Genomic DNA, 66,859 nt, shown 5'->3' with positions numbered 1-66,859 from the left:
GACCAGAGATAGCATGACTGGGTGGAGGGGTTGGGACAGTGCTGGGTGGACTGGGAATGATTTCATTTTGGCTGGGAGGTCTGGAAATGGATGGGGCAGGAGTTTCTATTTCAAGTGGGGTTTCAATCTCTGGGGTTGGGACTTTAGGATCTGGAAAATCAGGAATAAAGGCAGGAGGTGGGCTGAAGTCGGGAGAGGCGGGGAAAATCAAGGGTGGGGGGATTTCCATTGTAGCACTGGAGTCAGGTAAGGTTGGGATGTCTGGCAGTAGGGCCTTTGGTGTAGAGATTTCTTCCTCTGGTGGTGTGTCACCAAAGTCAGAAGGTACTGGGATAAGCGGCGCTGGTCCAGGAACGTCTGAACTGGGGGTGTCTAGGATGGGGTTAGCTGGGACCTCCGCTGAATCTCTTTTGAATGATGTCTTGAAACCAAGGAAACCCTTCTTCTTTAGTGTTGTGGCTTTAGGTGGAGGTGTGGCTGGCACCAGCTCCTCTGTTCTCTCCTTCTGTGCCACAGGGAGCACCAGCGGGAACTTCTTGTCTTTGCCGTTCTCTTTCTTCTGCTTCTGATCTGATGAATCGTCATCAGGCTTCTCTTTGCTTCCTTTTGTCTTGTCTTTACCTACTTTCAGCTTCCCTTCACTCTTGTCTTTTCCCTTAAAGTTAGTCTGGATCAGAAGCTTTTTGTTCGCCTTCTTCTCATCCTTGAAGACCACTCTGGGGGCCATCTGTGTTTTGTTTTCCAAGCTCTGGCTGATGGAGGTGAGCAGGGAGGGGCGTGCTCCTGCAGGGAGGTAATGAGTGGGGCTCTGAGGAGGCGGGACAACCTTTGGTTTCTCTGGGAGAGCAGGTTTGATCTTGGGTTGCTTCAGGAGGAGTTCTTCATCCTGGAATTTGGCCCTCAGAGCCTTAAAATCCATTGGTTCCTCCTGTACAAAGGATCACACAATGCAATAACAGCAAAAAGATTGTCACCTGATACGTTTGGGATCCCATAAATTGTCACTTTTTGTTAAAGAGGGTGTAATTCTTATCTTGAAGAAGAATGACATCATGGCAATTTAACAGCCTTAAGAGATAAAACAAGGTGATGGTTTTTATGCCATTTGCATGTCTATTAGTCTTTCTTTCAAAACGTAGACCAGCCCGACTGGTAGTGATCAGCCTAAATCAAAGAGGGTTTCAACACACAGGACACAGGCTCACATTCACAGACATGAACTCATCCATACCTATGAAGTAACATTTGAAAAATTCCTCATGACAAAAAGCAGACTTACACCTGTTAGTACAACACCCAATATGGTAACAATTGCAAACATCACAGTTGTAATATAATAAGCTATTATCATACACGCTGCAAAAGGATTTGAAGGTATTATAGGACAACATACCTGATCCATTTTGTGCTAAAATATCCACCGAAACGACAGAAACCTGTTTAGTCAAGTAAGTCTGCGAGTTTCTCCCTCAGCCTCTCATTCTGGCCGTGATGACAATACACCATCAACAAGAACTCAGATCATCACTTTTATGGACCTGTCTCAATTCGTTGCGCTTTGCTTCTCCTCTGATCGGGAAGACGTGTGCGTCCCATGAGCCCAGGCGACGGTTTCACTGGAGGAATGAAACTGAGTAGGAATAGTCACACTTATCTTTGAACAACAGTCCGTCTCGTCAAACGGGTCTTGGCTCCGGTTGAGCATTTAACGCAACACAGTGACTCAACAGCTCCTGGATTTTCTCTCCCTCAGGAATGTCGCCCGGCTGGCACTGCGTATACGCGCAAGAGTGCATCACTGCCTGAAGCCTTGTGGCTGGACTTTGGTTTTTCTTAGATCTGTTCAATTTCTACTGTGACCCTTTTTATACAGCAAGTCTTGAATCTTTGTAAAGGATACGTCTGTTGTGATCAGATGTGGTCTCGAAGTAATATCTCATTGAATGTGTGGTTCATTCTCTGTAGCTTAAATTGAATCTTCAAGGTAAACATTGAGGAGGAGGACACAGCAGAGGGCGGTCAACATTCCAGGTTTGTTACACGGTATACAGAAATATTTTAGTAGGAATTTATAATACGACATACATTGAATACACCGCATGCTACAGGCATAGCCTTCAGAAGACAGTTTTGAAGGAGGTGGTGTCCTATTCCGTCTCACTTCCAACATAAATTTGGCACGGCAGGTGTGTCGGGGACTAACAGAGCGTATCAGGAGCTCAGGCCTCATATACAGAAATGGTTGTTCTTGACATCGTTGTATGACTTACAGGCCTGTTTCCTAGCCACGTGGTCAGGCTGACCCACAGTAATGTGGCTACATATGAGAGGACTGCAGCCCTGTACAGTTGGTTTATTATGAGGGTCTGGTCTCTATAGCTATACTGGTAGACTAAAGAACATTTAAACTTGGACATAACATTTACACTTGCAGTTTAAAGGTTCAGATCACCCAAACTACAAAAGGCACACTTTTCCATATGGGTTGTATGCAGCCATGCAGTTCGTTAAAGTTTTATCTGCTGAGGTTTTGAGACATTGGCCTAAAATTTGTGTCACCGCTACAATACCCTCTGGCTTGAACTGAATTTCATTTGCGGAGCTCACAGTCTTAAAAAATACATTTAAAAAAAATTCAACTGCACTCACCAAAAATAATGCGCCGGTCATCCTGGACAATCGTCTCACCGCTGACAGCCTTCAGACAGTTCTCACAGAGGAAACAGTCCCAAAGAAAACTGCTGACAGTGAGGTTTGTGGATTAACCAGTAACCGGGACAGTGTTTTCAGAAGGACACATCGCTGTCAATGTACTTTTTCAGTGGTTTAAGCAGCACAAACAAAAATCTCTTCACCTCCGCAATACATGGGTGGTGGCAGAAATCAACAGATGAGTATCTCAACAACTTTGTCATTTCAAACTGAAACTAAATGCATAGCCAGATACTAGTGTGAGTAATGGAGAAAATATGTTTTCTTGTAAGTCATGTAAACAGACCCCTTAAATCAGTAGAATTTTAGTTTGTCCTTCATAATATAGAATTTAAAACGTGTGTTCAACTTGTTTTATTGCCTTGTCTTTTTCCATGGGCAGGAGGAGAGAAGCAGAGTACGTGTAAGAAGGCTGAAGTTCTTTTTTCATAGTTGGTTTCTGACAAAGCTTATGACAGCTTGGATCAGAGGCTGCTAGTTTGGCAGAATGTGAGAGGCCATTCAAGCCATGTTTAATTATAGTGACATACATTGGCACTTGGTTTACATTAACTAAAAGACACACTGGGGGTCACACCTGCCAGGTACACACCATTAGGTTCACTCTCTCTTTCATGCACACAGACCCAGATTACAACCAAGACACATAAATAGACACATTAGTCATTTGGGATGTGTTTATTTGTATCAGTAATACATGGTGGAATACGTAAATCAAGAGAGAACCAAAAAATCATCTAAAAACCCACTGTAGAATGTCATATTCATAAAGATAAAAATAATGTGTCAATTTACATTAAGAAACTGTTAGCTGAGGTAAAGTTAAAATAGGTCTAGAAATGTCATGTACTCAAACAGCAATGTTTCCCTTTTTATTCAGCTTCTTTGCTTGTCTTCTAGTTGTCAAATTTATAAGTTAACCAGCATCATAGTCCAAAAGAGTTCTCAGGTGACATGGGGACTCTGGCCATAAAATAGGGAGTCATTGGCATCACAGTTGATGAAGTTGTAGCAGAGGATGCTGCAGTCCACACACAGACAGCAGTGGTTTTGGCACCTGACCAGATAGCCAGACAGACAGATGGGCAGGGCATCATGGTGTCTTAAAGACTATTCTGGGGGAATGGGATGGTGGGCAGGAGCAGTCTGGGCTACACTGAGTGAGACCATGTCTGCTGCCTGCAACTTGTGGTACGGAAACACAGGGCTGTGGTACATAGGTTTTAGGTAACATAAACCATAGAAGCTGATTTGCTTGGGACATATCAATAATGTGTGGAGGTGGGACTTGAGGAGAAAAATAGGGGCATGGTGCAAGGTTTAGAGCTGCAGCCTGGATTAGTAAGTGAGGCTAAGACAAAGACCTACAACATCCATGCACAAGAAGAAAACAAAATTAGAGGGAGAAACAAAGCATAGTGGGAAAACGGGGAAAAAAATGTTGGTATTGCTTGGGTTAACGTCAAGAGTTTGCATAACTGAAGCCTTCCTATTTTATGGCACAGAAGTCCAGTGGATGAAATGGTTGTTGTTGTTATCATTATTTACAAAATGAGTTTGGCAAACCAACGATCAGATGCCTTAAAGCCATGTTGACTCTATAAGTCCTATAGAGCTGACCCCAGCGGCTTGATTGACTTATAAAATAAAAATTCAATTTTTCAATTTGTTCTTTTTTTAAATCAGTATTGTACAAAAGCTATAGAGAATGAACAGTTCGATCACAGAATCTGTTTGACTTGCAACACTCCCCCCTCAAGGTCCATTCCTCAGTTTGTCTGGTCCACTGGCCTCTGAACGAGTGTGTCTGCGAGGAGAGACGTTTGGCAAATCACTGTGTGTATGCATGTTAGAGAGAGTTAGGGATGACTGTGTGTGCATGTGTGTGTGTGTGCGTTGAGTGTGTGAGTGTGTGTGTGTGTGTGTGTGTGTGCGTGCGCGTGTGTGAGTGTTGTAGGCTAACTGCTGTGTGCACAGTATGTGTGTAACTGGTGCGTGAGTAGCTCCCAGAGAGTCTGTTTCTGCATAGTGATCCAGCAGACACTCACTAGAATGGGGAGAAAACGCCCGCACCGACCAACCAATAACAAGCAGTGATCCCAGTTACAGGCCATCCTGATAGTTAGAGTTAGTCTAGCTCCTCCTGATCTGGATCTCCTTGCTTGCAGATTGCAGATTCTGTCCAAAAAAAAAAAAATGATCACTCTAATGAGTGATCCAGCAGACACTCACTAGAATGGGGAGAAAGCACACCGCCCCCCCAAACCATAACAAGCAGTGATCCCCAGTTACCGCCATCCCTGATATTAGAACTCCTAAGTCTAGCTCCTCTTGCTTTATGCTTTTAGATGCAGATTCTGTCCGTTAAAAAAAAAAAAAAAATAATCTCTGGCGTGCGTGTGTGTGGGTGTGTGTCGGAGATAGAGAGGCACTGCTTGATTCAGTCCCTCCTTGGCAGCACAAACTCTGGCCAGACACAGGAGGCAGAGGGAGGAGTGTGAGAGCGAAAACAGAGAGGAGCAGGGGGAGAGGGAAGGAGGGAGAGAAGGGAGAGAAGGGAGGATCAGGTTATGTCTGTAAGGCTGGGTGTGAGTCGCCACAGGGAGGAGAGAGGAGAGGAGAAGACAGCGCACTGGATGGAGAACTGGATCCGTCTCAGTGATTGATATCCCTCCTGCCTGGAGTGAATGACCAAGAGGGCTCTCTCCTCTCAGGAGGAGAGAAGACTGCAGAGAGGAAGAGGAGGAGGAGGAGGAGCACAGGAGGAGGAGGACAGACGGAGTGTGGAGGCTCCTCCTGGGAGGTTGTTAGCCAGAGGAGGAGAAGAAGAAGGGCTTGGCTGGGTAGGGAGATGTGCCAGACATACACACGCGCTCGCGCGCAAGCACGCACACACACACACACACACACACACACACACACACACACACACACACACACACACACACACACACACACACACACACACACACACACACACACACACACACACACACACAGGCAGACACACACACACACACACACACACACACACACACTCTCTCACAAACACAAACAAATGCACACACACACAGTTAGAAGTGAGGGTTCTCCTCTGTTCTCTCAGCGCTAGTCAGGTCTGTCTTCCCGTGTGTCGCTTTATTTCTTCCCTTTGTTGATCTGGGCGTAGAGAGGGTCCTTCCCCATCTGTGCATGAGAGAGACAAACATCAGCAATTTCAAACATTTTTTAGTTTTCTCTGTTAAAGCCTGGCTGTATCTGTACTGTGTGGCCTCTGCAGTTCATCTTAATGTTAGATACTTAAAAGGGAGGACCTGACTGTCTGATTCATTCTCTCAACTAATTGAACTGCAAGTATCACCAACTTGCAAGCCCTGACAAGTATAGATCCAGATCTGCAGAGGTATGCTAGTTCCTGTGCCTAACATAACCACCAGGTGGCAGTAGCACACTGCATTGGAGGAGATGTCCAGTCGTTTCTCCTAGCAGCCCATTCAGAGCTCTCACTGAAAAATTCACCCCTCAGTCTCGAAGCCTTTGTGTGTGTGTGTGTGTGTGTGTGTGTGTGTGTGTGTGTGTGTGTGTGTGTGTGTGTGTGCGCGCGCAAGTTATGGTTTCTGAGTCTGTCAATGTGTGTGCACATGCATATTCTCTCCCACTCCAGGCTGCCTCCAGGACCAGTATGAATCAGAGGTATAAACTAGCGCCTCGAAAGACCAGTTATGAGTCATCATGTCTGTATTTCTCTCCAACTGAGCAATAAGACAACAGTGGATGATGGAACACCCTGCAGTCACAGCACCAAGCCTGCTGCAGTCACTCACAATGGGCCCGTTATTATCGTACAAATAATTACAGCAAGCCAATCAGTCTGCCATGCAGACAACTTGATTGGAGACTTCTGACTGGCCTATTATATTCTGAAAGACTTCTCTCGCTTGGTGCAGAGAAGTGTGTTTAGAGTTTGGGGTCTAACAGCAGCTTCTACACAAGAATACAGCACCTAATATTCATATAATCTGATGAAACCGGACCAGGGGATATGAGCGGACTGTGGAGAAATTTCTGCTGACGTGAGAAAAGATGCTACATTCTCACAAGGCGATGTTATGAACTGACGTTACAGTCATGCAATCCTTTTCAGATACAGCAATTACTGCTGCTGCTGCTGAGTGCTGCCCTTCAGTTAAAATACCTGACGCGAAGGGAACAATTAATCACTAATTGAAAAAATAAGCAGAATATTTATCAATAATGAAAATAATGCCTAGTTGCAATCCTTTTAATTTGCAGCAATAAAGCAAAATTTGATTTATTCTATATCTGAATGAGCTCTCTTATGGGATAGAGCTGTATCTTGGAGAAAAAATAAGACAAACTTTTAGAAAAAGCTGGTCAATGCTCAAAACCACTTTAAAACCGGACCTATTGCATAATCTGCACCAATTTTCATCTGAACAGAAAACTGGGGCTAAGTTTGGGAGGGATGCTTGCTGAGGCATTGGGCTATGGGATACAGAGCTGTAACTGTAGGGTCGGCCAAGGCCAGACAGTCAGCAGAAAGTAGCTGCCAGCAGCCCTGAGAGAGCCGACAAAGAGGCTGACACACGCAGTGACAGCAAGCACACACTGCCCAGCTCCTTTACCAGGGCCGCTTCGGCTCCATCAACCCTGGCCGGGAGAGAGTGGAGGGACCGGCTACAGATATGAGTTTGGCCCAATGGCCAAAATATCTGGCTTGGCTGGTACATGTGTGGACATTTATGTACGTGCGTGAGTGGTAGGCCCTGGGCAGGGAGAGCAGTGTGAGATTGCTCAGTGAACTGTGGAAGCAGGCCATTTCACGGCTCAGACTCGGGAACGTTCGCTGGACATGATGAGATAACCCCAGAAAAAACACTTACACTCCCACTAGCCTGAACACATGTCTGTCAGAGCCACACAGTGGGAGGGGGAAGACAGGACAGGCGATCATGGCCAACAGCAAACACGTTTTGGCTCTAATATGAGCACAGGTGGTGACACTATCGATCACAGGTGTGCTTGTCTGGGGAATAACTGGGCCTATTGCACAGGTGTGTGCGTGCGTGTGTTTGGGAAGATGTCTAAAGTCGATGTGATTGAGCAAGTAAACACCATATGGGAGCGCCGTCATTGGACCAGGACCAAAGCAGTCCACCTACTACAGAGAAAAAAACTCGGTGCTTTTGGGCATAACACAGTCAGTCTGCAGCCAGAATCAACACTCAGTACTCCACAATCCGTCCTCCCACTTCAGGCCTGTATCCACCTGCTGCCCTGCGGCTTTCAGACAGTCTGAATATGAGGACGCTGGCCAACAGGGGAGAGAGGCTGCTCAGCCAGCCCTTCTCCTCTCCTGGAGTAGGGAAGGACTAGAAGGCTTCTTGGGCTTTAATTAATGCCAATTATGCTGGGGCAGTCATTAATCTTGGCACCCAAGTATTAGCTGATGAAAACAAAACCATTACATTTTTGCCTTTGTGAGTGCCAGCAGCTATCATTAAGGAGTCACAGTCAGAAATTGTGTGGGTGAGGACACTGGGTAGGGAGGCAGGGATCAAAACGGCTCTCTTCTTTGGTGTCTGTGTGTTTGCGAGTGTGTCCCCCCGTCTCTTTGAGTAGGAAAACTGCAGAACTGCATGTTGACATGTCTCTAAAAGACATTTCCAGTCAATGCAAGTTGTGTGAAACTTTTCCTCTAGGATGATGTACAAAAGTGTGAAAGCACATACATCATCACTTCTTAGTTTTTTATAGTAGCTGCTTGTCTTTATCATTTCAATCCTCTTACAATAATGCACACATTATAAGTCACATTACATCACAGAACATACATAATGCATAAAATGACAGCACACATCATCTTGATATTGAGAAGAACATCCAAGATCAGCATTGTGCATACAACTCCGGCAAATCCCAGAAGATGTCCTGTTCACCGAAGCACACGGTTTCTGATTGGCTGTCACACACTGTTGGCTTTCCTGGTGAGATGTGCGCTATTTAGGGAACTGGGAATTATGTAGGTACACGTCACAAAGAGAGGACACAATGAGGGCACAGAGCACTATGGCCAAAGTGATCATGCGTGATGAACTCGTCACAGATTGTGTCAAAAAGTCACACTTGCAATGCCATTTCATAATAAATAGGTACTTACACAACTCCGGGTGATGCTACAACAAAAACTGCCAACACACAAAATAAAATATTCATACATGCGCAATCATACATGACAAAGCATTCAAACCCAGTCAAACACATGCCTTCCTTTGTGCATGCCTGTCAGCAGGTGAAAGAGAAATTAAGTAGAACTGAAAATAAAATCAGAGACGCAACAGAAAACCAGCAAACGATGGAAAAGATGAATAAAGATGCAGCATACAGAGATTTCCACCAGATTGATATAAGAAGAACAGATAAGGGCAGGGAGGTGAAGGAGAAGGAATTAGTGGGGAGGAGGTGTTGATACCTACCCTGCCCTTCTGCTATCTAGCTCCCAGCCTCTGGACTGGCCTGGTCTGGGCTGGGCTCTGCTGTCTCACTGGGGCAGGGCGACCCAGAACTACACACCTGAAGAGGGTAAGAAGAAAGGGAGGAAGGAGAGGGAAGGGTTGGAGGAGATAGGTTGATGGAGGAGTATACGTCAAGGAAATCAGAGGGAGTGGAAAGTAGAAAGAGAAGAATAAATCTGAAAGAAGGATCGCAGGATCAGTGAAGACTAAAAGAGCAGACATAAACAGGAAGCAAAGAGAAAAGGTGTAAATACTCTGAAGGAGAAATAAGGACATTTGGAGCGAGAGACCACATCCCGGACATCCCGTCTTTTCATAAACACATTTGCAAATACACACGAACGTACATAAACAGACACACACATTCAAGCACTCACTTACAGTTGTCTATTATGAAAGCTTCTGTGGAGTTCATTCTATTGATCTGCTGCTTTTTTCCTAAAACACTTCCGCTTTTTACACCTTGTCCCGCAGAGAGTGGGAGGCTGTTTTTCTGCCTACACTTAATTTTTTCCTGTCTTTCTTTCTTTTTAACCTTTCTGCCTCACTCACTCACTCGCTCAGCGCCGCCACCAATGCACATTTCTCTGGGTTGTGTAAAGCTTCTGTGTGTTATTCAGGCCTGGTGACATTTTCAGCAGTGTGAACGTTCTCTATGTTTTTCAATAATAGTGGGATTGGAGGCATAAAACTAATGTTTCACGCCTGGAGAGTGGAGAGCAAAAAAGGAAGAAAGAGGCAATCATGAAAGAAACAAAAAAGCGAGAAACAGAAAGAAAAATGGCAGGCAAAGTACTAGAAAAGTCTTGTGTCTGAGAAGGTCACACATTCTGCAAGGACTTTGGTCAAAGGCAAAGGGAACATATCCTCCCACTGCTAAAAATCTCTATCTTTCCATCTTTCCTCACCTCAGATTGAGATGTTGCTGGTAAAATAAATATTAATTGCCGCTCGAAGAAGAACTGGGGCACTATTCCTCCTCGATCTCACCAGAGATGAGTCTGTCCATATAGAAATAGTGATGTATGGACGCTACCTGGCTGGTATTAATAACAGCTTAATGATGTCTCTGACAATTCCACCAGCTAATTTAACGCTGTGTTGACAATGCACACACACAAATAGACTGAACCACATACTTTTGCAAGCACGCTACTGCTCATGTTCACACAGTAATACACACTTCATGTGCACCTTCCCACATGCACCGATACAAACACAAAAACACTCACACACTAAGAGACACAACAGCATTAGCCCCCTAATCAGCCAGAGTGATTACCTGGCCCGCCAACACCACTACAAAGGCTATTTATCAGGAGATCGCAACATGCTGCACAGGTTATAGCAGCATAAGGAGTGAGTTATTAAAGGCACACACACTCGACTAACTCCTCAAACCTCTTCTCCCATCCTCACACACACACACACACACACACACACACACACACACACACACACACACACACACACACACACACACACACACATACACACACACGAGCAACACACACACTTACAGCATCTTCCTCTCCACTGCGACTAGGGCTCCCCTCTGCTTCCCCAAATGAGTCGTCTGTGGGGGGGTCTGTGGCGTCAGTGGGGGGGTCACTGACATGGGAGGCTGAGGACTTGGAGGGAGAGCTCTGCCTGGGAGCTGGGGTGGGTGCTGTTTGAGAGGACAAGCTGAGTTAGACGTAGCTACACACCAGATGGTGATTTGTTAAAAGACTAAGTGACGGTAGACAGACATGAACAGATAAAGTGCTTACGTGAGTTGGTGGATGGTGTTGTGGAGGTGACTGGTGTCAGATTCATCTGAGAAATGTCAAAGTCATCACAGTCGTCCGTGTCCTGTGCAGTGCCCACACGGCTGAAGTAAGTGCTGAATGCCTCTGACGTTCCTGCTAAATTGGGCTGATCAGCCTTCTTTGACGGCATGGCTGGAGGCTTCGCCAGCTGAAAATCCTGCAGGAGAAAAAAGTTAGTCAGGTCAACACTTTGACTCACTGCATGGGCATTCAAAATGTAACCTGTTCTGTATTATCTTTACTGGGAGACCCCATAGGTACGAATTTAAGGAAGATTACTTTATCAACGTGGCTAAAATCTGGGCTGTAGTGCGTCCATTCTCAAATATGTTTTTTCGATGGTCTTGATCTTGTCTCAGTTCTTATAACTTTTTGGACTTGTCTCAAACTCTGTCAACACCCATTACGGCATTTGGTCTCAAGCGTAATGGGTGAGACTATCAGCAGAAAAAACTCTAAATCTAGTTTGGTCTTGACCAAATTTCAGCCCCTCTCTTTCAGATTCTGAAGTACAGTAAGAATGCCAAGTTAAAGCGCTGACCATGTTTGTAATGTCCCCAGTTCATGACTGGTTAAGGAACTCAGTTCCTTATTGTTCCCTATCTCTCTCCCCTCATTGCCTGTCATTTCTCTACTGTTGGCTATCTAATTAAGGCACATGATGCCTTAAGAAACATGAAAAAATAAAAAATAATGACATGCTAAATATGGGTCTGAGTTCCTCTGATCGATGAAAAATAATTTGCAATTTGGCTGCTAATTTGCGATTTTTTCCTATTTGCATCATGACCACACTTTCTTAAAAAGACAATGTTGAATATTGTTGGTAGATATCATAATTCTGTTCTCATCAGAATCATTCATCAGCTCCCCCCACCTTGAAAATCTCCTTGCCCATCTTCTTCCCCCTCTCCCCGTGCTCCGGACTCGACGACGCTGAAGGGGAGGGTGCTGAAGCGCTGGCTCCAGCACCTGAATGGCTCTCGCCGGCTGGAGTCACAGTCGTGACGGGGGTGAGAGTCTGGAACATGGCAGCGGGAAGGGTGCCCACAGGCTGGGCAGGGAGGTAGGCTGTGGGGGGGAAGGCTCCAGCTGCCATGGCTGCCCACTGCTGCTGGGTGGCGGGGAAGATGTTTGCCTGCCCCCAGATGAGAGGTTGGCCACCAGGCAGCACCTGGGCTACCGGGCCTAGTGGAGACTGGACCCCAAAGGCCAGTGGTGTCTGAGCAGCAAACGCCTGCTGGGACCAGTGGCCGGGGGGTACTGCTCCCATTGTCACATAACCTGTGAGTGAAAGGTTAGAGATTAGAAAAAATACCGTAAAAGTGATGTTTTTGTACCATTTTAGGCATTATGTAACAGAGCAGAGAACAGAAACCGAAAGAGAAAGTGATTAAAATACCCACAATGCGTATGCTCAGCACTGCTTTTCTTCTACACACAAACACACACACACAGAAAATCACCCATTCATCACCAGAGAGTGCTGCCCTACTTCTGCCTGCAGCTACTGTGGTGTCTCTTAATGGTCATGGTGAACTCTCATAATTACCTCCACAATGAGGCAGAGCCATTATGAAAAGGCAGAGCTTAACACACAGTCATTAAAATCACTCAAAATTACACACTCGTTGTTCTCTTGTTTCTGGTCTCCAGTTGTTACCTACAGTAACAGAGAAAGCTGACGTTTAACCTTGACTGCCGTCCTACCCTGACATATGCAGGGGGAGGAGGAGATGAGACAAACAGCTGAGGAGGGACGTAAAGAAGGAGAACCACAGAAAGTATGAAGTATACACCACATTGAATTCCATAGGCCCTGTGCATACCGAGGAGTCTTCACTAAGATCATCAAGCCTGTTTTATTACTTTCCTCTGACCACCACAGTTGCCTCAGCAGCCACAGGTAAATCAGCAGCATCTGAGGCAGCAAGCAAATTATGCATTTTATATTCACCACAAAAGCAACACCACCTTTCCTCCTCTTTCCCCTCCCCTCATCTACATTCCAATTCTATTCCTTCCCTCTCTTATTTATCTCAACCCCACCTACTCCTCTCTTCGTCTATCTCTCCTCTGCCTCTGAATCTTCTGACTCTCCGGCTCCCCTCCATTTCTTTTTTCAGCGGTCTATTTTAGCAGAAATATGAAAAAGGTCCTACCTGAGGGCACAGACGCAGGGTTGAAGGGAGCAAACAGTTCCGTGGGAGGCTGCAGGCCCTGCGAGGGGTTGAGGGTGGTGGCTGGAGAGGCGGGGGTCTGCTCGGGTTGTGATTGGAGGTCAGGGTTAAGGTAAAACAAAAAGGAGACAGCTAAGTGGAAACGCTGTTAGGATTTTATAAGATGTAAATCACAGACTGTGTGTGTACGACAGCTACTCACCGATGGAGATGTAATGTCAGGAGGTGTGGACATGTCTCCAAAAATCTCTAATTGGTTGATATTCTGAGAATCAGAGAAAGTACACACTAGCAGTCAGGCACAATAACAGTACTGTTATAGTATATATGTTATCTGAAGCAGTTTCCCTTCCAGTGCAACATGCATCAAACACTGCATGCAAAACCACACTAGCTTCGTAAGTTGGAGATACCTACCTGAGCACTGTGGCAGCAACACCGAAGAGGTTACATAGGGGTGAGGAGAGATGTGATAATGAGATGAAATGATTGACCATGATGACATACCTACCAAGACTTATCACAATCTTTGTCATCTGCTCCAGTTATAGGTGCTTTCCAGCAGCTGGTTTAAATACCGTCTACCGCACCCCATTCAGCATTACTGTACCACTGTCTTCTTCGGGACAAGTCATTAATGTTTCCCTCTTGTAGAGGATGTGTTGTGTGCCTCAGAGGGAACAGCTATCAAAGACAGCACCCTTCCTATTTGATCTGAATTTGTTCTGTATCATTCTGTGTCCTTTCACAGTCTCTATATGATCCTTCTCTTTAGTATCTTCCCCCTTTTTGCACATTAATAATATCTTTAGGCCGGTGGCAAGTGAAGGAAACTATTTTTAGTTGATAAAGGAATTTAAGCCTTGAATACATGGTCAGAGATTTGCATAAATCATGAATGCGGATAATTTCTTTAGAGATAATGAATGTTCTTAGAATAGCTTCCCTCTTGTTCGCTCGCGAAGGTCAAACATAGACCACAAAGTTCTTTTTACATATATCAGAAAATGGATCTGTGAACATGGCGTTTTACAGTTATGGATCTGGAAGGGTATGCTAGGTTTTTTTTTTTTTTTACAAAGAGAGAACGGGGATAGGAAGCTGTCATATACGATCTATTGTTGCTGCAGAGTCTAGCGTAGCAGATAAACATCAACTCAACAAGACGATAAGCTTGATACCCAAGATACGCAAAATGGTGCATCCACAGGGACTGATAACATGATGTACAAGGGATTAAATTCACAAAACACATTTTAACAAACACTTTTCTTAACCTGAAATACATTAAATTTCTCGTAGTTGTTACTGAATGTACTCTGAGTCAATACCACAGAGGCTTTGCTAATGTTCTTCAAACAGAAACCACCGGCAAATGCCACTGGAGCGAGTGTTCAATTACAACAATTACAGACTTTCTGTCCACTTTTTGTTCACTTGACTCATTATTCTTCAGGTATATGGTAGTGGGGGGTGCGGGGTCAGGTTGTTATTATTATCAGAGCGTCATGAATGCATTATTTAATGTGCTATTAGCAGCTCAACTGGGCGAGTGGGTCTGCAGGCGGATAACCACTGCTGTCTGCTAACCCCCTACCCCCTCTAGGTACTCTGACAGGCACTTCGACCTTTATGTTCACTCTGACCTTAAAGGACCTCCGCTCCTACAGTTTTTCTCTCGACTATACCACTCGTCCTCCCTCCTTCACACACGTACAAAGGCAGGTGTGGACACGCGGGTGCACCCATACATATGGTACTTGACTCTACGCCTGTCGCAACCTGGTTACTACGGCAACAGCAAGGTTGCATGTTTTATTCATAAACGACAGGGGTCAAGTGTCGGGGTGACTTACAACTACAGAAGAAAAGTGGTGCAGTACAGATGAGGACCAGAGACAGGAGATCACCTGGGGACATGCCTAAAACACCAGTTTATGAGGGCTGATAGGTAACCTTTAAGACAATATGTTCACTGTTCAAAAATAATGAAAACCCTGAAAACAACAACCGTGTGTTTTGCTGTATGTTTGCATAGCTCCTTACCTTAGTCACAATATCCATGTCTAAGTCTATCAGATCTGCCATTGCCTGTTGCTTCTGCTGCTGTTGTTCAGTTTGTTCTTGTTGGAGGGGCTGATCATGATAATGATGATGCTGATGATGGTGGTGGGGGGTATTTTGATGTCCGTTCTGCAATTGCAACCCCAGTGTTAGATGGCAGGTGGGATGAAAATGTGCTCGCACACAAACCTATTAGCTGCTTTCCCATCACTCAGAGAGATGTTGAGACAGAAGGGAGTGAGGTGAAATGAGGGGAATTTACGAGGGGAATGAGATGGTCTGCAGGTGTTCTTGACATGACACACACGCGTACACACACACACACACACACACACACACACACACACACACACACACACACACACACACACACACACACACAGAGCAAGGTTCTTCTTTGTAGAACTGGAGACCAAGTGAAGGTTTAAAGAGGTTTAAAGATCATCCCTACCTTTAGTGTAAACTACAGCACTGAGCTGGGGTTTAAAGCCTCTTTATGTTTCTGTAAAGCCTGCTCCCCCTGTGTCAGGAACCACAATGTGAAACAAATGGAGATGCAGGCAGACACAGAATGAGGAGCTGGATTAAATAACTGCTGTATGCTATATGTGAGAGCAAATGGAGGGAGTATGTTGCATTATAGGACAGAACAGGCTTTCCCTCCTTGGTCTGTCCTTACTAGCTGGATCTCGATCCCAGTAACACTTATCACTTACATGATAAGGCTGTTTTATTATGATCAACAAATATCCATGATAAAAACAAAGCTGACAGTAAATTTATGCTACTAACAAGAATTATATAGCCAAATCTTCTCATGTATTATTCACCTATCCCTGACACATCCGCCTTTATGAGAAAACTTCCAACATCTTTTTCGCTGTAGCAGAATGAAGATGATGGTTTGTGCCAGACCTTTCTGCACTGCACTGGCGCTGAGACATAATGCCCAGATTGGTCTGACACAGCAAGAGTAGTTGGTGCACTACAATATTGCCGAGTACACTATTTTATTTAGATGAAAGCATGAAGTATGGCCATCATTAAGTGATAGTGAAGGACAATAACAGCTTGCCCACTCGTAATCAACTATGAAAATACTTTCCATTTTTTACTGGATTTTTTTTCCTCTGAAAATTTGAACTCATAATGTTTCATTTCAGTCTAGCTGATGAAACTCGCCTATCTGGATATTCTTGGGGAACATTTAAGTTTACCTGACAGTTAGATTGAAACACACAGTACCTACTGTCTTCCTCATTTAAGCTACACCGTGCTGCTGCCCTTTCCTCTCGCTTTCTTTCTTCACTCTCGCTCTTTGTCCATCCCTCTCTCTCGTGCCCTGCCAATTATCCCTCTGTGACCATTAAACGCTCTCGCCATTTCTTTGCGTGGCCCTTTATCTTTATCAGTACAGCCGCCGCCTATCAATTAGTCATCTCCAGGGAAACAGTAATTACCTGTGCACATGTGTTCTGCATACAATTAACGCAGCCCCTTTAATTAACGCCACCTTGCTAATCCCCTGCCGTGTGACAGATCACACTGGCACATGCCAAAAACACTGCCGAACTGTCACATGCAAACACAAACACACACACACACACACACACACACACACACACACACACACACACACACACACACACACACACACACACACACACACACACACACACACACACACACACACACACACACACACACACACACACACACACACACACACACACAGAGCAAGGTTCTTCTTTGTAGAACTGGAGACCAAGTGAAGGTTTAAAGAGGTTTAAAGATCATCCCTACCTTTAGTGTAAACTACAGCACTGAGCTGGGGTTTAAAGCCTCTTTATGTTTCTGTAAAGCCTGCTCCCCCTGTGTCAGGAACCACAATGTGAAACAAATGGAGATGCAGGCAGACACAGAATGAGGAGCTGGATTAAATAACTGCTGTATGCTATATGTGAGAGCAAATGGAGGGAGTATGTTGCATTATAGGACAGAACAGGCTTTCCCTCCTTGGTCTGTCCTTACTAGCTGGATCTCGATCCCAGTAACACTTATCACTTACATGATAAGGCTGTTTTATTATGATCAACAAATATCCATGATAAAAACAAAGCTGACAGTAAATTTATGCTACTAACAAGAATTATATAGCCAAATCTTCTCATGTATTATTCACCTATCCCTGACACATCCGCCTTTATGAGAAAACTTCCAACATCTTTTTCGCTGTAGCAGAATGAAGATGATGGTTTGTGCCAGACCTTTCTGCACTGCACTGGCGCTGAGACATAATGCCCAGATTGGTCTGACACAGCAAGAGTAGTTGGTGCACTACAATATTGCCGAGTACACTATTTTATTTAGATGAAAGCATGAAGTATGGCCATCATTAAGTGATAGTGAAGGACAATAACAGCTTGCCCACTCATAATCAACTCTGAAAATACTTTCCATTTTTTACTGGATTTTTTTTCCTCTGAAAATTTGAACTCATAATGTTTCATTTCAGTCTAGCTGATGAAACTCGCCTATCTGGATATTCTTGGGGAACATTTAAGTTTACCTGACAGTTAGATTGAAACACACAGTACCTACTGTCTTCCTCATTTAAGCTACACCGTGCTGCTGCCCTTTCCTCTCGCTTTCTTTCTTCACTCTCGCTCTTTGTCCATCCCTCTCTCTCGTGCCCTGCCAATTATCCCTCTGTGACCATTAAACGCTCTCGCCATTTCTTTGCGTGGCCCTTTATCTTTATCAGTACAGCCGCCGCCTATCAATTAGTCATCTCCAGGGAAACAGTAATTACCTGTGCACATGTGTTCTGCATACAATTAACGCAGCCCCTTTAATTAACGCCACCTTGCTGATCCCCTGCCGTGTGACAGATCACACTGGCACATGCCAAAAACACTGCCGAACTGTCACATGCAAACACAAACACACACACACACACACACACACACACACACACACACACACACACACACACACACACACACACACACACACACACACACACACACACACACACACACACACACACACAGACTCAAAACTCTGAACAAAACACAACCAGACTATGGGCATTCTTTTCTCTCTGTAACTCATTTGCCCAGTCAGTCACTCTTTCTCTCACTTTACTATCTCACACATACACTCTCAGGCATGAAAAACCACACTTATCATATCATATCATATCATATCATATCCACAGCTTGAGCAGAGATGATGTGTTTGGCTGGTTGGTAGTAATATGTTGACCTTAACATGTGTAAAGGTAGCATGGGCGTCAACACACTCCTAGTTCTTACGGGTTGTGTGCGTGTGTCTGTGTGTGCTTGTTTTATTGATTGGTCATCATTTAAGAAGTTGACAGAGTAAACAACAGAAGAGATTGCTGTAGACAGGAGGTCAAATTTCTGTCAGTGGTTTCATTTCATCTGAGGTGTAGTGTGTGTGCACACATCAGTGATCTCATCCAACGTTACTGTCCACTGTCAGTCCCTCTGCTGAGAAGACAATAAACCTCTCCTGCCAATGGAATAAACAGTATAATCCACCCTAAAGAACAACTGTCAGAAAACTGATGCTACCTGTGGTCACTTCCAAATCAGTAATCAGTAATGCACAGCAGGTTCTACTACAGCATTCACATCATGTTGGCAGAAAAGGAAGAATGAGAAAAATATCCAATTGTTAAAGGTGCTATATGTAAGTTTTTGCTATAGCTACATATCCATGGGTAGCATAAATAGCTGTTTACTTATCAAGAGCTTCAGCCATCATTGTGTTTAGAAGACAAGAGGTTAGAATACACGCTCTGGGCAGCGCTACTTCTTCATCCTCTCATGTTAGACCGAGGACAGACTTGATGCTACAATGACTCCCTATCGCAAACTAGTATTACAAGATGGGACCGGCAGGGGCTAACTTCAGTAAAAAAAAAAAAAAGAAGTTACAGAAATGCAAAGCAAAACAAGAGGTAACACTGGCTTTGCTTTCAGCTGCTGGAGACAGCACTTGGCGAGTAAAGGAACGTTGGCTATGTAGCGATAGCAAAATCGCTGCAAGCCCTGCAGTCACTCCATATAAAAAATTTTAAACGTTAAATGTGTGTATGGATCATTAATAGGTTAAACTATAACTTTAACTCATTGTGTAGGCTATAAATCTCATTTGTAATTAGGTCAATTGATTTTGTACTGCCAGTAACGGTAGCTTTGCAGTAACACCACACTGCAGTTCTTTCCAATAAATGTAAGGTATTGCAGTTGTCATCAGAAATTCCCAGTTTCTCCTTGACGAACATCAGGATGCTGCTCAACTTTACAATATGATTTGAATGCAACCTTTTGACATTTGAAGGAACAGACCTACTGTAACATCACAGAAAAATTCAACCCTTAGAGAGCAGCACAGCAGCAGTTTTCTGCCCTCTGTGAGTCTGGATTTATCTTCAAACTAAATTAAATTATCTTCAAATTCCAACACAAACTGTCTGCCATGAAAGAATTCCTAAATTTCTATGATGCAGGGTGAAATTTACTCCCTCTGATTGACTGGGAAGCTGAAAAGACTTGAACTAACTGTATTTAAACCAGAATGGACGACTCGTCCAATTGGTTGCACAACAACAGAGAAATATTGGATTTATTCACGTTCAGACACTGGCCAACACAAAAGCAATCCAAATAGCAGCATGTGTTGTGGGCTGGGTGAGGAGAGAACAGAAATACTATGGTGCCTGTAATCTTCTTACCAAAGCTGGGGATAAATATGGAGCCAGAAAACTGCAAGACTGATTCCTAGCCTACCAAAATTCATAGACTGGGATTCTGACTGCCAGTAGTGACGTGGGGGAGTCCAGTTTTAGCGGTTTAATGATAAAAGCCCCACTGCAGGGGGAATACACACAGAGCTGGTGGGCTCTGGCTGGACTGAGGGAATACTGATTTACAGAACAGTAACATGAAATGAAGTGTTGACACAGACACACAGGACAGCAGCCTGGTTATTGTGACTGTGAAGATTTTAGCAGATTAAATCAGGCAGCAATATAACTAGCAGCGTTATAGGCAGGTAAAGAGCAGCTGAGTTATAGTGCAGCCTGACAGTGGTCAAGGTCATCTTTCATTATAACCACTGGCAGTGTGAGCCAATAACGAGAGCTTAAAAATATACACACACACACACACACACACACACACACACACACACACACACACACACACACACACACACACACACACACACACACACACACACACACACACACACACACACACACACACACACACACAGTGAAATAGATTTCCCCTGCAAACACTCTCACTTATATGCATGAACAGGGTGAAAAACTGTTTAGCATCCTGAGGTATAAATTCAAAAACATGAGGCCATGCACATTTATGGTCAGCCGTATAATTTATATCCATTAAAAGAATGATATGACAGTGGAAAAATGTGTCTCAACACAATCTGGGATAAGGTCATGCAGGTTTTTACTGGATTCAGCACTGGCAAACCACAGCCTGGCATGCTTCATTGAGCAAACTGACAAGACAGACACATCCACACACATACAATATCCCATTTAACTGTAAGGAGCAGGCACCATGGAGCATGAGGAGAAGGGCACCAGCCGCCACAGCTACAGCACAAGCAGAAGAGTAGCACAGCACACTGCACAAGAGCACTGAGTCCCAGCAAACCTCTCAGGGAGAAATTAAAAACACACTGGATCACCGTGTGGGAGATATTCTAACAGATAGTGGAATCACTGCAAAATCAGAGCTTCACAAGACTCTAAAAGGAGAGGACACCAAAGGAAAAGGCTTTACACTCGAGTGTGACAGCTGAGAGGTTTGTCTGAGAGGGGGAGGCAGGCTGAGGGCGATGGTGGGACACGGGCAAACACACGGTCACTCACTGGGTGTCGCTTTGGGACGTCATAGACCCCTTCCTTCTGCTGACTGGTGGGAACCTACACATCGGCCAATAAAGTCAGACAACAGCCAAGAGAGTCTGTTACCTCTGGATTAATCAAGCGATGAAACAGTCTTTACACATCACTGTTACAGCACTGTGACAGACTGGATGCCAACACAAAACTCTGGAAACCTGGCTCCTCAGAAATCATATCAGTCACTAGCAGAGTGAGAATGTGTGTGTGTGTGTGTGTGTGTGTGTGTGTGTGTGTGTGTGTGTGTGTGTGTGTGTGTGTGTGTCTGTCTGTTTGTGTGTGTGTGCAGGGGTAATCAGAATTAAAATCTGTGGAGTGAGGATTCATCTACTAAACTAATCAGTAGACTATCGTCCTGCGGTGATGGTCCCACTTTCTCACTATCTCCCTAATAAAGAATGGAGAAGGCTGCTTATCACACCAACAGACATGTAATAACTCAGAATGTCACACACATGGAGACGTAATATCTCTATGTCACCCAGGCAGATAGATTTGACAGTGTGTGCAATGAGAAGAAACAATGAGCACTGATGCTGATATACTGTATATGAATCCTGGGATTCCTATGGTTTTATTTCTCCTAAAGTGATGCAAGGTCTGAAATAATCAGACTGTGTGCTAAATGAACAACACTATTGACGAAGAATGTGGATATCTGTCTGGCACAGCTTGTTCCATTCTTTCTCCTCCTCTTGATGCCTTATTTACTTCTTTCACATGTTTATTTCCAGAAGATGCCATCTTTATTCATACATTAGTTCCTCTGTGGCTGGAGGCTGGCTGAGGCTCACGTTTCTTACGCCTGATGTGTGTGTGTGTGTGTGTGTGTGTGTGTGTGTGTGTGTGTGTGTGTGTGTGTGTGTGTATGTGTATGTGTGTGTGTGTGTATGTGTGTGTCTGGCAGGCCACACACATGTTCGTATGTGTATCTTGTGTATGTGCATTTATGTGCTCTGTTTGAAACGTGCTAGAACTCTATTCTATTTTCAATCCATTTTATTTAAAGATCAAACGAGAGGCTGGTGATTAATCTTTCTTTCCCCCACTTTCTTTCATCTCCTCGGGAAAGAAGAAGGAGAGGAGGCGAGGAAAAGAGGAGGGGTCTGCCTTCCACCCAGGCCAGGAATAACCTCCACATCCCCTCCACACACACAGTACCCTCCCCCTCTTCATCCCTCGGAGGTCTACCCACGCCTCTGAGGAGTGCGCCCAGAGAAAGGCTTGTCTCCCTGGGGTAGCTAGCTTTGGCTGTCAAGGCCCTCTAGAGAGTGTTGACTAGTTGTTCGCCTCTGATTCTTACTGTCTTTTATTTCTTGTATCTACATTATTTATGCGTGAAAACAGAAGCCATTCAATTTATGAGCAGGCGAAAATATACGGAATCCCATTAAGGAAGGATGTAGCTGGTACCTATTGGCCAGCAAGTGAAAGATTAAATCCACTCTAAAGAGCTCCTTATTTTGTAGTTTAACTATAGTAGCTATAGTTTAACACTGACTACAAAATGATGACAACATAACTAGGACATAAGCAGACAAGACAAGCTTGCGAGTACCTGATAAATGCTCTCTTCTGATTGGTCACGGATGGGCTCATGTCCTGCCTCAAACACAATGTACTACAACGTCAGCAGCAGAGGGATGAGAGGAAAACAAGAAGCAGGAGAGAAATCGGAAGATAAAGAAATTGAGAGGAAGGTGGCGAAACTGCAGAGGTAATTAGTCAAACAGCATTGTCAATAGGTTCTCATTAAAAAGAAGCTGAAGAACAGGTCCCGGTGACACATAGTGGAGAATTTAAGCAGCAAAAATTCCCACAGCAGCTGCGAAAACTAATACATCTTTCAGGTAATCATGCACCCAAACTAGCAGACATGCACAAAGATGCACGGCTACAGAAACCCGAACACACAGATTTGAGCATCTCCTACTGTACTCCACATACACATCTGCAGACATCTGACCCTCCAAACTGCACGTATTGTGCTGTTACCACACTTTAAACAAACAGGAGCTGTCTCCCCACAGTGCACACAGAGAGGAGCAAGCTGACTGGCTAGAAATGAAGCAGGTGACAGCAGCAATGTGATTGGTCAGGAAGTTACCTGGTAGACCGGGTCCTCCAGATCCTCCTCCAGTATTGTCTGCAGATGAGCGGCGGCAGGAAAAAGAGGGAGAGATCAAACGGGGAGGAGAGAGGAGCAGGGGGGAGAAGACAGAAGAGAGGGAAGAGGCGGGGAGTTAAGCTGGTGGAGTGGAAAGAGTAGGCGGAAAGCACAGCAAGACATAGCAGCGTCCTAGCATTCATATAATCATTTGGCAGTCATCAGAGACAGGGAGACAGAGAGATAAAGAGAAATATACAGGAGACGTAGAGAAGACAGAACAGAGGAAGGTGAAATAAGCACAATGGGCAGATGATGCCACTGATGAAACCTAAAAGTGGGTGCTCTGCATGTCATTTACTTGCTTTGATGTTTTTTCAAGTCTTACTTGACTCGTCTGTCGAGAGTCTCTCGGATGAAGCTTATCATACTTATGGCACATGATTAAGGTAAGGGTAAAAAACAGAAAAAACAGTAACAGAGAGTTGTTAAGTGTACCTGGTAAACAGCCTGCTCGCACTGCTTGTCTTTCTGGGCCTTCTTCTCCATCTCCTCTCTCTGCTTTATCTCATAGATGAGCTGGAACAAGTCCCGCAGGTCCAGAATCACCGGCTCGGCCTAGGATCACAAGGACACATTATCCATCCACCCATTACCACAAACACGCAAGCAGGCTCATATTATACATACTCATGGCATCGTTCAGAACCGTATTGTAATGTATTGCAACAATGTCAGCTTACTCCATTGATGTGGTGATTAATGTCGACTGAATCTGCCATACCTCATGACAGATGATTAAGGCCATGGTTAAGCCAACATTAGCGCTGTAGCAAAAAACACTAACATGTCCTCATTCACTCTTATTTCGGTGAGACCACTCCACTGGTACAGCAGTGTTCTAAAAGCAGAGAGCTCCCGCAAAAAAGCTTAACCAGGCTCAGCGTTTGCCACTTCTTATCCCAAACACTGTTGCGTTGGTATATCAAATGCAAACAAGTGTGCCTTGTGATTGTCAAGACTGGGGACAAAATTATTGCCGCCATGATCATTTTTCAAAATTTTAAAATTCTGTGCTTTGTTTACAGACAATTTCAAACTATTACTCAAACTGGACTCCCCAGATCACATTTGATCTTCCAACCTGTGGTAATGTGCCCCAACAGCGCAGACCCTTGCTTTTTTAAATTTTTTAAATTCAGTGCTTTGTATGGCCCGGACAGCCGCTTAGGCAGGTTGAGTCAGAGATACCGGATGGGGTTGTTGACAGCTGATCATAGATTATGCCATTAGGCTGCAAAGTGAAAACAAAATGGCAGCACCAATGGGAACTGATTTTTCAGCAAACTTAATTTGACCATTTTGCCAGTTTGGCAGAATGTATAAAACATAAACATTGCAATTACCTGCAAAGACACAATCGGCACAACCACTACAGAATCTGTTCCCTCTTTAGACCTGGTTCAGACAGTGGCAGGAGCAGATACCTGCCTCACATCTTACCTTGTACCACCCTTTCCTTTCAGGGGAGCAAAAGTATCAACAACAAACCAGTTAGATGACTTACAACTTCTAGCTACTGTCACAGCACAACAGCAAAGAGTCTTATAGTGCAATGGTGTTACAGACCAAATCAATTATTGACTAGAGCTTTGCAAAGTGCATCCAGAGTTCACAGACTGAGCGCTGCCTTGCATAAAGTTGTTCTATTTTAGTGTCGTCTTTCTGCAACATGACGCACTGGGGTAAACGGTGGCTCCTGCTGAGCCAACAGTGAAACATACTGTCACTGTCAGACTCAGATCCTCTTTGCATTTGACAGTACATGCTCTAATCTCCATCTTTTCATGCTATCTCTCTTAACATTCTTTTTTGCTTCTTCTCTATCAAAACTTGTAGGTAAGAGAAGACAGAGAGAGTTGAGAAAAGCAGTGAATTTTAGAACTTTAGAGGCAAAAAACTTCAAGGATGATCTAGGAGGAATGGGCAGCTCATAGGACTATAAAGATGAGATAACCTCAGTTCAGCACTCTTGAATTAGATAACTAATTCAAAGCCCACGGCTACAGGGATGATTGATTTTAACAAAACATAGTGGTAAAGACTTTTAGTGCAAATACACAGTTCTATTTAAATCTGCACTGATCAGGATTTCTTTACCAAGATTGAATTCTGGGGTTGGTTATTGGAGCGATATCTCCAGGATGTTCCTGAAGTTGTTTCTAAGTATATTGAATTTACCTCAACCTGCCTCATCTTTATCAAATTCAATTAGTGACTTCTTATATTTCCTAATATGACTTTTGACAGCCTCCAGAGAATGTGCCCGTACATACTGTACAACTAGAGATGTATATATGATTACAGCAGTTTTCTGAAACAGTCAAAGTGAAACTTTTAAACTGGACAGACTAGACTGTACAGTATCTGTGACTTCTCTTCCTTTACTTAGAGTTGTTGAACCCTGGCGCCAAATGGCGAATTCACAAACAAGCATTTGTTCCTTGATTGACATCACTGATGATTTAGATCAGTTTGTTTTTTAGACATCTAAAAAAATGTTTTGGCTACTACACTAAACTAAACTGTATCCTAAGAAAAAGATTCAGTGGTATAATCGACATTTGGATAGTTAGCCATGGGAATAAAAGATGAGCCACTAAAAAAACAACATACAGTTTACCCACAAATGTACACAAAATGTGTTTTTATAAGTTCTAAAATGGATTAGGCTGAACTTTCCTATTAGCAGTGAAACATAACACTTGTTCCTAGACAGCAGTGAGTGTGCACTCTGTCCAGAGAACACAAAACTCAGCAGTGATGGCTAAACCATTTCCATTACATTATTTTTCATTTGTTGTTGCTCTTATGATTTGCTCAAGGTGGTGATGATCTAATAACTACATATGTCGTAAGTTCTTTAAAAATAGCTTTAAATTTCTTTAAAATTTTGATGTTCTGGACGAACAGTAAGTAGTCTTTAAACTCTCTGTAATCTTTCTACAAGTTGGATATAAGTTTACTTTTGTAACAAATAGACCTAGTCATATTAATTACAACTGTAACTTTTCTAAAAAGTTACAGCAAAGACTGTGATGAACTCAGACGATGTCTACAAAATCCCTTCTACTTGCTAAATAAAATATGTCTCTCTTGTGCTGAGACTTTGAGTTTAGTGGTAAGCCAATTACTTTCGATTGTACCCCTAAATTGGCCTTTTCTGAACAATCTTCAGTCTCAGTCTTCATGACGACCAATGCTTTGTTAATTCACATCAAAGTGGTTACTTTCCAATTACGGCCTCAGCCTCTGCAATAAGCTCCCTGCCTCCACCCCTCTCACTGTCAGCTCCACAGCAAATATTCTCCGTGCTGGTGATGGCTGGTTCAAATACTGAAAATGGGAGTAGAATTTAATCGTGACCTTTCCTCAGGCACACGGTAGGTAAATGACATCATAGTTGACTGATGAGAACCTAGATTTATGCTATGCTGTTAGGCAGGGTAGCATTTGGTGAGCAACAATTTTTTTTTGATTGTAAGTGGGGCTGGTGTATATGTTGAGTAAAGCCTGATGGGTGTGTGTGTGTGTGTGTGTGTGTGTGTGTGTGTGTGTGTGTGTGTGTGTGTGTGTGTGTGTGTGTGTGTGTGTGTGCCTGTGTGTATCTGCGTATAAGTCAAAGAGCCACAGTTCATGGCCCTAGGAGGATGGATATGTCATTAGATCTGGTAGCATACACTCAAACCCTCATCGACTCACTATGGGAAATCAATATGGCTCCAGAGCGAGCCAGCTGGATCCAGACCAAACAAGCCAGACACACAGACACAACAACAGCAACAACAATCACAACAGGTGCACAAGGGGTACTCAATATCATATAGAATATGTGGCTGCAGGACTGAAGATGAACCCCTTCCATACAAAGCTAGAGCTAGAGCTCTACAGAATAAACAGTTTTTTTGATGAACAGCACAAAGGGACATGAGCTGGTGTTCAAGGGTCCTTATCTAAATGTCAAGAGGTTCATGCTATTGATACAAGACCCTGATGAATCATACATTAACCTACACACAAAGGGTACATGGCAAAACCTGTACCAACACATGCTAAGCACTCAAATGAACACACACATCTTTACACACAGACACTGACCGACTGTGCCGTCTTGATAGCCACGAAGCGGTGGTTCCCTTCCTTCCCGCAGACGTAGCCAAAGGCTCGGTGGTCCGTGATGTCCTTGGCAATGTAGGAGATTTCATGGACTGCATGGTGGTGTTGGAGGACCTGAAGGAGAGAATGACACAGAATGCTTAATAAATCATGCAGACATAGTCAAGAAACTACAACAGAGCTCTTTTTCTTGAACGATTACAACTAAATTCTTGTGATATTGTTACTTTTATCTAGAAAAATTATGACTTAGTTCAAATAACATGCAACCTTTTTTCTCAATGTTGATTTTATTGATAAAATTTCAGAGTTTTTCTTCAACAGTGGGCCAATTCTCATAAGAAACAAATTTATTTAAAACAGGTAGTAAAATTAATAGGGATTCAAAAAGGACCTTGCATCTCTCCAAGTTTGATGCACTTAATATTTCCTTGCTACTAATTGAACTGTTTGCTTCTTCCTGTACCCTGTAAAGCACTTAATGAAAAGGATGTTTAGAAAATAGCACTTCATGAATTAATAAGATTAAATTAACTTTCAGGTGTAAAAAAACAAGCTGGTATCAAAAGGTTAGGGATATGAACAAACTCACTCATACACAAAGATACAAAATGCAACTGAAGAATTCACCGATAGCTTTACAATGTTCCAAAAACCTGTGGAAAGCTGAAAGAAAGATCTCCCTCAAGTGTACACACAGACACAAACACTCTCCCACAGAGACGCTGTATCTTATATTAAATTGTTTCTAGCTCCCCTGCCCTCTCTAATTTAGCCTGGATGGGAAGTGCCAAAGCGGCATTGCCCTTGGCAGATGGCACTGTTTTTCCTGAGGACAGAGGGGGGATCAGTGACAATCACAGCTTGGCAAACTGTCGACTTGATTGCTTCATCTGTGCCCTCACTCACAACGCACACAAACCCAATACACAATTTATTATGCAATGGCTCTCTGTTAAGTTACACTAAATGTCTGCTTTGTTGTTATTGTCTATGCCACCTGCATGCTTGAAGCATAGATACACAGTCAACAGAATGTCCCTTTAGCCCTTGAATGCATGCTAGGGGTTGGAGCACTATACATCAGAGGCTAAGCACACACATCTGCTTGCTTTGAAGCCATTACAGAAGTCAGACATAGCAGAGTATAGTGACACCAGTTTAACATGGGGGCACTGGCACACACACACACACACACACACACACACACACACACACACACACACACACACACACACACACACACACACACACACACACACACACAGAGACACACTGAGAGCCCCAGCAGAAATAGATAATCACTGTATGAGTTGAGTCTTCTAAATTTAATAATCAGAGTAATGATTATTATCATCACCTCTGATTGACCTGAAAATGAAAGCTATGGCAGTGCATGCACATGCACACACAGACAAAGAACGCACACAAACACACCCGCACACAGAGCTCATTTGCAGAGGTTATTGAATTATCTTTGGGTGGGTGGTGAGGTGACAAAGAGGGACTTTGATTCAAAGAGAGCAGAGAATGAGATGACTGCATAAATTCAATTGTATCTGTCTCATCATGGTAGCAAGTACAGCTCAGAGAATAGAAACAATTTACATATACAGATAGTCAGTACTTAGTTTGTCAGGCAAGGTATAAAGTAGCCATTTTCTGACATCAATTGCAGAAAATAAACCCCACAGGGATCTTGGTATGACTTGTGCCACTTTTTCAGAGGAACAGTCACATTGCAAAAATCCCATTCCAATTTCAAAGATGCTTTGTTTGGTTGACATCTGGGAATAGTGCATGTCTTTAGACACTGCCATCTTTCCGAAACAATCTTGTTACAGTATTGTTTGAAAATAATAAAACAGGTAGACTTACTATGAAGGGATGCACCTGTTCCTTCATGTGTGCTGTGTGAAACTGGTACTGGTGCTACTGCCTGTCTATGGCCACAACTCAATTTAAAAACAAAATCAATTTTATGATTTAAAAAAAAGAATTATTACTGCCAAAATCTATTTAGAGTAAAAATTTCATACAAAAATAATTTTCAGTGTACTCCAAAGGGTAACCATGCAATATCAATAATGAAAATGAATGTGACATGGACTTTGCACTTTCATGTTATAATGGCAAGCAATGTGCACCTTAAAGACAAAAAAAAAATCTAACTGGGCCTTTGCGTTTGGATTTTTCAAAATTGAACTTTGGACATTTAACTCAAATGAAATTCCAAAATCAATGTGATAAAATGATTGAATATTAGTAAGTATTAGACTTTCATAGCAGCACTCAAGAAACACTCTTCAACTTTCCAGTTTGGGTGATCACAAGGTACGTAGACTAATCTTTGTCTTCTAAAATTACTGGAACCGGCACAAACTTTTGCTGTAGTATTGCCTCCGCTTACAGGCTCTACTGTAAACACCAGTACTGAGCTGTTATTTGCACACGTAGAGTTGGTACAAATGATATTATTCCCCTCAGATCTCTATCTCTATGAGACATTTCTGCCAACAAGGCTGCAACTTACCGGTGCTTTTGTTGCAAACACATTCTAAATGTTTTTGTTGCATCGTTCTTGGTTAACCTTGGACATAATGGTCATATTAAATCCCAGGAGGGCGGTACTTGCTGGAGCCGACATGTCTGGCAGCATCGACTGTCAGATGCAGCTCGAAGTTGCCTAAATAGATGCACTCTCTGGTGAACTGTTTGCAAAAACAGGTGGGTGTATCAAATAAGTTGATGACTGTGTACTCTCTCTCTTCTCTTCTCTCCAGCACACTTGATATGCACTACACGGCCCTCTCTCACAATCTCACACACACACACGCGCAAACAGTGCCACGGTTTCTCTGAGGGACTGTGGGCAGCATGCCCTTCAGCAGTTGCTGGGCACTGAACCGAGATATTCCCCGTTACGTTGGGAGTGGGGAGGGAGGAGAAGCAGCAGGATACTGTCTCTCTCTCTCCTGCCCGCTCTGCACATCTCCTTCCTGGGGGGAAGACATCATCAGTGGGCCTGCAGAGGCTGTCCAGTCTCCAGCATATAGGACTAGACTGAGATTAGCTGTTAGCTTTGAGGCTTAATTAGTTCCTTGCAAGAGGTAGCACTGCCGCAGTTACTCATAGAGAGCTCTCTGCCAGTCATTAACACACACAGGCACATACACATAAGATGGACTGTACCTGTAAATAATGTTTAATAAATAACAGTTTGACACCAGGTTGGGCTAAAAAGTAACTAAAAGAGTGAGTAAAAGACAAACATACACAACATACACGTAATAAAATTATCAAATGCCCTGAAAACCTAATTTCTCAATCAACGTCCTACTGTGAGCAATGGGCTCCTACATAGACACATTTTCTAAACAGTTCTGTTTATGTCATGAGTTATATCTGTATTTTTGTTTTGGTCTGTGCTTTTTTTTTACTGGTTTTTATGTGGGCGGGGCTGAGCTGGAAAAGCGGATGTCATGTACTTGTGCACCGATCAGGATTTGGCAACATTTGACAGTTAGTGGGTTGTTTGCTCCTGTTGCCACCGCAACTGTCAATCAAGTCTGATCAACCACAACCACACAGTCCACATGAAGCAGAGCAGTGGATTTTTTTTGGTTTTTTACTCTCAATCAATAATACCTAAGAATGCTTTCTTACAAACTTAAACTTTAACTGTTGATGTGTGATGATTCTTGAATGTCTAAGGTTATAGAGAAATACTTAAGATTTGAGACTAGGTTTTGCTTCACTGAGAACTTCCCATTTGACGCAAGTAAAATCCGTTCCCTCAGACTTGACCCCTCAGTTCATCTCACTCTCTGACCTCAACCATCTTTCATTCCTCTGACCCCACCCTCCGATTAATACTGTAACCGGTATGGTCTTTGTTATATATATTTGATGAGATGCCAAGTTAAGTATGGAAGGGCCTGGCATTAGTACCAGTGTGTGCTGCACCTCTTCTCTTTCTTGTTTGCCTTGCTACAGCTGCATCTCTGTCTAGCCTCTATGAATACCATGCTTCAGGGTCTTTTCTAAATAGCTTTCCTCCATGTGTACTTTGTTAATAAAGGCTTTTCTGTTGGCTGAACTGGACTAATTTAATCTTTCTGATTTCATTCTCGGAGGGAGCAGCAGGCCGGTGAGTTTGACTCTTGTGAGTTCTTGGCCCAACGTGGTGCAGCGGGGCCCTGAGGAGACTAACAAAAAGGGTTGAGGAAGGTGGTGTGCACGTGTGTCTGTGTGCATGTATGTGTGCGTCTTGAGAGAGAGGCTGACAGAGAGAGAGACATGCTGGCCTGCCCTCTGCTAGATTAATGTCTCCCGTCTTCTTCTCCTCCATCTCAAGCACCACCTCCCTCCACCCTTCACGACCTTCCCTCCTTCAAGAGAGAGGCCATCCATCCATTTGTTCACCCATACATCCATCCGCCCATCTGGCTGACTGATGCACAGGAGGGGAATGAGACTGTCAAGATCCCTGAACCTCAGCAGAGTCATTCACTCTCTCTCCGTCTCCCTCTCAACCTCCCTAGCCATTGGGAGTGGTTGAAGGACTGATAGTAAGGACAGCATATCTCTATGGTTAATATTAATGTGCAAAGTCAGAGGACAAGGTCTCCCTGTCGAGAGCTTTAATTTGACATATGCTCACTGATTCTCCACCTATCCCTCTAATTCTGTTTCAGTCTGTCTCTGTCCCTCCCTTTCATCCTCTCTCTATCTGTCTTTTTCACATCCTTGTGTCCTCTCACCTTCTCTCTCTCTTGTCCTTTTCTTGTTCCTTCTCTTCTGTGCCTTCTCCGCTTCGCCTTGCTACCTCTGTATCTATCTCTTGGTCTTTCTTTTTATCCCTCTCTATCTTTCATTGCAGAGAGTTTGAAGCATCAAGAGGGAGAATGAGATGAAGAGAAAGGAGGGTTATAGAAAAAGAGGGATGAAGGACTGGACTTTTGAGGGATGAGTTTGGCTGCATTCAATATGGCTACCATGTGAGAGGCCACGGTTACTTGTGTCCTGCCTGTCTAATACCCTACACTTTTGGATTACTGCTGGGCGCACACTTACACACACATATACACATGCACACCGCGTCTCTGACATCCAGCTCCTGCTGAAGTGTAAATCTCAGGCTTACCACGTCAGCCACTAAAGCCAGTTGCCGGGCAGCGAGCTTCACATTGTATCTAAACAAGACTACATTCACAATCAGACCTATTGACAGCCAGACAGAACAGAGTGTGACAGACAGCTCATACTGCATATTGACGTGACATACAGAAACAGCAGCTGTATCACCTTTTTAAAAGAAGGCTGTTTTACTGCAGCTGCTAAAATAAATTTAACAAACTAACATTTTTAGAAAATTCTAGTAAGTGACAGTGAACGAACAGCACCAAGCACCTTAAATTTGATTTCTTTAAACGTTTCTTGGATTTAATTCGGGACTAATCTTACATTATTAACACAAAAAGAGGTTCAATGAGGTTTTCCTCCATCTAGAGCACAAAGTATCCTGGGGAATGTACTCACTATATTTCTTGCTCAAGGATACAGTGACAGATATGGCTAGTTGGGGGATCGAACCTCGATAATACCTGTCAGAGGATCCTTGAGTAAGAAAGAAAAAAAAGAAAAGAAAAAAGAAAATTGACTACGCTCTACTGGTCACTTTCCCTTGAGCTGCAAGCATACGCACTCTGCAACAGCATTTAACAACTGAGTTCACAGTTCATCTGTCCATAGGGTATCTACATATGCATAGTCCCGTAGTCGTAAATCTCAGAGTTGTCAATACCTCTCATCATCAACAAAACTAATACAAACTCTTGTACAATTATTGCTTTTTTGGGGGGATTTTGGCAATTCCAAAAAAACTCACTGGACAGCAGGGAAAAGGGCTGGCAAACTGATTGATGGATCTGAGAGTCACTGGAGATGAAAAAAAACTGAACAAGGAGGAATGATAGCAGTGGAACACAAAAACCTGAATAAATCCAGTCGGTCAAGCAGAAAAGCAGCCATGTAAGATGGAAAATGCTTAATCCTGGAGCATAATATGAAACCAGTGTTGTTGCTGTTTGCAGAGAGGCAGACAATGGGACAGCCATGTTTTCTCATCTACGCAGGCCTTGTTCTCATGGTTTCAATTAGGGCCCCCTGATTTCCCCAGGGGGCCCTCTCTCTCATGGAGATTCCTCATTAACAGAGGAAACACACAGCCACGCACAGGCAGAAATGCTGTATTTAGATGCACACACACACACACACACACACACACACACACACACACACACACACACACACACACACACACACACACACACACACACACACTTCTGAGCTTACCCCTGACTTCTCATGAAAGATCTTGATCCCTCCGAAGGACACAGTCAGAAACACCTTCTGTTTGTGTTCTCCTTTTGACCGTGCTGCTGCAGCTATACCCTGAGGACAAAAAGACACACACACAAACCCCATAAGAAGCAGGACAGAACCATATGTACAGTGTAATGGGAAGGTAATTCCATCAGGAACTTCTCTTTGGGCCACCTCTCAATCTAAAAAAACTATTTTCTCGTTGGATTATTTATTTTTCTTTTACTTGCCAGTAACTGTCAATAACAATCTCTCTATAACATCAGCAATGAACAGCACATATTGGCATAACTTTATAATCAGTCATACAGAGATAAAGTCATCAGACAAGAGGTACGGTAGCCTAAATAGTCCACATAAAGTCTTCTGAGACATGCTTGTGTGATGGAAATTAACAAACCTTAGTAATGATCTCGTAGATATTCATTTATTCACAGCCAACATCTGGTAAACCATACAAGCAATACAACAGTACATTTAAAAATATGTTTGTGATTAATGGTAGAGAAAGAGCATTTATTGTCAGGCCACTGGTAAGAACAATATCTGGAAAAATGTGTGTAAATAGTCTCTTCTTCTAGCACATTCATATGTTTCAATTGTTACAAATATTAAAAACTATTTAAGGTGAAAAATATAATTTAAAAAAAAATCCACCAAATATCGCATGTCCAGTATCAAGCTACATTTGCTACGTTCAGCTGAGTGCAAAAACTTATATCGTACCATAGACTGCTGAAAGGCATTATGGGAAATGTAGGGGAATAAATAACTAAACAAGCAGACAAGGCATGTATAGCAAAAAAGTTAAATAGCGACACTTCACATAACTGCTTGAATTCACTGAACATATCATTACAAACTGATTTATAACTCCAACTACAATTTCCCCTAAACATTCCCCACCCCTATTTGCATAGGTGAGTCACAAAAGAAGAAGAAAAGAGAGGAGCGACATTAGAGAATTGAGGAAGTTGCACTAGGAGAGGGAGGAGCAGTATGAAAGAAGAGGTGGAGAGATCGGAGAAAAGGAGTTGATGGATTTCCTGCCTGAATAAATGAGTAGGCGGGAAGCTGTTTGATCAATGAGCTGTCTGTCCTCTCCTCACCCTTCTAGGCCTTGGCTGGATAGAGTTTTCACTACACATAAACAAACCGTGGAAGTAATTTTCTCAATTTAAATATATCTTGTAGTATTTGGACCCTATTTGGACCCCATGTGTTACATTTAATATGTTACAATTAATAACGAATGAGGCACTCTTAACACGGACTGTTTTCAAACTCTTTCTGCATACATTTAAAGAAAAAGATGCAAAATATAGGCTTTGTATTCATTTTTGACTGTTTAGGGACATCTTCTAGAGTAACATTATTTAGTAATGTGTTTTACATATGCATGCTGCAGTATGATATTTCACAAAACCAGTTTGTTCATTAGGACTTCATTGAAAAATGAACGAAAAATTTCCTATTTCTCCCCATCTTTATCCTCCCTCATCTGTCTCTCACCTATCATCCAAATTATTCCCTGCCTATATGCCTTCCCTCCTTTGCTAACTGGCCCATCTGTCTCTCTCTCCCTCTAATTGTTCCTGTCCTTGTAAATGAGACATTTACCCCAGTCCCCTTCTCATCCATATGGCTAACCTCTGCACTTCCTCCTGCACCGATCTTTGCCGTCCCTATAAATTTTACCGTCTTCATTTCTTACACTCCTCTCCTCTGGCAATTTGCGTAAAAAAACTGCAAACAAACTATACATGGATGCACAAATACTCACAGGCCCACTTATGCTTTGATGTACAAAATATGCATATTTCAAACTTGAACTTTAAAATATGCATGTAGTTGAAGAACTATTTATGGACCGACAACTGTGTTGAGTATTGATGTTCAGTGGTTTTGTGGGTCATGGAACTTAATGCGAGTGTAGGCAATCATGTTACATTATTTCTGGGGGTTGAAGGCCTCCAGATTTAGTCATTTCTGGCTATGCTCTAGTGCGTAGCCAGAAATGTATTTAATTAGGAGAGCAAGTAAATTCTTAATTGAAGATCCATCAACAGATAGAGAAGAGAAGAAGAGAGCGACTTTCCTTACCTTGAGCTTCATCATCGAGTCCTGGCAGAGTTTGTCTCCGCGGGCGGCAGTGACCTCGTCCAGGCCGATGAGCTTGGCCTTGTAGCGGACACCATCGCCCTTAAAACGCCTGATGAGAGCTGCCTCGCTGCGATCCTGCCCTGCAGACACACATACGCACACACACTGCAGTCTACAGTATATCTTCTAGTCAAGGCCCTCAATCTACCTCAGTCCAGGACTATTACCTCGAGATCATCAATCACAAAGACCACAGAAGACCTCAACAGTAATCTTAAAAAAATACAGCCACAGCACAGGTCAAAGCTACTGATGTTAGCAACATCTTATTATGCAAATAACTCAGATCGGAGCATTGAACTGTGGTATCTTATGAAAGGCAATGACCAATATATTCAGATATGGAAATCAATGACGTTCTTGCAGGACTAGAGCTGAAACTTTGACTGTTTTCCTTTCCAGCCATTTCCCCTGCAAAATAATGGCGTGACATTTTGCTCTTATCTCCCCCGTCTCCCGCAGTCCCTCCTCTCTCCTCACCCTGTATTGTGTGGGAGATTGTATGTATTGTGCGCATGCATTAGTGAGTGCAGGCAATGGTGCGCATATGTTGACCTTGCTCTTGTCCAGGAAGTCTCTATGTTATCTCCTGAAGTGACTACAATGCTCCTCTTCACACACACAATACACAGCAGAATGGCCATTCATAAGGCTAAACTCACTTTCTCTTTTACCATGCTCTCTCCATCTTTTTCCAACTCTGTTTCTCTATCCCTGACTTGCAGTGCACAAACATTTCATCATCAAATATTGTGTACCCGCATTGTGTTTCTGAGTATGTATGTGTGATTGAAAGACTGCAAGAGAGACAGTGAGAGGGAGAAGCATAATGATAATGCAGCATATTCAGATAATATATTGAGGCATTAGTTCTGTACTCTATAACAGCATGACTCTTGGAAGGTCATAGTCTGAGTGATGGAGAGGTCCCACTCCTCCTCTCCTCATTCTTCCACACTCCCTCCATTCACACAGAGTCCCTACAGCATTGCAGTACAGTAGAAATGAGCTCTTTAACCACAGGCGAAAGCATCGTGTTTTATGATGCTATTGAATCATCTCTGTCCAACACTAATCTCCCACCTCCCTTTGCTTTGTCTGCAGGCCCACACAAACGTGCCTATTTCTAAATTTGCTTTTGCCTCACCTGAATTAAATCATTTTTATGCTGGATTGTAGAGGTTGGACAATTTTAGGGATATTTTAGGCTAAAAAAGTCTTCATTATCAGAAAATAAACAAGATTATCTTGTGTAAATAGCCCTACACTGTGGAAATCTCAAAAAGTAAGTTCTACCCGTCCAAGGCTGCTGGAGATCATGTTTGTGGATATTCATTTTGCTGATAAAAAAAGGGGCGCCTCGAATAGCTTATTGCTTTTATAAAGTGGTTACTACATATACCTGGCAAAGTTTCATCAAATAAACACACAGCGACAAAAAATGCAATAATTTATTGATAACAAATAATCATTCTTCTGCCAAGCTATGTAGTTCTTCAGTGACATTTAGCAAAATGGTTGCCAAGCAACACACAGACGCAGGAGCACATAGACGCAGTTGAAAACATGCTTACAGATTGGGATGATAACATTTATCTAGATATTACCATTAATTGTGCAATTGTTGAAGTAGTGTTTAATTATATTAAGACTCCTCTTTGCTGGTACAAGGGTGTTTGACTCTGGAAAGGTGCATTTTAATTGAGCAGAGCCAGAAGCAAGATATTGCTCTGTTTGTTTAGAGAGTATTTTACAATGGCATTGAACAGTGGAATTGTCTGCCTCATAAAACATTAGCAAAGTCGATCTTTCTTGCCTTTGTTAGCACATTGCTACGTTCTTTAGCGCGTTGACACGGTAACACTAGCTGCTGATCACCAGAATAGCATGAAACCAGTGGCAGGATATAAATTGTCTGTGCGTGTGTGTGTGTGTGTGTGTGTGTGTGTGTGTGTGTGTGGGTGTGTGTGATGCAGGTGCACAATAGAAAAAAAACGGGACTCTCATAAAAACATTGCTCCAGAGCGCTACTAGTTTTCAAAAACTCCACAGGGTACATTTAATGTCCGACATGGCCATAGCCAAAAAAAACATACTTGTAGATGTGACCTCATCAGAATCTTCATGTTTAAAATGTATTTGGAAGAGATGCTTTTTATTGCACAAATGGAAAAGCTATGTTTATTTAATTTTAAACAACACAAACTTGATTTGAATGTTTGAAGGGATTTCCTTGTTTCCTTAACAACTCAGTGAGAAATCTATACTGATTCATATTTACATGTATATTTGATTTAAATTAAAAATTTTAATGTTTTCCCACTTACATTATATAATATGATCACAGTTTTGAGCACTCACCTGAGGATCAATTTTTCATTGTTTCATTGCAGTTCATAGTCTGCTGTGCAACACGTTATCTGTGTGTGTCTGTATGTGAATGTGTGAGTGTTAAATAACATGGAATGCGTCTAGCTGCTTTTGTCTCACTGGCACAGTGCTTTTCATTTGAGTTTGACATTTAAGACCTGCTCCCTCCATCTGCATCCATCACCATTACTGCTGCTATACTTAGCACACCGAGGAAAAAGATCACAGAGAGAGCGAGAGAGAGGTCGAGAAAGGCCAAGAGGGGAAGAAAGAGACAAAAAGGTAGAGGGGGTCCAGGATTATTCTCCTGCTGAGTGGTTTATATTATTACCTTTTGGGAGCATGTTCCATGAAAGACCTCGCTGTGAGTGTATGTGTGTATGAGTGTGTATGAGTGTGTATGAGTGTGTGCATGTCTGTGTCAGCAGGGGAAGCATTCAGTCGGCTGTAATTAAATGTCTGCTACTGCTATGACACCGCTGAGCTTCAAACACAACTAATAAAAGAATGTTCCGTTTCATATGTCCTGGCTGATCCACACACAGACACGTCAAGTATATATGCACATGCGTGTACACACTCATGTTTTTCTCTATGACACTCTCACCGAAACACAATCGTGTACATACACACGTTCACACATATCCCACCTTCCATACCATAACACTAATGAAAGAATCTTCTGGCGCTTCAGTTATGGTTGCTTCTCAGGTGAACACACACACATTCGCTTTTACAAACTTTTTTCACATCTGCACAGCCTAACACCATGGTGTTAAACCCGAGTCATAATATCCAGAATTAAGCTTTCTATTCTACTTTAAAGCAGTTGATACCTCATAACCTGTGTGTGTGTGTGTGTGTGTGTGTGTGTGTGTGTGTGTGTGTGTGTGTGTGTGTGTGTGTGTGTGTGTGTGTGTGTGCGTGTCTGTGTGTGAGTGTGATAGTACTTGGTATGCAGAGTTGGTTTGACTGTCTGTCTGAAGCAACAAGCAGAGAGGGAGGGAAGGACATAAAGCGGAGAGCAAATGATGGAAAGGAGGAATAGAATGTGATGGATGGATGAATGGGGCGAGTTATCCATTGGATAAATGTCACTCAGGATTAGAACGTTATGACAGGCAGAACCCTGAGTCCTACTCACACACACACAGACACACGCATCCAGAGGTGATAGATGGCGGGTGACTGCTGGTACAGTATGTGTAACCCTTCAGGGAAGCCCCTAGCATCGCCCCTGGCAACTGTAACCTTCTGCCTCCTGTGAGCTCCTCCATCACTCCCATCACTGATTCCCCTTTTACCCTCCTCTCCTCCAAAAAATCCCCAACCCCTCTTTGTCTCTGCATGATCCTTACTCTGTAATTGGGTTACATTTAGATTACATACATAATGATATCAGATTTATTTTTCTACTTCACTTTTTCCCCTTTTTCTTCTCTCCCTTTTCTCTTGCAAAATTGCAACAGGCAGAATTTAAAGGGACATTCCAGTTTATTACAACTTATTTTTGTACAAGCTGATATATTAGCTGATATATTACTGAGTTTTTTGCCAACTGATTTATTGTTTACTGTTTTTATTTATGTGTTTTAGACCTATTCACTCCTACAGTTACCAAATAACAGATTAGTTCTTTCCTGCTTTTTGATTTTTGGTAACGTGTTTCAGATGACCTGTGGAGGGATCCAGGTGATCTTCAATGGTGCAGTTTTTTCTCTATTCAAATGCATACTGGTCATCCAGGCTGTAGATTGAAGCCAAGTGCAAAAGGTTTTAAGCCAATAACAGTAAGGCCAATAACACATAATTCATTGATTTATTTAATTAATTATTAAATAATTTCATTAGATATTAGAGACTTAGGCCGTTAGTTTGAGGCTACTGGCTAAGAATGAGTGAGAGATGCAGCAGCTCTATTGAAAGGAAAAGTAGACTTATGTAGCTTTGGTTTGATTTCTGATTTGTGACAGGAAATTGTTGGCATCTCGCCTGATATATCTCAGAAATTGTTAGTGGCACGTTGATGTGACTCTCGATAGCAGCGCATCTCTGTTCTGCCATTTATTTATTTTCAGCAGGCCTGTATTGTTTGCAGTGACTGGTAACGTTTGGAGCTTGTTTCACTGTGCTCAAGATGAAGTGGCACCCACAGGCTCTTAACTACAGCTGGGATGGTTCCCAACAAACACTCACCAGCACATGAGGGAACCCGGCAGTTACTCTCCAATTAATCCTGCTACTAACCCCTGCTACCTAACGTGTGTGTGTGTGTGTGTATGAAGATGTGTGGGGTTTTCTGTGTTTTCTTTACCTATCAGAGACTTGTTGAGATGAAGCACTCACTCATACTCTCACACAGACTCTTTTAAACCAACAAACAGCATGTGCCAAGAAAACAACAAGTTCTTCCTTCAGCTCCATGCTTAATTGTGGCAGATTGATTTGGCACACAAAAGCTCACACTTGACTGAGTATACACATATTCACACGTTACAAAAACAAAACCATATCTGCTGAAGTGAAAAGCCGGTTGTAAAATGAGATTGCCACTCGTGAAATAAATGATTGCTGCACCTTTGCTGATGTGCATTTTTTCTCTCTTATTTGCAACATGAAGACTGTTGTCTTTGTCAAATGAAGATGCTTCTTTTGAGCTCTTAGTTTGCTACTAAAGTATGCTAAAGTTACGCTGAAGAATTTGCGTTCTACCTATAGATTTTGATACCATTTTATTGTCTAATCATTTTGACTAATTTGGCATCTATGCTAGAAGAAAGGTATGTTTCATTTGTAGATGGTGACCCAACATCCTGAAACAAGGCTTTAGAGTTGAACTAAGTAAATTTAAGAATTCTGGCCAATCCCAAATAGGTATAGTGGTGAAATTTTTGTCCTCTGCCATTTTTCTCCTCTCATCCCAGCGTTCCTTCTCTCTCCATCTCTACTTCATTCCCCCTTTTTCCCAGCTCCATCCCCCTGCCACCCATTGCTCCTGAGGCATCCAGCTTTCCTCTCTGGCAGAAAACACAGAACAAATTAGAGCTGAAAAATATTTCAGGGACAGATGCAGCACTCTGTGACCATTACTGTCCCACCTATACACACACACACACACACACACACACACACACACACACACACACACACACACACACACACACAGACATGCACACACACACACAGAACAACACAGATTGTTCTATAGGGGAAAAGGATGATTTAATCATTTCCTCTACCCTTTCATTTCATCCCATTCTTTCTATGTTCTCCCCATTTAATAAGAAGCCAACAATAGCTCCGCTAGCATGAGGCCGTTCTCAATCCTGTTGACTCTCTCCCTTTCACTTTAATTCTCTGTGTCAGACCTCATCTCCTCTACCCAGCATCCCTCTGTCTATCTAGGACTCTTGGTGGTAAAGCTTGTTTCTCGCCCTGGCTTTAATTACAAGGTAATTGGTCTCACTAACAAAGGGAAACATGCAAGTGTGCATGTAGGTGTGTCTATGTGTATATGTGTGTGTATGGATGCGCATCTTGTGTGTATGTATCTGTTTTGTTTGTGTGTGCGTCTGTGTGTTTTCGGACTCTGACAGGGCATCAGAGAGTGGGCTGTGTAAACAAGCAGCTAGCATCCTGTCATGCAACGCTGAAGCACTTCCCCCCATGGACTACACTGTCGGTCGCCCCTGATCCGCCACTCTCACACACGCATGCACGCACGCACACACACACACACACACACATACACACACACACACACATTCTTCCACTTCTGCATAAATGTTCATACAGTGCTGCAAAACAACAAGTGGATCACTGCGCCCTGCATTGTGAGCTTTCTCTAAAAACATCCCACCATCAAAGGAAGTAGAAAAAGCAGCCGACACTTTGTCTTTGTCATTCTTCTCTTAGTCCCTCACCTGAACACACACACACACACACACACACACACACACACACACACACACACACACACACACACACACACACACACACACACACTCTATTTAGTCTGTTCAACCACTAAAAGACACATCTGACTGAAAAGTGTCAAAAATATTAGTTTCCTAAATCCCACGGTCTGTGTGACCAGGAGGTGTACTTTCGTGGGTATGCCTGCACGTGTGTGTATGTGACTGTTGAAGACTAGAAGCCCTTCTTTCAAAGCATTAGGAAACTAAGGTAACTCCTCAAACTACACCAGTCCTCCTTTCATGCCAAGGCGAGTGTGCCAGAAAAAAGCCTTCTCTCATGTCTGTCATCTCTTCCAAAATGTGGAACCACTTGGAGTTGTTGTCCTTCCCCCTCACTAGCTCTCTCTTTCTCATCCTGTGTAATCAACCCTCTCCCTTCATTCACTCAGCCACGGTCCTGGAATAAAGGATGGAGCAAAGGAGGACTGAAGAACATTATACAGCATGAAAATGAAAAGGAAACTCTGCCATCTGCCAGACTCTCTCGATGGCTCTAACCCTCTCTTATCTCCTCTCTCTGTACATTCTATCAGCACTTTCACATCCACAGTCCAACTGAAATCAAATCACTTTTTTTTTGTGGTCTGCCTTGTAAATTACATGTTACTGATATTTTTTGTTTTTGAGAAAAAACATCAGTGCAAAGGTTAAATTTATATTTAATACTTTAATACTTTTGACCTTCAGCTTTTTAAAAATTAAATAGATACAGTTCAGACAGGAAACATGGGATGAGAGAGAGGGGTATAGTATGCAATAAAAGGTCTTGACAAAACTGAGGGGAGGGCATTGCAGTCATATGGTTTGTGTAGGTGCCCCACAGTTAATATTGCTTATGACGGTACTCAGAATGCTGTTGTATGTCTAGATATATCATAATATATTTTTTTGCATAGAGCCAATCAAATAATACAATTTTAAACTGTATTTGCATATAGCAGTCATTGGCTCACAGTGACACTGACAGACAGGGCCAGAAAACAATTTTAAAACTCATCATGATCGATACGTTGCTAAATTGTGTGCTCATTACTCCTCAATACCACTGCAAACAAAATACCGTCCGTCCAACTGTAGCATGTAAGCTACAGTTAGTGTGCCAGCTGTCAGTTCATGGATGGAGTTCTCTTGCAAACAAAGTTATGCTTACATTCAATGCATTGCGTGTATCGTTGAGGTCCAATAAACATGTCGACTGCATTTTCCTCTTCATTAAGAATTTTGATATCTGCATTGTTGGCATCTATGTGTATTTGCTAGCAGTCCTCCTCTTCCCTTGGTGCAGTGCTGCGTATCTTGGTGCATTACCAGCACCTGTAGATCCGTGGGAAAGTGTGAAGTGCAAGTGCATGAGACAAGTTAAATTGGGATTCACTCATAACACTAGAGGTTAAAAAACTGTAGAGGGTGCCTTTAAGTCACCTACACTAATTACAGGAGAACAGAGAATGGATTTGCTCTACCTCGTGGTTCTGATGAGTCTTAGATAAGCTCTACGCAGACAGCTCTGTTTATGTGGTGTGGGAAAACTGAAGTATAAAACGGCAGCCTGTCAACATCTGACATGTAAGAAATGCCCCTTCAATGCAGAGCCCTTCAACCAGCTCAGCAGGGTGAGAGTATCCGCCTCTGTTACAGCCAGTGGGTGACATTGGGACATTTTCCTTTTGTGCAAATTATGAGCAGGGAGCAAACTGTTGCTATGGAGACTGTAGTTAGTGATGCGGTGGGCAAAGCCACACCAACTAGTGTGTAGGAGAGGACTAAGCTGAACATACTGAGAGGATCACAGGGTACACAAGCTACCACAGCCACATGCACACGCACACACACACACACACACACACAGTCCAAGACTCAGGAAAGAGAAATGAAAAATCCTTGACTGACATATATTTTTCTCTCTGAGTCAGGCGTTTTGAATGCTGATTCGGTGTGATCACATTTGAAAGCTTTGATGAAGCTTTTTTAACAGTCAGGAATAGGGGCAGAGGAGTGTGGCACTGGAGCTGCTGCACAGAAAGAGGATGTGGGTTTGCTCCGGGGAAGGAGATACCAGCCTGGGAATGGGACAGGTCACATCTCACCACCCTTACCTTACAGCACCGAAAAAAGTGGATGAATTAATAGATGGGAACGATGTGAGCACAGACTGGTGAAAGACAAGACAGCAGGATGGATGAATCACTAATTTTCCAGAAATAAACTGATAGGAGAGAAGGGCAGCAGATAGGAGGACAGGACAGAGAGGATGCAGTTATCTCTAAATATAGTTTTAGTGCTGAGGCCATGTTTGGAAAGTGTGTGACAATATCTGCTACCGAGTGTCATTTTTGTCATCAATCCTCCTGTATCCACTACTGGACTCCACTCCAACCACAACAGCAGACAACCAATTCAATTCAGTCTCTGTCTGATTGGAGGGAACAGATCTGATTACCTCTCATAGAAAGCACACACACACACACACACACACACACACACACACACACACACACACACACACACACACACACACACACACACACACACACAAAATACCGTTGTTTGTGGTCTAAGATTCCCCAGGGAAAGATATCAGAGTAAATGGCTTCAATGATTGTGCCAGACAGACTAGATGTGTGCATAAAATTCACACGAAGAAGTTAATGTTTTTGGCTAATCACACACCAGAGATGAGCAGACACACACCCACACGTATCAAGACATATCAACACACATGCACACACACAAACCAAGGCTAACAGCTGCACAGCTATAACCCCTTAACCACTCTTTTCATGCCGCTGGCTGCCAGCTACATTGTAGAAAAAACCCTCCCACACATCCTCAGCCAAATCCCATTGTGGGAGAGTCGTGATTTTTCAGAGTTGTGATGACAGTCGTCTGTGTGTGTTGACAGCAGCAGAAGTTACTATAACTTGTAATCATATTTAGTGTCACATCACGAAAGACAGACAGGCATCAGTGAATGTTTTATTTGAACATTTAATGATGTAATGAACACAATACTGCAAAAGAAAAGAAAAGAAAAGAACACAAAATTTGGAGTTGCTTTGTTTACGAGTAGGGTTTTAGAAATGAAGTACATTCGAATGACCCACATGATTGCTGGCAAAGTGGTTGCTTGGGTAGACAAGCTTGCCAATCGCAGTCACAATTTACCAACATTTGGCTAGCTTCAAATACTTATTCACAACCCTGCTAATGTCCACACATATTGTAACAACAATACGGGCACAATGCCAGCTTCACAGAGATATGCCAAAATCAGCACAGTTTATTCACCGAGTGGGATTACACTATTATAAACTGTGTTTTTAGTCATGCTTTTGTCAGAATGGAGCCACTGAAGAAGCTGAACTTCACGCTGCATCAACTGTGAATAAATACTATAAAACAATATGCTATACAACTGAACTAAATTAGAATACTGTAAAATAAAATTCTACTGTCTCTCTGCCAGCGGGTTAGCAGACCAATCTTTGTGCCCTGTTTTGACTACAAAACTATAGATTCTCTGGAGGGTGAAGCAACACTAGGGCATACGTTCATTAAGCATGCTGTAATTATATTAAATAGACTACATTTGACAAAATGCAGTGTTGCTGAAATCCTGCACTGTAACAATGATTTACTTGCACGATAAAAGCGGGAGATACAATTTAAAGATTCCCCAGAGTAAGACATCCGTGGTTCATCATACTTTATTGGCAAGGTAGGCGTTGAGATGAAAAAGTTTTAAGAGGAGACAAAACTGTCTGCAGACTCTTCACAGATGTCAAATTGTCTCGCTGCTCTAATTTGTCGTTTACAGAAAAGCGTTTGTGCTGGCAGACTGTCAACCCCATGTTTTATTGATAAAGAAGAATATCAAAATGTGTTTCCTTTTAAAAATCTAACAGTTATACTCTAATAATTATCCACTCCAGGCATCTTACTGGACTCTGCTTATCCGCTTGCATAACAAGTTTGGAATGGCCAATAGCACCACACAACATCAACGTGCCTAAGTCCAGATAGGTGGTCCCCGACCTGGGAGTCAGGATCCCTCAAGAGATCTCAAGATACGCTGAACAGACTGCACAATGATTAAGAAAATAGGGGAAAAAGAGAACATATTTCAGCTAAACAAAATGCTTCTTTCTTTTTTTCTTGTAAAATACTAGAGAATTTGACCTCTTCTGGCCCCTAAAAACTATTCAAATTAAATAATCAACTCTTTGGTGAACTGGTCTGTGTTCATATGCACCCTGTGATGTGGGGTCATGAGTAGTCATTGCTTGGCTATGAAGGGTCACATGCCAATAAGATTCGGAACAAGGTCTAATTCACCACCCACGTTATTATTGGAATTATTGTGGAGGAAGAGGGAGGAGAGGTGGAGCAAAAGGAAATCAGAGACGTGTGGAGAGGTGGAGAGATGTAATCTTTCCGGGTTTATTGAGGATTAATAAAGACTATTATACTTCAAGAATTGAGCCCGACCAAAAAGAAGGACTAATTTATTGTCAGAGGGTGTGGGTGTTGGTTATTCAGCTCAGGTCATCTAAATGCTAATGGTCAAAGGTTATCTCTACCTTGTCATGGTAATTCAATAAAACCCTTCTGATAGAGAAAAAAGTGCTGTTAGAAGAATGACCTCTGAGCTCACTGATGAAACTGAATACTCGTGTGTACAAAAAAAAAAAAAAAAAAAACACAATCGCAGTAACAGACCCACAGATACACAATGACACGTAGACCTAGGCACACACCATCTGTGATTAATGTGTGACATGGAGCAGTCCCATAGTCTTTTATATTACATTCTACACAGAACTGTGAAACAAAGGCCTGAGATTAAACGGCTCTCCTTCACATTGACTCATTAGTCTCTCTCAGTCGCTCTCTTTTCATGATCAGTCTCTCCTCTGTGTCTCACTCATCCAGGGCAAGGTCATTTAGGAGTCAGAGCAGTGGAAGGAGGAAGTTGATGAGGAAGGATATTAGAAGAGTGAGGGACTGTCACAGCAGCGAAGCTGCCAATGATGATTAGATATTCAGTGGATCTATTTTCATTCAGATCCAGCTACTCAAAAGAGACAGAAACTAGGGGGCTGGAAAAAAGCAGAAACATGTGTATGTATTTTATGTACATAGGGTTTTTCAGGTCTTACACATGAAGCACAATAGCAGGAACATTATCAAAGTTTCCAATTCCCAGAGCATGCTCTTCGCTCGTGTTGGGTATATGATTGCATTTGACTTTCATCACCCTGCTGAGAATGTGTGTGTGTGTGTGTGTGTGTGTGTGTGTGTGTGTGTGTGTGTGTGTGTGTGTGTGTGTGTGTGTATTTGGCTAAGATTGACCCAGATCAGAAGGGAGATGAGTACTCTGCGTGAGCCAACTGCGATGAGTCTTTAGTTGAACAAATTCCACATGCCATTTAAAAAAAAAAAAAAGATGCAGGCAGACACAAAGTGTAAGGTGGTGTGTGTGCATGTGTGTGTGCGTGCGTGTGTTTGTGTGAGGGTGAGAGTGTGTGAGTGTGTATGTGTGATCGGTGTGTGTGTGAGAGAGAGAGAGATGAAGACAGAGGAAGATGGCAGAGAAGAGAAGCTAAAAACCCTCAAGTCTGAATGCTGAAGGCAAACCATTCATCTTTCCTCTCATATGCTCTTCTGGGCTTCAATCCCAGTCCCAGTGTGTATGTGTGAGTGTATATGTGTGTCTGCATCTCCCTCAATATGGAGAGCATTCTGAATGGTGAACATGATCTCCATAGCAGCAGAACAATACTGTTTCTAAATAGGACATATGAGGCATTCAGCCTTCCCTCACACAATGTGTATATGGGAACCAGCGCTTGTTTGCAGGGGTTGCAGCACACCGTGTGCAATGAGGCATCTGCTGCAGGTGATAGTGAGAGTGTCTGTACGTGTGTGTGTGTGTGTTACTGTGTGGTTGTGTGTATCCATTAAGCGCCATTCCCAACAGTGTCCAGAGTTTTTGCTACATCAATCAGATGCTTATTCAGAGAATGCTAGGCGTCACTCTCGTAGTTGGGCAGGTGGCATCGAGCAGCTGGGTGATGGCTGCCAGCCTGGCCCCTGGCATCACCTCTGCTCTGAGACCACCCAGGCCTACCCTCATACACCTGCTTGCTACCAGCCTCTGGAGCTTTTCGCACCTGGATCCATTTGCTTCTCACCAACCACAACATAACTGCACCTGTTCGGTAGGTACCTACTGTACCGTGCTACCCCCACACCTGTTAATTAGCTATGAACAGTAGCCCTGGCTTCTGTTGTTGGTCCCAAGTCCATCATCAACAGCAAATCAACACATAATTAATAAAGAGAAAAGAGTAGCTGATGAAGGTTTTTTTGTGTATCAGTGTGTAACAACTGCTTCTCACCAGTACTTAGGGTACAACCTCAGAAAGGAACAAATTACACAATAAATCTAAGCCTGTGTCACAATCTCAAAAGGACAAGTTGTCAAACCTTGGCTGATTGCTCCCCCTGTCAGAAGCAAGTACAGCTTTGCAGAAGAGGCTGGATACTTTGATATGTTGACGTATTGTCATTAATTTGATTTCTTTTTTTTGGTCATGTAAAGATGAGAGTAACATTGTAAGTCCGTACACTGGTGTGAAACACCCGTAAACAGGGTAGGATCAGTCTTCGACTGAATGTGCAGAAACTATCACAGTAAGATTTGTCGTGGTGGAAAAAAATGCTGCCCGTGTCTATGGAGGAATCAATGATTTTCAGACAAATTCAACAGGTAATGATTTGGTACAAATAGGCCTTTCTCTCACAGGACATTTTGACATGTCACGGTAGGAAAAGCACAGGTTTAAATTCAAAATTTATTGATAGCTGAATTCCATTTGGCTGCTTCGGTTTCAGGGTCCTGGTATTGTGCATACTGGCTCCCTGTCACACTGTCATGGCTTACTGGGACACTTGAAAAGAACGGACTAACACCTGTGTTTTTTCTTCTATCACAAGTCAAATTGTCTGCCGTGAAAACCTCAAGTGATGCAAATTAATGAGTGACAGGATTCTTTCCTCATTGAATAATAAGTTAATTAGACACATTCCCACTTTGGTATAGTAATGAGTAATAAGGGAAGTTAGGTCTGATAGTGTGCTTACCTTTCCTCTTGGAGTCACGTCTGACGCTGCTGGGCCTGACCGCTGGCTGTAGCTCTGTCTCTGTTGACATCCTCAGGCTCCAACTGGGCTAGACACCGCTCCGCTTGGCTCCGCTGGGCTCCGAGGGTCCAGTTCACAGCGTCAGTGCCGGCTGTGTGTGCGTAGGCGCCAGGTGTGTGCGTGGAGGCGCCAGGTGTGTGTGTGGGCACACAGTCTCATGGGAGAGGGATGGGCTTTAGCCCTGACACAACATCCCACACACACCCACAGAGAGCTGGGGAGGAAGATGGGAAGAAAGAGGTTGGCTTCAGTTAGGCTGTGTTTACTCTTAGCAAGAGTTCTCAGCAGGCATGAAAATGAGCTTATTTTTGATTGGGGGCCTTGAGTAGATGTTGCCCATGGTAACAGACCAGAGAGACCTGCTCAACACTTCCTGCTTCCTGTCAATAATGTGTCTCAGCAAGGACACGGCCTGAGGAAAAATCTGACTTCTCCAAACCGCTTTCTTCTTCAGTCATGCAATAATTATTTAAACAGGTTTAAAAGCATTAATAATGATCACGTTCACAGAATTTGTACACCAAACTTTGTCTGCCTTTTTACCAATAAAAGGAAAATTCTGGATAATTACATCTTAAGTCTTATTTAAATTTTTTTAGCCACCACTTCTAGCAGTTATGACATCATTGTACTGGCCAAGTTAATTGCTGTGATCTGGGAACTCATTACAACATTGTCCAGTGGGGTAAGAAACAAAAGCAGTCAGACCATCAGAAAGGTTGTAAACAAGTCAACACTTTAGCCAGATTATCTAAACCGTTTTATTTGGAAGTAAAACCAAACGTGAGTGCAACTAAAATGTTATTTATTATCCGTCATTGAACAAGGAAACTGTGCACACAACTACAGTAAGTGCAGTAGTTGATGCATGATTACAAAGGAGAGTTTGGGTAGTAAATAAAGTTTTAAAGTTATTCACTTCCTCGTTCGACTTTTTCCATCAATGTCACCACATTCCTGGGTCTTGGCAATTAACATGGTGGCTCAATCATTATCACCAAAAGGAAAGATGGCCAAAACTAATAAGATTTGGGTTGTATTAAACTGTGATTTCTCTTTAACGCTTCTACCACACTGGCTACCCCTCCTGGGCCCTGTCCAGTGCCTGATGAGCCCTTCTGGCTCCAGCAGTCTGTCCCTTCTTTGCCCATCTGCTGCCACTTTATTCTGAAGTGTTGACTGGCAGTGACCAGCATAAGCTAGCAGCCAAAAACATTCAGATCTCCACTCTTACCCTGTCACATGAATGCATGAAAACACACACACATTAACACGCACACACAAGTGTATACAAGCTCCTTTCTTACTCAGAGACGCTGAAGTACAAAGACAGCAGGAGACAGCTGCAACTTGACATGCTGCATAATGAGTCCGACTACCTTCTGGGCTGCGCTTCACCTCTCCTTAGACTGTCAGTCTTGACCTCTCTTTCCCTCTCCGTCTTCATCTAACAGTGGCTGAGTGCAGGCTTGAACAAAACCAAAAGACTGGTGCTTCTTGGGGAAGAGGGAAATCTCTCTTATTCTCTTCCTCCCCCTCTCCACGGTGATTCTGTGTGAATAGGAGGCCCCTGTAAGCCTCGGGCGAGAACAGATGAATTGAGAGGCTTTTAATTTGCTGCAGACAGAACAGAACAGAGTCCATTTAATTCTGCCAGCAGAGGCCATGTCGGCAAAATGCTGACAATATTCTTTATCTGGTCCAAACACACTGGAAAAGTGTGAGTCACTCCAATTATAGGCATTATCAGCAGCACTGTTCCACCAAATGGATGGAGAGAGAGTGAGTACGAAGGGAGAGGGGTTAGAGGGAAGAGAAATGAAAAGAGTGGAAAGAAAGTTAGGGGTGAAGGAACATAGAGTGGGTGAGAAAGATAATGAAAAAGGGGTAAAAGGGGAGACAAAAAAGCCCAAGGAAGTAAAATCACAGAAAGGATGAAGTTTGAGCGGCTTCAGCTGTAACCCTGAACATGCCCCCCTCTGTCCCTTTCCTTTTTGTTCTCTGAATTTGTTCTTCTCCTTCTAGCTGCAAAGTCTTTCAGGCAGCATCTGGAGCTTGTGTTTAAGAGAGGCAGTCTGTTAATCCTCAACTTGGACCAGAAAAGATGTGGCTAGAAACCCCCTCACTGCCTTAACCCAGAAAATAACAGTTTTTTTTCCACAACGGCAAAAAAAGATTCAAAGATACACTGCTGAGATATTACATTGCGTGTATAAGCAAAAATATTTCAAGAAAAACTTGTGTAATGAGTTTAGACGTTAGGTTCTGTCGGGTAAACTGCTCCTAATAGAGCACTACACACTTAGTTGAAGAAGTCCAACCCATCCAACCAATGCAAAAAAAAAAAAAGCCCCTAGTCCACTAGTGAAAATGAGCAAGACTCCAAGGCTAAAAAAGAAAAATCTGTCGTAGCACCACTCTCCAGATGTCTCCAAGGCGCCAGCCATATGGTTGTTCCTCTGGAGACTCAGGGAAGATTTCTAAATCTAAACTACAGGACCTGGAGGGGAGAACAAGCTAATTTCTCAAAAAAAAAAGCAGTCCATGTCTGGTTGTACAAATTCCCTGCCTCGTGTACACACGCAGATAACATGAAGGAAAGTGCAGCACCATGAAAAGCCACCACTGTTGTGGCGGTTCGACCTGGAATCGGCACGTAAGCTAAAAGTAGCAGCGGAGTAGGATGTGAACATGGCTTAGCGAGTCTACATTTAGACATCATTCTGAAGCCATACCAGAAGAGACACCGAGTGGAAGGAGGGAGGAGAGGAGCACGAGCAGTACATTGGACGTCCATAAATGGGACGCTGCCAACAGGCCAGAGTGGGTGATGTGAGGATCTGTGTGTGTGTGTTTGTGTGTCTGTCTGTGTGTCTTCACTGTACTGTATATGTGTGTGACTTGATAAACGGGATGCTGCCAACAGGAGCTTAATGCCCAGAAATCATCTGCAGCTACAGTAAAGTCTGCCAGGCAAATGGAAAAAAAAGAAAGAAAGAAAGGGGGGGGTAGTGGCTGACTCTCTATCCTCCTCTCTCTTTCGCCCACCTCTCGCTCTCTCAGTGTAATTGTGTTCTGTCCATCAGGCTTAGAGTTAGATTAGTGCCTGCACTCATTCAGCTCTCCTGCCATCTCAATAATGAATAATCATATAGACCACCTCTACACTACCTTTCTCACTACCTGTGCTCTGTCCATCTTCAGCACCCCCCCCCATGCCAGCTTTGTATCTTGACACCATTTCAGAGTCCTTATCAGCAACCCATTTCTCCTCTGAACTGTACTCGTTGATGAATAACCATGACTGTGTATACAACAGGTTATCCCATGTAACTTTCTCTCAAGGTTGACATTTGAATAGTAAATGAAAAATCTGTCTTACATTACATTAACAATCAGATACAACCAAATGTAGTTTTAGGGACCCAGGTTGTAAAATGAACTTTTAAATGTCAACTGATAGCGCATTCTAGCAAACCGAGAAGAGAGAAAAAAAAGTCAATCAACTTCTATTCTATCTGGAAAAAATTAAAGGTTTACCTCCACAGCAAAAACTAGGGATACGAAATACTGAGACCTACCAGTTTATGATGTGCAGTAGGTAAAATATAGTGTCCACTCAATTCTGGTAGTCGAACCAACTGAGAGAGAGACAAAGAGCAGTGAAGAATGAAAAAGAGTGTAGCGGAAAAGAAGTGAGGAATTGGTGAAAGATCAACTAATAGAGGTTAAAGGACAAGATTTACCAAAGGGTGAATGAGTTAAAAGACTGTGTGCGCCTGCATATGTGTGAGCGAGAGAGAGAGAGAGAGAGAGAGAGAGAGAGAGAAAGAGAGAGAGACAGAGAGAGACAAGATAGAGATCTGAGAACAGAAGTCTTGTGTTAAAGTCCAGGATCAAACCCATATAACTGCCACATATCGCTGCACTTTGTCCAACACACAGCCAACAATAGATGACTCCATAGCGTTATCCAACCCTCACATTTAGTGAGAGATTGGCGTTAAAAAAAAGAGATTGATATAGAAATGGTGATGATGATTAAATATGTGGTAACTGCAAAGCAGGCAATCCAGGATTGTGTGTGATGTGGGTACTGATTTGGGAAGAAAACTTATTTCCCTCAGTTGAACAGCCATGTTAATGATCAATAACTGATAAATCATTACAAGCTCATTAAATTGATCATTAAGTGAATGCTCCACCTGAAACGTGTTTAACAGCTGACATGAGCCGTTTTCACAACATAAATTAGGTTTGTGTCTCATAAATTATCATAAATAAACTCATTTATTATCTGAATCACAAATAGAATTGAATAAAATAATTCTGTCACCCAAAACCACCGCTCCTGTTCCCGCTCTCTGTCTGTCTTCCTTCAATAAATAGCCAAATAAAATTCAAAAGATTAAACATAATGCTGATCCACCAACACCTTTTTCTTGAGGACAATTAGATGTGACTAAACATGCAGGGCACTTAAAACAAAACCCAGCTCAATGTGTCTTCAAAAAGGTCTGGTGCCAAATGGCTACACATGAGGAGAATAAAGGGTTTACCCCAATCTCCTGACAATAGGCTGAAGCCTTATCAGGTTTTTACTATCACTGGTGGCTGGAATGCAGGAAGAGGAATGAGGAACAGTGAACAAGTTAGAGGAAGAGGTACTGGCACTAATTGCACTTGGGGTGTTCTTACCAACTTGTCTGTCAACATATGTTTTTAAATGATCAAATTCTAACAGTGTTAATCAATCATGAACAGCGCCAGTGTTAACATGTTTTGCGGTGGTGTAACAATATTTTCGGTCATTTTATAGGCCAAATAACTAATCGATTAATCTAGAAATTTATCGGCAGATTAAACAATAATGAGAGTAATCATTTGTTGCAGCCCTAATCCAAAAATAACACACCAAAACACAGTTCTGATATGACTGTGGGAGAGTGATTTGAACAAGAACAAAGAAATGGAACAAACTCCAAACCACGAAAACTCTGAGTACTAACCACGGAGTACTAAATGCTGAACATGACAAGACTTTAAAGATTAAAAATCTTTTCATCCAACCATAAGACCACATGGTTTGGTTGAGGCTGGAGACTGTTACTGTTTGGCTACCAAGCAGGGAAACAACATCAGGGGTCAATGCAGTTATCACCCGCTGAGAGGTGAGTGTCGAAATACATATGATCACAGCTCAACACACCATAGTACAGTTAAAGTGTGATATAGGACACATTTTTGAAACTAATCTAAATGGCCATTTCACCCCCAAACCACATTAGTAGCGATGGATGGCAGACAATACCTCTTCAGGTTGAAGCAGGAAAAATAGAATTAGGACTTCAACACTGGTTACATCTGTACCACATACAAACAATCCTCAGAATTGTTACTGTAAGGCAGTAAGCCAGGCCACCAGCCAGTACAACATCACACTGCAGGAGGTAAACATGGAAAAACGGGGCACTGAGCTGCACTAGGTACTCCACATGGTTCCCTGCTTGCCTGAATCACTACCAGGAACATTCAGCAGAGGCTTCATCAGGAAAAGGTAAACATACTCACACACATACACACTTTCCCACCCACAATCTCCTGCCAGAAATAGGATACCCCACAAGATGACAGCTTCACATGCACGTGCAGACCGTAAATTAACACCAAAACATGCACACACACATGCAAACACATATGCCTCACATTGTCTTCACCTAACCTATATACAGACACGGGGCTGTAGATATCAAAGCGCTGCACTCTCTTTGGGGAATTCCTCCTTTCTCATGTTTTAAGGGGAAATAGATGAAAACGAATCTCGTTCTCCCTGCACCTCCCCTGTGTGTGTGTTTGTGTGTGTGAGCGTGTGTGTGTCTCCTCTGCCTTGTTAATGTGCTAAAATGTAAATTGGTCCTGCTCAACAATGTGTGTAAGTCTGTCGTTTTCATGCAGAGAGTAAAGCGGCGGCTTTGCTGACAGACTGTGGATATGCCTTTAATAACAAACCCCCACTCTGTTTCCACCTTTCCATCTGTCTGTCAGCCTGATCTCCTCGCTGCCTGCTTTAACACACTCTACTTTTCTACTACAACAGTCTGCATCAGTCTCATCTTCACTATTAACACATGTAAGACACATTTTCTTTTGCTGAGCTCCAGAACTGCAGTTAGGGTGTGACTGATAATTTAGCTGTTTGTGCTTTTATTCAGTTCTGCTGCAGACTTTCTCGTAGTCAACTCTAAAGATATTCTACTTTAGACAGTCTTCGCACATCCAGACCCGATGCATGTTATACCTCGTTCTCAGCACTCAGCAACATGTGGAGGTGGGACTTAAGCTCCATCTTCTCCAGGGATGATTTAGTGATTTATAGTTGCTTCTAGTGCACAGAAGCAGGCAAATGTCAGCAATACAGTAACTATTTTCATGATAAACCGAGTATGGTACAGACACACACCAGTCCTTCTTTCCATCAGTTCCCCTGACCCTTCAGATACAAATAAATACCATTTATTTGTTTTCATGGCATCTTTACTTTAATTTTATGGATCACCAATTGGTGAATGACTGAATCAATCGTGTACAGGGAATGATAGCAGACGCAATAAAGAGGAGGATTGGAAGTTTTGCAGTTACGAAATTACCCATGCTCACACTCACAGCTTAACAGCGACTTGTTTTACAATTTTGCCTGTTGCAACCACTGTGTCCCTGGCAGCTCTAAAGCCAGGGGTTGCTCTTTGCTCTGGAAAACCCATCATCACTGAGCTACAGTACATTGTGGTGCTGGCCTATTAAAAATGTCCACTCAACATGATTTAGATCCCACAGAGCCCCTCTGGACCCCCATCAGCAGAGCCTAAAGTGAGTGATGGATTTGCTACATCTGTGGAGTGGAACAGAAGAGAGGAGGATTCTGGTACATAAAATGAGAGCCGGAGCCTACCGGAGCAGAAGACTGAGACTTAATGAGGGATGCAATCATCAATTATTCAAAACACTTAATCATGGTGTCGCACGATGCTGTTGCACAAACACACATGTGCACACACACACACACACACACACACACACACACACACACACACACACACACACACAGATGTACCACAGACGTCTCAACCTGTGCCTCTAAAGGCATACACACAGATACAGATGGATAAAAAGGGAAATAAAGATACACAGTGGGACCACTGCTGCTTCACTGTGTCTGTATCATTCTATCCTGACACAGAAAACATTGCATAATCCAGGAGCCACCACAGATATACACATACAAATTTTTGGAAACACACGTGGAAACTGGCATTTCTCTCCATGCATCATTTATACCTGCTTAACCTGTGCAGCGTCACAGGGGGCTGGAGCCTGTTCATACTGAGGAAAAAGGCTGGGTAGACCTTGGAAAGAATGCCAGTCTTTCACAAGGATAACATAAACAGACATATAGACAAGACAAGAGTTTTTCCCATTCCCCTAACATGAATGTCCTTGGACTGTTTTTGGCTTACATGCGCTGGTTTCCCTTGGAGCAAGGGAAACCAACGTATTGGGACGACTTTAGACTATGTAGATTTCTAAAGTGCTTCTTTATCTATTTAGCCTGGCATTGTATTCATGTTAGTCCATTTCTTGTTGGGAGGTGGGTTTATTTTGTTCCATTTTGCCAATCAGTAGTGACTGACATCATTTTTATTCAACATGGAATCTGCAGTTTACAGGAGCAGTCAATGTTTTTCACAGAAATCAATTTATCTCAATTAAGCTTGTCGCCATTTTACTGTTTCTATTTTTAATGGATGTAGCTATGCAGGAAGATTGCATACCATTCTTAATCCTGCCAAAAAAGCTCTGATTTGTCTTTCCAACCGACTTAAATGGCTGCCAGTGGGTCAATGGGATTCAGAGGTCAGGAACTAGGCGACTAGGACAACATGCGAACCCCATACAGAAAGGCCCCGGCCAGCTGTTGGATTAAAACCAAATAGCTTGAAATTTGAGGCAACAATGCTAAACACTGCATCACAATTCTGCCCATTCTAGGGATTTAAGGGATCCAATACACCGGACCGGACATTTTAAGTGATATGGTATCAGCCATGATGTGACACATCCATATTAAAGTTTCTTTGTCAAAATCATTATAAAAATTCTGTTTCCTCTATCAATTACCCTTCATTCAGTCACGATTGGGCCCACGACACTGTTTTTAGTGCCACAGCAATCTGGCCTCATGTTACCTTTTGTAAAAATGAGAAACAGAGGTAAGTGGTATCAGATCTGTAAAAACACACAAAAAAAAATCTTTTCTCTAAAATCTGCTCACTGAGGAAAGTGATGACCCAAACATACACCTGTAATGTATATTTATGTCCCTATAAGCACACGGTGCTCGTTTGGAGCAGTTTATGGGAATGTTTAAGTTCTTCTAAGTGTAAAATACTACAGTCCTGCTCAGTCTCTGCACATCTTAACAAGGAAAGGTATGACAAGGATACATAGAAGAGGAGTAGGCAGTGACTAAAAAGCAAAGGATGCTTTAGGCTAAACCTTGAACAATAACAGCCCCCAACTTCTTCACTGGGAAGCCGCTGGCGAGCCCTAGCTGAGCAGCTCACTGCCGGCATCTTGTACCAAGACACGCATCTGGAGAAGCTAACGGGTGAGTTTTATCAATGATTTCAAACTCTGTCAGTGTGTCTGTCTGCGCTGCAGGGGGAAGAACGGATTCTCCACTTCTATCCTCTGAGCCCAGTCAGAGCGCAGAGGGAATGTCTAGGCTCAATCTACCAATCTCCCTTCAACCTTTGGGAAAAACCCCCAAGGGGGTACAAGTACAACTTCTCCCCAGCTCTGCAGCTCCCTGCCACTAGCGGCCATCAGTCAGTCACAGTCCCTGCCTCCTGCCTGTGTCTAATCGCCCACACACACTGTCACAGTCGCCTGCCCTTCCAGTTAAAACACAGACAGCCAAACAAAATCAATCTTTACAGAGTGTCCGTGTTTAATAAGGCCCTGTTGTTTCTTATGGACTCTGACAACATGATCAGCCTCCACATCACTTCACACAAACACACAAAAGCACATACACGCATGCACGCACGCACAGGGGCGCGACTACAGCACCATTGTGTCTCTCCGAAAGCTGGATATTTAACACTTATTATTTCACACTATACTTTGTTTGTTGGTTGGCTGTGCATCCATCTTTCTCTCACAAAAACAGACATACACACACACACATCAAGCCCAGATAAAGACTACACCCTCTGATGTCATCAACAGACTCACAGTGAATCACCACGGGATTGTGAGACTCAGGAAATGATTTGCATAATTTCCATTTGTGAATTCCAAACTCTTTGAACTTTGAACAAACATTTACAGCCAACATCACGCACATACACCCACAAACACAGCCTGGCAATGTGCAAAAATCTCAAGCCACATTTGGAGTCTGCAGGGGTTCCTGGAGGTGAAACTTTCTGCCAGTGTTTGAAATAGACCCTTTTAGCACCCTATGGTCTATTGGACTGCTGGTGTGTCTGAACTCTCACAGAGAGTAGAGGGGCTATTGGCATTCAGGTCCCTGTGGGACTTCAAGTCAATACAAACCTCTTAAAACTCAGAAAAGGCTGAGTGTGTTTCTAAGTGTGTGTTTGTACGTGTGTATGTGGGTAAGAGAGAGAAAAGGGGTGATGTTAAAATTCAATAGTCATTGTTCCATCTGTACGCAGGCATCTGAATGACGTCATTTGTTCCAGACATGCATTAGTTGTTAATACACGTTGGTGCGGTACACACACGGTCCTTGCAGTTCTTGCTTGTGTGTGTGTGTGTGTGTGTGTGTGTGTGTGTGTGTGTGTGCCCCTGTATGAATGTGTATATGGTACAGGTAATGATAGTGTGCTAAAGCAGCGTCAGGGCCCAGCCTCTCAGTGCCATCCATCTTAGTGCAGCTGCTAATGATACCAATACTTACACCAGCACAGAGAGGGCCAGGGGAGCTGGGGAGAGATGTGGTGATACACAAAAAGGGGGACAGGAATAGAAGGAGAGGAGGAGAGAGCGAGTCAGAGAGGAAGACAGTAGAGGAAAAAGTGAAAGAGGCAGCTGGGATTAAAAGAGACAAAGAAAACAACAATTTTGCTGTTATTACATTACTGTATGCTATGTTATATAAAAATCCATGCCATGCCAATAAAGCTAATTTGAATTTGCATTTGCATTTGAGTGAGAGGAGGGAGGAGGAGAGTAAAGGGAGAGAGATCTGGTAGAGAAGAGGCAACAAGCATGAAGAGGGAAGGAAATGTGCTGTCACAGGCTGAGGAGTGAAAAGAGTATCTGTGTGACTGGAATAGGCAATCTGATTCTCCCAGTCCCCCTCCCTCTCTCACACTCTCTCCTCTCTCAAACACACAAACACAAAGACACAAACACTCAACCCTGCCCACTGCCAAACACACAGAAAAGTTGAGGCTGAGTGTGTGTGCTCTGTATGAGCTCCACTGCATCCGTATGGATTAATATTAAATGCAAGCGAATGCTCCTTGCTCACCATGACCTCTTAGCTTCTCAGGAATAAGACACAAGTCTGCACTTCTGGAGATTGTGTTTTACCTTCAGTGATGGCTTTATAGATAATTCTAAAATTTCATCTCTGTAAGATAGACAGGATCAAATTTAGATTTAGAAACATCAAGAAGACGTTTTAATATTTTAAACATTTTTTCCTAGAGACTCTAGCAACACCCTCGCAACATACCACCAGTGCTAAATTGGGCTTTTTAAATGTCTCACTGATACCATGTGATTAAACAAGGAAGAATTCTGGCCTTCATTCATAAAAGACTCGTGAAATGTCCTGTTAAATTTCTGCAACAACAGAGTTACTGAACAAGACAGGAGTAATGCTTTTAAAGAGAACTACAATCACTCAAGAGCCCCCTTTGGTTGGTTGAAAAAATCTGAGATGGAATTGCAGTTATTAAAAGGGCATTTTAGTGCTGCAAATCTGGCATTCTTCTTCTTCAAAGCAAACCAAGCGTTCTCTATGAAACCATTTGACCATGTAATGTATTTAAGGGTTCTTTATGGCCCCAAAACACGGTGTTAGATGAGCCTATAAAAGGTCCATCTATTGGCACCACATAGACACGAAAAATAAGTATACCTGCTCTCTAATTAAAAACTGCTCATGATTAATGTTAGCCAACTGCCCAAAATAGGCAAAATGCCACCGCTAAGCCAGCACAATGCAAATATAAGAGTTTACTTTTGCTAAATTCATCATTTGAAACTAAATTTGTATTTTCCAGACTTTTAGCTCATTCACAATTCAGCTAGATCTGTTCAGAGAGCGAGTGAGACAGAATAGGCTGAAGCGGGTCTCTCTTTTCTTCTCATCTTATTCCCAAGACACATCATCCTCTTTACTTCCTGGAGCAAGATGAAGGCCAGCGGGGCTGTGAAATTAGCCTATCAGATGCCTCCACCAGCTAAAGGAGAATTCTGAATATACTAATAGACAGGAGATTAAGATATGTAGCTGGGGGCACAGCCACGTGCACGCACATTTATATGCACACATGCATGCCTCTCTCTCTCTCTCTCTCAGACACACACACACACACACACACACACACACACACGAACACACACTAAAACCTTTCATTCTATGATTATAGAGAACAAAATGATAATGGTAGATCTAGAGAGCAGAGAGCGCTTTGGAGAACGTTAGTGTCTTTGATGAGGATACAGGTAAAGAAGAGGATTATTTCTTATGTTGGGTTGAACAAGAGCTAAAAAAAGAAAACAAAGAGGTAGTAAGACGAGATGTGGGCGTGTGTGCGTGTGCGTGTGTGCATGTATAATGATATACGGCGAGCCTAGAGAGAGACTCACTAGATTACACAGGACTCTATCTGCTCCAGGCAGAGGACACAGGTGAGGAAATCCCCCCTCATGCCTCCCTGCTCCCCTTTCTATCAGCTCTTCTCCCCCTGCTACCTCAGTGGTACACAAATATGTGCAGCCTCCCTGACCCCAAACCACCAGCCTCCCAGTCTCCCCTTTCTCAATCTCCTTTAACAAGGTACCCATGAAAAATATCATTCCTCCCTTCCCTTTGTTTCTCCTCCTCTGCGTCTATCTGTCTGATTGCTCATCTTTCTTCATTGCTCTGCCTGCCTCTCTCCCAGGGCTTGCCATCTGTACAGTAACAGGTGTGCTGTTTGTGTGAATGATGTGTTTGTTACCTGTAGCACTGCCTGAAGCCACAGCCTGCATGGAGAATAGCTGCCTCTACCTATCTGCCTCATGACCTACTACCTACCACCCTTCTCTCTTTTTCTCCCCCTCCTCCTTTGTGTGTCCTTCTGGGGACAGGATGAGAAGAGGAGCAGGAGATGAGCGGCATAATGAGTTAGGAAGTCAGCAGCAAGCTGTCGTGTATTTGTATGTGTGTTTGGATGAGATTTTACCAGCCGTGGTGTGGTGGTGCGTTCACTGTGGTGGAGTTTGGGTAATTAGTCCCACCAGTCTATGAGTGTACGTGTATGCGAGAGCATATATGGGTGTTTGTGTGTGGTGTGTGGTCCGCTAGATCATCCCATTAGTCTCACAGGTGAGCGATTAAACACGCTGCAACACCTGGAAGTGTTCCTCCTATCCTCCATCCCTCCCATCTCTTCTGTTGTCTTTATTTACAGCTACACCCCTGAGAACTCTCCTGGCCCAGTCACAACACACTCCACAGGATAGCTAAGCACACCTTACGTTACACACATTTTCAAACTTACAGCCACACCTCACTCTAGAGCCCTTTTCAGACACTGAGTCTGCAATATTGCTGGGCCCATCTATCAGTTAAAGCAATAGGATTTCAAACACAAGTCTCCATTATGTAAATAGTCATAATGGCCCTATTATAATTTATTTGTATCTACTGTGGCTCATCAGGTAGATGGAAGGTTTGGCAGTTCAACCCTTGGCCCCAACTGTCATACATCAAAGTGTCCTTGGGCACAATGCTGAACCCCTATTGCCCTCAATTGTAAGGCCAGTACCTTTCATGGTAGCTCACTGCCCTCTATGTGTGAGTGAGTGTGTGAATTGGTGAATGAGAGGTAAATTGTAAATGGCTTTGGATAAAAGTGCCATATAAATGTAGTCCATTCCATGAGAACAATATCCTAGAGCTGCAACATTCAGGTGGTGACACGTTCATATCAAGATGAGGATATGGAGAGAGAGTTCCCAGTTCTTTTTAATGTTGCATCAATGATTCGTTATTAACTTATTTTGCAGTTGAAGCTCAAATACCCATCCTGAGCACTAGGGATGCTCGCCCTCAGTTCTTACTACAGGGTTAAATGTTCTCATCCATTTCATAGTTTTTTAGATAGAATAAAGAAGGCTGCCTATTTTATACAATCCTCTGATTTAAGTTGTATTTGCTCACATGTTGTACGTGAAGTGTTTTGCTATCCATCCTCAAAGCAATAAATTTAATACGACAGATTGTCTGAAGATTATTGTGGCTTTTCAAAGTTACTTTTTTCCTCTCTTGCCCTGCACGGCAAAGGGGGAAAAAAAAAATCAATGAAAACACATTTTTACAGAGTGATCTGACATGAGAAGAATCTCTTTACAACTTAAAATTGGCTTATCCACAGTATTTCTTGATTTATTAACCTTGTGCTGTTATGGCTTTACATTAATGTGAAAGCATTCAATTCAGACTTATTCCATATTGGGACTTTATGGAAAAATGACTCAGGGGGCTTGACATGAGACCAACGTGTAAAATTGCCACCACATTTACATGGTGAAATGCATTTCTGAAATAAGCTTCTAACACACTCGATACACACTGATAGGAAGATTGGCTGAAAGTAGTTGTGAGGGTAGGGAAGGATAGGCATAAAAAAAAATCCATTAGGGTAGTATTGAAGATGGGGGTACTGAGGGATGGGCCTTGGCCCATATTCCCTATTATACACAAAATATCCAGCCAGAGAGCCAGGTACCCAAACATATAATGAATCAAACACCTATAGTCACAGGACAAGGCAGTATGTCGTACAAAAAACCATAAAGGTACCCACAGCACCACCCAGTCAGTCATTTAATAAACCTTACAGGCAGCCACAGCTGCAGACAGTCATATGGCCAGTTGTATGGGGCTGCTGTGATATTATTATTGCGTGTGTGTCCCTGAGGGCTGAGATGTGACGGATGTCGGAGGTGTAGTTAATAAATTGCGGAGGTCAATCCATTCTGGCAAAGAGGTCCCCTCTCGGGGAAAGCCACCTGATAGACAATACCAGTTTCAAATATTCCCTTTAGCACACATTTCCATTCATTCCTCAGGCCTCCGTTTATCAGACGTGGGATCATTAAGTTGCTCTCTCAAGAGAGCTCTGGTCCAAGGCAGCGTGAGGGGCTCACAGCAAGGACTCATTTGAGGGGCGATTTACAGCAAAGGCCAACGAAAGAGTCTGTGTTCTGCGGGTGCGTGGTCTCCAGAGAGGGGAGAGAGGGGAGGAAAGTGAGACAGCGGACTCATCACAAGCTCTAGAACCCATTAGACACCCACACAAACACGAAGGCACCTGCACACGCCAGGTTGCAGGGTGAAGTGAGTTTGGAAGATCACAGCAGCCGGTTTTTAGTTTAGTTTATTTAACTAATAACACAGCAGAACTCACTGAGGTACACCAGGCTATCCCAACCATTTCCCACCTCACTTCTCTCTTTCTCTTATTTCCTGCTGCTCCCTATTCCTCCCTCTGTCATTCACTCCTTTCCCAAATTCTCTCCCTTTCTGCCATCTTAAAGTAGTTTTTGATCAGGTCGCTCCATTTTAAACACAAACTTTGAATTGTACCTTTTTCTTCTAACCTAACTTTTTATGTCATTTTCCTTTCTCCCGCACCTGAAGGACAAAGGCTATCGTAATTGGTAGTGTAGCAATTGGCTGCTTTATGATGTGAAAAGGTTGCTTAACGCACACACTCCTTACACACATGGGAAAATATGGGAAGGGAAGATTAATGAAGAACAGGCTCTCTTCACTTTAGAAGTACAATCTCTTTTACAGTACAGCTGCTATTACCAACTGCCAAAGAGGACTGAAGCTATGTGAAGCATACTGCAAAAAAAAAGAAAGAATGTGTGCTATTTTGAATCATACACACATACACAAACACACACCAAATATGATGGTCCAGTTATCCACATTATATTATCAAATATTTCTGTCAGCTCCAGTGATGGCTATTATGGGTGTGCATGATTGAAACCATCAAATCAGTTCAAAGTCATTTAATCTTGCAGCTCTTAGATTTTGCCCTATTCCATTAATCCAGCTTAATGTGCACACACGCACAGACACACGCACAGACACAGACACACACGCACACACACACACACACACACACACACACACACACACACACACACACACACACGCACACACAGTGAGCATGGCCCCATGGCTGAATGGGTGGTCTTATAACACTATTGTTCCCAAAAATTACTTATCATACTCATCAGCCCTCATACTGCTATGGATAGAGGAGTCGTTATCTGGAAGCTTATCAAGCTAATTGAAGGCTGCCTATCTTAATGCTCAAATATGGAATGGGTGGGAGGGTTTGTGTGCATGAGAGAGAGCAAGCGAGGGGGAGCGCAAGAAAGAGGGAGAGAATGATCATGGCCTGAGGGTAAGGGGGCCATCAAAAGCACTATTATACTGAAAAAAATAATTTACCCTTCAGTTATATGTCCTCTTCATCATTTGACTGTGTGTGTATGCGCGTGACACCGGTGGCCAGCAGAGTGTGTCAGTCCAGTAGATGCTCAGTGGAACTCGATCAAGGAGCACAAATGACTTGAGAGCAAGTGATTGAATCCTCCATTCGTCCTTTAAGAAGACCCCTGACTGAGAGGCTGACAACACACACATCTCCATGACTTCAGAGAAGATTACATGGACTTACCTTAATTTCCTGGAGACTTACTCTTATCTTAACCTGTCCCTTACCCTAATGTTGTACTTACCTTAAAATGTAATGAGTTACGCTATGGGGACTTGCTTTTTGTACCCATAAGGAAGACAAGTCCCCATAACGTGATTACGTGAACAGATTTAGGTCCCCACAACATGAGTGATACCTGACCCCCCCCACACACACACACAGACGTTAGTTTTTCACTATGCAATCAGTGTGAAATGGTAGAGTGGCGACAGAGACAAGTAGCTGAAGAGTAAAACCCATAGTAAGCCAAAGAAATCCACTTATTTTTCTCAGCAGTTGGTTGGTCATGCTAAGAACAAAACACCTGTAAATACTGGACCTGAATGATTGGAAAGAAGGAGATCTCTAATGGGATGTCCATGTTGCTCTGTTTCTGCTGGATAAGAAGACAATTGTTTGCCAACAGTCGCAGGCTTAGCCATAAGAAATTGATAAACTGATGCAGTATCAAAGCACCATACTGTGAAGTTGTTTTAGAGTCTTCCTGCCTACTCGCAGCCAAATATAGCGTAATACAGCTTTACAATACTTTAGGCTCTCATAAAATTAATGGCACACTTGTATTTAATTTTCTGTAAATGCCGGTCTAATAAATACATGCTTACTAGTGCTAAAGCTCCACTTTTACAGCTCAATCTAAAGCACAAAGCCATGCTAACTAGCTCTGGGCGGATTTGAGCGGAAAATTCCCAGAAGTTAACTGAGGAATGATGCATTTTCATCTTTATTCGTAATGTGTATTTATGTGTTTGTGGGTCAAATCCTCTTACATGACTGCCAGTAAACTGCATTTAAAAGTGAAAAAAAAACAAAAAAAACTGACACTGGAGGGACATATGATGGGTCATTAGGAAGGCATGAATTGTGTGAGTAGGAAGGCATTAACAACATTCTATACAAATGCATTAAGAAAACTACATATCTCTGTCTGGTTTTTCTTTTTGTGAATACATTGATATGTAAAGAACAATTTACAGTCCTATGTTGCAGCACATAATTTTAGCCATTCTTGAACTGATAAAGAACATATTGCAGGAGCACGTGAGAGTTCTGTGAATGTGATCAGTGAATATTAAAAAGTGACAGATACTTTCCAAAAGAAGAACTGTTAACCTATAGCAGTATGTGCATTGGTGGATGAATGGTCATGGAC

General features: G+C 42.9%; 1 protein-coding gene across 1 annotated transcript; it reads right to left on the bottom strand.

Moving 5' to 3' along the window:
* Positions 1-8,525: 8,525 nt before the first annotated feature.
* On the bottom strand, positions 8,526-49,667 carry dab1a (DAB adaptor protein 1a). The gene is made up of 15 exons (XM_040128938.1): positions 49,598-49,667; positions 36,045-36,184; positions 33,912-34,010; positions 27,537-27,668; positions 23,877-23,996; positions 23,379-23,417; positions 22,830-22,892; positions 21,239-21,292; positions 13,442-13,504; positions 13,222-13,318; positions 12,032-12,343; positions 11,937-11,995; positions 11,021-11,216; positions 10,769-10,917; positions 8,526-8,717 (listed from the first exon to the last, which is right to left on the bottom strand). Exons 1-15 carry the CDS (start codon positions 49,665-49,667, stop codon positions 8,550-8,552), a joined length of 1,761 nt encoding a protein of 586 aa, XP_039984872.1. The 3' UTR covers positions 8,526-8,549.
* Positions 49,668-66,859: the final 17,192 nt, after the last annotated feature.

The sequence above is a fragment of the Xiphias gladius genome, chromosome 6 (assembly GCF_016859285.1).
Source record: "Xiphias gladius isolate SHS-SW01 ecotype Sanya breed wild chromosome 6, ASM1685928v1, whole genome shotgun sequence".
NCBI classification, from domain to species: domain Eukaryota; kingdom Metazoa; phylum Chordata; class Actinopteri; order Istiophoriformes; family Xiphiidae; genus Xiphias; species Xiphias gladius.
The sequence above is the reverse complement of the archived record's forward strand: the minus strand, read 5'-3'. Positions and strand labels throughout refer to the sequence as shown.

Coding starts and splice junctions, on each gene's coding strand:
- dab1a (XM_040128938.1), bottom strand. CDS start 49,667: ATGTCAACAGAGACAGAGCTACAGCCAGCGGTCAGGCCCAGCAGCGTC. Junction 36,185..49,597: donor ACGTGACTCCAAGAGGAAAG/GTAAGCACACTA, acceptor GTGTGTCTGCAG/GGCAGGATCGCAGCGAGGCA. Junction 11,217..11,936: donor TGGGCAAGGAGATTTTCAAG/GTGGGGGGAGCT, acceptor TTTCTCCTGCAG/GATTTTCAGCTGGCGAAGCC.